General features: G+C 36.4%; 1 protein-coding gene across 7 annotated transcripts; it reads left to right on the top strand.

The window, feature by feature from the left end:
- The first annotated feature begins 2,651 nt into the window (after positions 1-2,651).
- On the top strand, positions 2,652-56,318 carry SHPRH (SNF2 histone linker PHD RING helicase). 7 transcript variants are annotated; one of them, XM_062572350.1, is made up of 30 exons: positions 2,652-2,697; positions 4,030-4,695; positions 5,112-5,241; positions 9,873-10,091; positions 10,451-10,529; positions 11,336-11,486; positions 13,272-13,377; positions 13,941-14,197; positions 14,625-15,317; positions 18,363-18,614; positions 19,402-19,480; positions 21,763-21,926; positions 22,016-22,272; positions 24,853-24,974; positions 27,921-28,009; positions 29,694-29,786; positions 32,483-32,590; positions 33,606-33,748; positions 36,075-36,248; positions 36,564-36,626; positions 37,596-37,821; positions 40,606-40,749; positions 41,971-42,072; positions 42,889-42,960; positions 44,823-45,011; positions 50,367-50,459; positions 50,960-51,046; positions 51,508-51,686; positions 53,630-53,710; positions 54,770-56,317. In XM_062572350.1, the coding sequence occupies exons 2-30, from the start codon at positions 4,054-4,056 to the stop codon at positions 54,864-54,866; spliced, it is 5,091 nt and encodes a 1,696-aa protein (XP_062428334.1). In that variant the 5' UTR covers positions 2,652-2,697; positions 4,030-4,053; the 3' UTR covers positions 54,867-56,317. The 7 variants fall into 7 exon arrangements, 5 of the variants coding, with proteins under 5 accessions (XP_062428334.1, XP_062428336.1, XP_062428333.1 ...); XM_062572352.1 differs by having other exon boundaries at positions 2,654-2,697; positions 4,304-4,695; positions 54,770-56,316; XM_062572349.1 differs by lacking the exon at positions 2,652-2,697 and adding an exon at positions 3,518-3,595.
- Positions 56,319-60,948: the final 4,630 nt, after the last annotated feature.

Here is a 60,948-nt window from a genome sequence, read left to right as displayed (position 1 = left end):
TATGGGGTAGAAGAAATTCCTTGCCAAGTGGCCAAGCACAGTCTAGCTTGTATCCAAGACCTTCTGGAAGAAGCTATTCCCATTCTGCATTTCAGCAGGACTGATCTTCAGCATGAGATGTATCCTGTAACCTTTTATGTCCATCTTTGCTTCACTCATGTCTGTAATGGCCTCCACACACTCTATGTAATGGCATAAGCCTGACATACCTCTTTAGCCTCCCTTCATGGCAATTGTTACAGCCAGGCAGTGTGCTGTATACTGTTGCTAGTATATCTCGGGAAGCTCAGTGTCAGAGGCCTCTCTTCAGGGCCATCCAAGCTGAGAATAAGAAAACAAGTTATCCAGAGGCGGCTAGGTAAAGTCTATACGCCTCGGGTTAAAGACAAGAGGGATTGTTCCAGCAGGCAGAGTTCCCTTTTCCTTCCCACTTCCCATTATTGGTATATCCAGACTTCATAAGGTGGAGGAGGCAGAGCAGCAGATGCTGGTAGGACTTCTTTGTTCTCACAGATTCAGGTGATCAACAGTGCGTGCAGAGCACCTGCATGAGGAGCCCCACATTCGAGGTCCCATATGGAGGAACGTACACTACCCTAGATCAATGGCACACTTTTATCTCAGCAAATGTTAAGGTAGTTCTTGTCATCTAGTTGTTCTGACTCCTACCAGTGGAGCGCTCCAGTCCAGGATGCAAAATTCTGATGTTCGTAAGACACAATGTGAACCTATGCACCATCGTTTTACAGAGAGCTGCCTACCTACACTTGTAGTTGCATGCTGGGATGTGAGAGTGAAATGCAGTAGCTTCACAAATTCCTAGAGAAGTGCATACTTGAACTGTTCACTGTCTCACCGATTAAGTCAACAGCCAAATCCTAACCAGCACATCCAGAAATAAAAGGCTTCCATAAACAAAAAGGAGGTCTTCTAACAATATCTTTTTGTCAGGTCGAAAACAGAAAGCTTCCCAAGACAACTCCAAACCATCATCTTGGCAGGACACAGGCAATGCACAGACCCCATCTGACAGGGTTTGATACACACAGTCACCAGATCACCATTGATCACCATAGGCTGGACAGTGTTCTGCTGGTTCCAGCTCCAGCCCCGCCGTGGTTCTGCCCCTGCGGTGGGGAATGTTATAGCACAAGCCAAGCACTCCTGTGACTTCTTGTCCATTCTCAGGCTTCTATGGCCGAAGCACCCTGTACTTCAGCATGGGATGGAGCTCAAGTGTGAACTAATGTGCAGCATTGGATGGTAAGGAGAGCTGCGCCCTGGCACAAAGCAGAACTTACACAACTGTATAGACACATTTTTAGCTGTTGCTCCTCACAGGACTTGTTCACTCTTCAGCTCCCCTCTTATTATTATTCCAGTTATCAACGTACATCAAAGTCTTCTCTTTTAGCTTTTGTTCTGCAGTAGTTTACAGTTTTGTGACAGGACTGAGTGAGAGTTTTTAAGGTGATTTTAGTATAGGAATGCCAAATGGTCACAGAGCAAACTAAACATTGTGAATTAAAAAGAACAAAGTAGCATGGCATAACATGAAAAAATGTTCTAAACAGAGGATAGAAGAAAATAAAGTCACTTCCTTATTATAAAAAAGTTTTCTGATTTATTTACAGCCATTTCTCTAAGTATGGATCTGCCCCTTTCACAAGATTAATAAATGTTTTCATAGTCTCTATTCAAGTGATAACTGCATTAGCAATTCATTGGACTATTTTTGTTCTTTTGCGGAGCCCAGCAAAATTGCCCACGAATTTGCTTTTTGAAATACTTTTGTTACATGGTTTTAAAGTTTTTTATTTGAAAACGTATTTTAGCTCAAAGATTGCCATCATCACTGCTACTTTGAGGAATCATTTCTCCAGTTCATTTTTTTTCCAGTCTGTGATTGATTATTGAAATAGTATTTATTCCCTCTGCTCCTCGATGGTTTCTAAATGTGAAAGAGCTTTTCAAGCAAATACTTCTGGTGTGAGTACTCGTGCAAAAATTTGTCATTATTTTCCCCCAAAATGAGAATTTTCGACTACCTTTCCACAGGTAGAAAAACAAATCTGTGGAAAACAAATACAGCGTCGAGTGAAATGTGTGGATTTTTTAGCCTCATTCTTTATGCCTATAACCTAGCGTATTCCCTCTCCTGAAACAGCAGGCTTAGAGCAAAAGTTTTTCCCAGAGAAAAACAGGCTAAACGCCCGGACTCTGCAGACCCTCACACACTTCCCAAACACCACACCTCCGAGACTGTTAATCCCGCGCATGCGCATGTAGCCGCCTCGCTCTCGCTCCTCCCTCAGCCCCGCCCCAGTGAGGGCAGGCTGCCGTTTGCCTCCGCCCCCTTGGCCCTGCGGCGGCGGCGCAGGCCTGCCTGCGCGTGCGCAGCGGTTCGCCCTCGCCTTGCTATTTCCGCTGCCGTGGGGGCGGGGGCAAGTGTCACCTTCCTCAGAGCTGATTGGGCGCCGGCCGGCCGGGCTGGGTGCGCGCGCACTCGTGTGCCCGCCCTCTCTCCCCCGGCCCCTTGCTCTCGGGGGCGGAGTCGCGTCCTTCCCCCTCACCCCCCACCCCCCCCACCGCAGTTCCTCCCCCCTTCCCCCGGTGCTGCTCCGCGGGCGTCACGTGACGGCCCGCCCTGGGCGGGAAGGGAGGAGCCGCGGGGGCGCGCGCCGTCTAGTCACCCAGGTACGCGGGGGGGGGGGGGAGCGGGAGCCCCCCGCGGCGGCGGCGGCTCTGCCCCCTCCCCCCGCCGGTCTCCGGGGACCCGCGGCGCGGCGGGTCCGGCCGGCTCGGGAGGGCCATGGGCAGCGAGCCCGGCCGCCGCCCCGCAGCGCTCGGCCTGCGGCCCGCTGCGGGAAGCGCGGCGGGGCCGGGCGGCCGCGGGGTGGCCCAGGGGGCCCCGGGCTCCCGGCGTGCGCTCAGCCCTGGCGGCTCTGCGCGGCGGGCGGTAACGCGGGGCGCGGGCAAAACGCGGTGTCTGCGCTCCCCGCTAGCCCCGGGTCACCGTGAAGTAAACTGCACGTAAACTTAATCCCCGGCTTGGGTGTCTTCTCCGAGTTTGAGGGAACTTCCCGTGCTGGGGAGCGCGGGCCCCGGCCGTGGAGCGAGAGGGGGAGCGCGGGAGCGTGCGCGGCGCGGCGGTGGCTCGGCGAGCGCCGGCCGTTGCGCGCGGAGGCGCCGCCGTTGCGCGGGCCGCGGGGGCGCCGATGGCGCCCGAGTGCGCTGTGCTGCGCTGCAGGCCGGCACAGGCGTTGTCGCGGGCTGCCCTTGGCAGGGCTGCGCTGTGCCTGGTAGACACGGTCGATCGCGGCCGAGGCGTTTTGAGTCCGGTTGAACAGAGCGTGCCCAGCTCGTTTATACCTCAGGAGTTGTGTTCTCTGCACGTGCAGACCTGATTAGTGGAAAGATTTTATTTTTTAATTTAACTTCATTTAATTTTAAGTGCAATTTTATATTTTAGGTGAGCTAATTATACAGCTTAAGAAAATAAATAAATAAATAAATAACTACAAGAAGTGTACAAAAACTCTGGATCTACAGAGTGGACCTGACCTGACTCTATTTGTGATTTGCTAGTATGCAGGTGCAGTTTGCTTTCTGGTCTCTCTACTGGAGTTGTTTTTCTTTTATAAATACTCAAATTTTTGTAGGGTCAGGCTGGCAGTGGACGCCAATGGTTAGAGCAGTCACCTATGAAGTGCTCAGAAACAGGAGATCTGTTTTGAGTAACAGCTATAAAGTGCAGCGTTCTTGCTAATCAGTCTGTAGCCGTGTGACAAAATGGTAAGATACAGTACGAGACAAATGATCTATGCCTCGCTTTGTGAAACGTTTTGGCAGTGAGACAGAAATTCCTCTGTAAAACTAAGTGGCTAGCGAGCATTTAGATTTTTTTAGCATATATGGCTGTGTCCAAAACTTTTGCAAGTTCAGCAGCAACTGCACAGCAAAATTTCAGTGTATTTAACTTTTGTACTATTTATCATTGACTAATATGAGTTCATCTCATGGAGACAGGAAATACTGTTGAGAAAGGACAAAATGAGTAGCCGTCGAAAACGTGCACCTCCATCCAAAGTAGATGAGGAGAAGAAGAAACAGCTCTGCTGGAATATGCATGAAGACCGGAGAAATGAGGTGATAACATTAGATGATGATATGACTGATGAGGACCACCTTCCAGGTCCAAGCACTTCCTCAGCATCCTTCATTGTTATAAATGATGATAGTGTTGATGAAGATCTTGTTCAAAAAGAGCACAGTGGTTCAAAATCTGTTGCATTTTTGACAGCTAATGATGAGGAAGACCTGTGCTCCATCTTGACTCCTGTATCAGTACATCTAAATATTATAGTTTTGCCACACTGTGAGGATGCTTCCTGGAAAGTTCTGCTGGGAGAACTTGCTCTTCGTCTTCCTCCTGAGCAAAGTCTAACTGAGGAATTCCATGAAAGGAGTTTTACTTTGATGAGAGGAGACTCCGATGATCAGCTGCAGATCTGTGTCCATGCAAGAAGTATGGAAGAGAGCAATAATGAAACAAAAGAATATTTGAGTGCCTATGAACAAAGTATTTTGGTGGAACCATCTTTAGGTGGTGAAATTTTGGAAGGCTTGAGATGGCTGCAGAAGAAAAAGATAATTGGACTTTATCAAAGACCAAGAGAGACTCAAACTTTAAAGGTATTGGTTCGTATATTTTATTTTCTTAGTTACAGATCTCCTTTTCTGTATAAATTATAAAAATGCATGGTAGTTGCTGGACTTTGCTATTCACAGAAGTTATATTATAAAACGATGAAAAATATCATGCCTACGTAACTGTGCAAATGCTTTCAGTGTGTATTTTTTTCTAAATGAAGACCTTTTAGTGTTGCACTGTTACTAATTCGTTACTAGAAGGAATCAAAGAGGCTTTTACCTACAACATATTGGATGTTCTGTATGATGATTTTACTAGATTTAGTACATCTGTATCTGATAATTTTCAAAACCTGGTGATTATGTTTTTAGTATGCTATTCATTTTCATACCTTTCTGTTTAGAGTATTCTTGTCACTTAATTTAATGAAGTAATTAACTGTACAAACATTTCACAGGTTGGAATTTACCTTCTAGAAGCTGGATTAAGCAAACCAGAGTTTCTCAGTGATGGAGGTGGAAGACCCAAAAAAGCTAATCAGCTGATTCAAAAACTTATGGAAAAGTTCTATAGTTTTATAATTCCAGGTAATAGGATTTGATTGAATGCTGATGAATAACTTGTTATCAGAGGGTCTCTTGATTTTTTTTTTTTTTTTTTTTTTGGGGGGGGGAGGGACGGGGAGGAGGTGGAGTTTGTTTTTTTTTTTTTTTTTTACTTTGTTTTGTCTCCAAGTAGTTTTAAGAAAAAAAGTTAAATTGTTCCTGCCATCCAGAGTAACTGTATTCTTAAGTAATATTTTTAGGTAATTTTGTGCATATTAATACCCAAGCAGTAATCAGATGTTACTTAAGTTATGGTCAAATTACTTGTGATAACTTTCCTTCTCAACAGATAAGGCGTTGAGGCACATAGAAGTTTCAGTCCTTGTCTTTCTTAGAGTAAATATAATTTTCATTAATTCAAATGAGTTGTTTGAACAAGTCTGTGGTAACTTGTCCAAGTTGTACAGGAGCTGTTTAAACAAACCAGGAATTAAACTTGGAAAGTTCCTCTTCTCAGTCTAGTGCCTTATACTAATTATGGCAACTGTCATTTCTTTATAGTGTATATTGTAAAATGGTTGCAATGAAAATTACTTCAAAAAATACTTTTATAGCAGTTTTAAGATTACGTCATGACAAACATAATTATGAGTACATACCTCATTTTGGAATTGAAGATTGTTTGCCACATTATACTCAGCAGTGATGCAAATTCGTTTTTGGGTGTGATGACTACTCTGATGGGTTAGGGAACAATCCTACACACACAAAAAAACACAACTTTTGATTTTGGATTTCTGCATTTTTTGCATGGGAAAACAGAAGCCTAACCTCCTGCCCCCTAATGCATACACCCTATAATTGTCCTTAATTTCTAAAAGCAGAACTGTATAAAAATGAGAAAACCTGCTAGAAGGAAGCAAAAAGGAGCAGCTAAAGGTACAGTCTTTGCAGCAGGCATTGAAGTTCATAGCAAACATGTAACTATCAGAAAAGATTTGAGAAATACCGATAAAAGGCCAGTGTAATTAAACATCTAGGAAAGAAACCTATTGTACTTACTCTTCAAAAAGCTATAGTAGTCTGACTGAGGTAATAGAGAGCAACTTTAAATTTTGGAGTGTAAAAACACAATAAAGCAAGTCCAAAAGAAGTCTGAAGAACAAATATTTTAAGATTTAAAATTGAATAATTTCAAATGCATTAGGAAAAATATATTATCATAAATGCACCAGAAGCAGAGTATCCAGAAGAATCCATAGACTTGACGGATGACTAAGATGTAAAAAAGAATGCTAAAATACAGTAATGCTAGTGTTCTTTTTTTGTATATTTTTCTTACTGTGGAAGAGTTCATTTTGTCTTTAAACGTTTTGAGATACAGTATATTTTTTTTCCTGGAACTTATGGCCTCTGTCCTGAGTACACTGAATAATAGAATATATGGACTACAGGGCTAAGTTTGACTTCCTGGTGAAGAGCCAACATGGCTTTTGAAAAGGAAGATGTGCCCTACAAACTTACTGGAGCCAGGAATATGGACCTGGGTGATTAGGTTGATATGTTCCCCTTACCTTTTCAGAAGTCACTCAACAAGGTCTGTTGGCTTAGATTCATAAAGCAACTATCTTGCCAAATAGAAGAAGGTATTAGCATAGATAAATGACTAAGCATACAAGGTATGGAGAGTAGAAATAATTATCCCATATGAATGGAGACCACCAGTGAAGTCTTGCAAAAGCATGTGCTGCCTAATATATTCTTAATGCCATGGGAAATACAATGAGTAGTGAAGTGATATCATCAGCAAACTTCACTGTATTATTCAGCATAATAAAAATGAAGGACAACTGAAAACTTGCAAACTTGCAAACAGACCTTGCTGAATGACTAGGCAATCAAATGGAGATTCAGTATATTTTTAATACAGGTAAGTATAAAGTGATGCAGAAGGAGAAAGAAATCCTTACTTCACGTTAGAAAAAAATGATGGGCTCTTTGCTAACCATTACAACTGGGGTGGTTAGAGTTATATATATACACATATATATATATATAATTTATATGAAGTGTATATATAAAAATATATTTATTTCATATACATACTTATATTTATATGCATATATTTATATAATGTTATATTTGTTTTCTTCAGTGTATTCATGTCATTGATGTCCCTGCTGATTTTAAGCCTTTATGGCATGGGGTACTCTCTCACATTAAGGCAAGCATAGGATAGATGCATTATTAAGCAATACTTAATAAAATCAGTAAAAGAGTTAATAAGACAAAATATTTAATATGTAAGAAGCTTCATGTATTTTTGAGCATTAATTATAGAATTAACCACTTTTTTAAGAAGTCTGGTTATAGAGTTTTCTTTACTTACAGCCTGGTTATAGAGATTTCTTTACTTACAGCAAGTACCTGTTTTTATAATTACTTGTATCCTGTCTGCTGTATAGTATTTCATGCTGCTGCTTGTTGCTTGTGAACATACAGACCTAAATTGTTTATAAATCCAGCTAGCTCCTTCTTATTCTGAAAAAAAAAATAGAGGAAATTCCTCTTAACAAGAAGTTTTTAATGTTTGTATTGTATTTATTTTAAGTCTAAATGTAAACCAACATTACTTTCCATTAATCTAGAACAAAAGAGGGAAAAGATTACATTTTTACTGATAAGTGGTTTTTGTATTCAACCTCAAGGTATGCTCAGTGTTAAAACAACCTGCAAACTACCCTACAAATAAAACTAAAAGGTCGAACTACAGCTGCAATAACAGCTTTCATTCAGTCATTAAAAGTACCAATTAGAGTACTTGCTTCTAAAACACAACATCAGAGCAATTGAATTTTAGATGGTATAATACCATCTGTTTCTGAAAGGTAAAAAGTACAGTGATTTATAATTGAATTACATTATTGAAATTATTGAAAGCATAATTAAATATTCACTATTAATAAGTAATTGGGAGAGAGGTTAACTTCCTTAGCATCCCTATAAAATTCTCTCTGGTACATAGAACTATTTGATCAGAAAAAGTATTTGAAATGAGTGTATGAACAAAGCAAGAAAAGTGTGAAAAGAACATATTCCGTTATATAAAAAACATTAAAGCATGTTTTTTGTTTTTCCCCCATAAAATTCCAGATAGGCTTTATTTATATATAAGTCAGTTTATTATGCTCTGAAATGTGAGACTTAAACTGTTACTTCACCAAGTATAACCACAGATGTCATTACTGGTCAACTTAATTGGTCAAAATTACACTCCACAAACACTGTAGTTTCTGTGAAGTAAAGAATATGTAAGTGTTCCCTTTGAATGGCTTCTGTGATATCTGAAGCTGCACGCTCTAGTTGGTGATTTTTACCTTGGTAGGGCATTAATAACATGATATACTCTCTGGTTGCTTTATTTGCATTACAGCTGTTAGATATCTAGATACCTATTCTCTTGAATTTATAGGAACTTAATATCTTTCAGAATTCTCTGTCTCCCTGTGAAATGTGCTGAAATTGGTCCATTGACTTAAAAGTATTTGGGAGAACGTTGATACTAGTCATATATAGGCATGTTGCATCATGCTGTTTCTTTTGAAAACCATTCATCGCTTGTACTATTCATTTGAACTAAAAGTATGCTTTTTCTCTCTGTGGAAGAGTCCTATTAGAATTCTAAAGTTCTTATTTTTAAAATGAAGTTCTCTGTGCTAGGTATATTTCTTTTTTAGTGAGAGACATCACACTTTAAGTATGATCTTAATTTTTTTTAAGGGCACCTTAAAATTGACTTGTGCTAAATATATGAGCTTTAAATTGCTTCTAAATTTTATTTTTTGGGGAAAAATGCTGCAAAGTGATTCTTTCTACACTACTAATTAGGGTTAATAGTCTTTGAACTGTAACTATTCTTAGATACATATATCAAACTCTTTTTGCTGGTACCCATGCTTTTCATTAGAGACCTAAAATACTGTTAAAACTTGTCTTCTGAATCTTCTGTTGCCTCATCTTTCTTCAATTTGTTATAAAGCTGAACCTGGAATAAAGATTTTTGTTCTATAGCGATTCAATCCTGTGTATGCAGATACATACAAATTATGTGCAAAATATGCTGCTGTGAGGCCTTTTGCCCTAAGTATCTAAGAGCTTAACTTCTGTTAAGGTGACATTATAATTTCTAATGTGTCTTATCATAATTTTTGCAATGGTGCAAGCCATGAGTATTCAGTGTCATCGTATTATTACAATTTTATCATTCAGATGGATAACTTAAAATTAATATAAAACTCATCAAAGAGAATATCTGTCTTTCAGATACCTCTTATCTAGGAAGGCTTTATTTTGTGAAGAATGCACAAGTAGTTGACAACCACTGTATTTTTTCCTTCTCTAAGTTAAAGATAAACCCATGTTAACATTTATATGTAGAATGCAAGTTATTTGTGATACTATATCAACTGGAAATGTTCAGCAGAGATCTTTAATAAATAATTCAGATCTCTTCATTCTATTCCTAAATTCTAAAGGAAGAGCTTTGGTGATTGTGTACATCTCTGATGTCCATACCATATTAATGTTAATATTTAGGAAAGTAGTACTTGTTGCCTATTGCTGTTAGCCATGTCAGGTGCAGTGATGAAGATTATGTATCTTGATATATGCAGATGTGCTGGATGAAGATGATGAAGAATCTGATATGGAATTAGAGCGACAAAATATTGAAGAGCTTTATGACTTTGTAAGGCGTACACATCAGCAGGACACCCAATTACTGAGAGAGGATGTGCAGCATCCTGCATTAATTCCTATTCTGAGGCCATACCAAAGTGAGGCTGTGAATTGGATGCTTCACCGGGAGAACTTCGTAAGCACTCCTAGCAGTGGCAAGTATATGGTTCTGAAAAACTTATCCTAATTAAAATGCTACTCAGAATTGAAAAGAAAGTGTCATTGCCTTGTCAGCAATAACACGTTCTTACTGTTTATTTAGAAGCTTTGTAAATCATTTCGTTACTCGTTTTGTAAAAGTTGTTTTTGGTAAGCAAGTGATAAACGAAAAGTACTTTGACCAGCAGGTGACCCAGCTTGTCGTTCGTGAAGCACTATGGAGGTAGAAGTCTGGATTTTCTCTTGTTGTGTTTTATTTTTTCTGTCTAAATGTCACAGTAAGGTTGAAGAATTCTAAGTACTGTACTGTTTATAGAGAAACCTCATAATAATAAAATGACCTTTTTCTCTGTAGAAAATGCACTGCACTTCTTATGGCGAGAGGTCATCACTCCAGATGGAGCAAAAATCTACTATAATCCGTTTACTGGCTGGTATGTTTCTGTAGTTACCTCTTTCTGAGAACACCTCAAAGTTGTGTTTTGTGAAACCTTATTAGTAGCTTTTACCTGGAGAATATAAAGTAATCCATAATTGTAGCTTTTCAGTTAGCAATGGAAGAATTTGAAAAGTGATGTATTTGATGTGGCAGGAAGGGAAAGCGGGATATGTAATGGAGAAGTAAATACTTAAATCTTAAATTGAAGATAGAATTCTTAAAGCTTTTAAATTTTTTTTTTTATTAATTAGTGCAAATTTTCATTTTTAAGATCAAAATTAATATTCTTCTTAAATTAGGTCATTAGCAACTTCAACCTTTTGTTTCAAGATTTTTAAGCTAAAGGAAGGAGGCTTTTTATGAATACTGGGTAGTTGCATGCGCTAGTGTTGCTTCAGTTGTCTCACGAATTTAGTTGGAATAGAATCTTTTGATTGCTGGTTTACTTCTTAATTTTTCCCTATATTTAACAAACATATAACTTTCAGATCTTTAACGTGGAATACAGATACAAATTTGTCTTTCAGAGACTATCGTAGCTTTAATAGCCAAAGGTTATCAAGCAAATGCTTGTTAAGAGGGGGAGAGACCCCAAAACTTGCTAGCGTACACATTCCTCTTCAAATCAGGATTATACACAGAAAAAGGTTGCTACTTTTTGTCAAGCTCAGCTGATATCAAAGACACTGCTTTTCCCTACAATTTATGCCATGCTGAAACTGTGTGTCCCTGAACATACGCTACTCTGTCACGCCATTCTACACTCATTGATTTTGGTTTGCAATTGTACTTGAATTCTAGTATTATCCGTGAATATCCAGTTGCTGGACCTCAGTGGCCTGGAGGTATTTTGGCAGATGAGATGGGTCTTGGGAAAACAGTAGAGGTGTTGGCTCTTATTCTGACGCACACCCGTCAAGACATTAAACAGGATGTTCTGACGTTACCTGAGGTAAGAAAACTAGATAAGATTTAGTATGAAGAAAGTATTCTTCATATAAAATAGTAAAATATATTTCTTCTGTTGAATTCATTGTTCTCTGTTTTATAAAAGTCCAGAATTTAAGCTGAATTAAATTCCAGTGAAAGTCTCTGCCTCCTGGTGTGTGATACTTGGTCACATAAATAGCGGAATGATATACATAAGTAGTAACTAATATTGTTTATCACTGATGCATCGGGCTGGGAGGCAACTACAATGTCAACAGGCTCATAGTTTGCACACCCAAACTCACCAGGAGTGTATAAATCTATGATTTAGTCTGTTGTGTTGGAAATCCTTTAGACAAACCTATACTAAAATATGAAAGATTATTCTGTGAATGGAGGTTTCTACTCACCATTTATTTCATGTTATAAATGGGTTGGCTTATTGGCTTGTTTTGCATATATTTAGCAGCAGTTTTCCATCTTGCTCTCTTCACTTTCCTCCTCACACATCTTATGAAAACTCAGCACATTCACATTTCACTAAGACCAAAATACTGTGGTTTCTTTAGAGTGAGGGAATGTCTAACTAGATTCTTATAGCTTCTGTGGGATCCACTCTTTCGAATTCTTGGCAGTCTGTTCAATTGTACATCTGTTGGTCCCCTACTATAGCTCATAATTTTATCGGCTAAAAAGATCAGATTCTCAAGAGAGAATAAGATTCTTAAATGCCTCAGTAGGTCAATACTGGCAACAGAAACTAGGGACTAAGAATTCCACAACCATTTCATGAACAGGTAGTTGTGACAGATATACTGGATAATACGACATTGCTTGTGTTCAAAGGGCACTATTCTGCTGATCCAGAAGGCCTCCTTTCATCTGTATTTTTTTTGTCTTTAAATATAAATACCTTGCCTTTGTACCACCGGCTGAAGAAAATGAGTGGTTTATTCCAAATCAGACTTCCTGGATGACTCTTGGCTTGTAAGACCTGTAATATCATAGTTATTTCAGGTATTTCAGCTCACCATAGAGCTCAGATAGTGTCTGTGATTTCAGTGCAGGGGTACTGTTTAAGACATCTGCTGATCAACCTATTAGACAGGGCAGAGTGATGTGTCTGAATACTTTTGTAAAACAGTTGATAATAGAAATATTGGCACTGGATGATTTGTTGCAGTTTTGGTCCTTTTTTTAAAAAAAAAAAAAAAATGTATCCAGGTTCTTGAGCATACATCTCTAAATTAGATCGCTGTTTCTGAATGACTATAACAGAAATATTTTGAGGGGAAATCCTTAAAAAAGAAAAAAAATTGTTTATTATACAACTAGTTGGAGCTTTTCAACAGATATTACTTACCTTCTGTTGTCTTTAAGTATGTTTATAGTTTCTCCCTCACTCCCCATCAATAACCTCCATCACTTAAAAGCGTAGATTGCTGCAACTGATTTTTGAAGTAGTGGAAGACCTAAGCAGCCTGTCAGGCTGTTCTTTCCTTTCTGTTGTCAGTGTAGAGTGCTGAACAAGAAAGTGGTCAAGAAACTGAACTGCATAGGTATCGTTCTGTACCCCAAAAATGAGCTATCTAGGCAACATATTCTACAAAACAAGTCAATTAGTGGGCAACTGGCTGCTTTAGAATGTAAAATGCTGGGTTTTTTCTTAGTGTTTTTTTTATAATTAGATTGTACACATCTGTTGCATTTCATGCTTATTTTCAAATGTGAAAAGATTAAGAAAAAACTTAAGAATTACAATGAAGAGATGTGAATTTCCGTCACTATTTAATGTTGTCTGCACTAGGGTAAACTTGTGAACTTCTTTGTTCCACCTCAACCTGTAGAAGGAAATAAAAAGAAAAAAACAAAGAAATTGGAGCTTAAATTGAAGGAAAAAATACAATATCCCAGTAAGTATTTTTGAAGACCTTTTATTTTATATTTTGCTTTCAGCAAAGATCCAACAAACTGTACTTGTCTAAGGATTTTATTGACCAGTGACTGAGTTCAAGGCTGTGCCACACTTCCATAGAATGGAATGATTCTTTTGCTAACCACTATGATGGCCCTACATCAGAGATGAGCACAAGAATGTAGGACTCCATGCTAGGAACAGGTGATCGATTATAAAAGTGAAGTCACCAACTGAGTACTTGTGCTACAGGGCTCCATGTAATTGAGAGTCATTTTGTAAGAGATCTTGTAAGCTGAAATATACTCTATTTGTATAAACTTCACTAAGAGAATTAAGAGCGACTTACTTCTGTTGTTACGCTTCTCTTCACTGAAAAATAGTGTATTGTAGTAATTTGTAGGACTAGCTCAAGTAAAATACTGTCAAAACTGCTGGTTGTATTTTTACTTTTTTAATGAAGATACACAGTGCTTATATTTAGAGATAATTTGATATACTTTCTCCAAAGAAAGTTTCATTAGATCTGATCTGTGGGTTTTGTTGTTGTTCTACATGTAGGCTTACGAGTGATGATATTAGCAGCTGTAAAAGAAATGAATGTGAAGAAAGGAGCTTCCATTATTGCAATATTTAAGTATATCAGTGCTATATATAGGTATGATGTACAGAGAAATAGACGGCTTCTCAAAAGAACTCTGGAAAAACTAATTGCAGAACAAGTAGTAGAACAAGTGAAAGGCCATGGTCTGGCTGGTTCTTTCAAGCTGGGAAAGAATTACAAGGAACAGAAGAGGCGAGAAAGAACCAAAGAGCAGGTAAAACTTGCTTCAATAGCTACTTCTATGTGTCCGTCTGTGTTGCAAAGTGGATCTTATTTCTGCCAGTTGCGTGCTACTGCTAGCTGTGTTGTCTGTGCATACTGGTTTAGTGATACTAGCTTACTTATAGAGAACAGGAAGACTTCAGCATTTGCTTTGAACTTCACAAAGCAGGTGACAGAAGTAGGTTAAATCTTGGGTTGAAACATTAACTCTGCCATAAATATTTTAAAATACTGCTGCAGAGGCTAGCAAATGTTTTGATCTCTCAATGAACTGGTCTTTTAAACACTGGTAAACATTAGCCAAATACCTAAACCAAAAATTGTATAAAATATTAATATCTATGTTTTGAGGTGTTTATACTTCCTTTCCAATAAAAGTGAGGGGAAGTCTGATTATCTTGGTTGATTTTGTTTTGTAGATAGCAAAGACTTCGGAAGAGATTCAGAAGTGTTTGACTGATGCTAAAACTCAAACCAAAGAATCAAGAAAAAGTGGTGTTGCTTCTGCAAATGTCTTTAAGACCCCTTTGCAGGTGGATATCACCACAGAAGAACATGATTATTGTACAACTAGCAAAAGTAACAGGAATTCAAAAGCAGATCATGACAACTTTGTAAAAGAGAATAATGTTCAGCAAGAAGCTGGGGGCACAAAGTCTCCTGATTTGCATGGTAACCTCCTTGTTTCCAGTGATACTAGCAGTCATCCTGATTTTGATGTTTCTAAAAGTACAGCTGAGGTCCAACATGACATTCGAAAGGACCAGTCCTCAGCTTCCCAAGAACATCCTGGCAGTAGTGTACAACATACCAGTTCTGTATTTCCATTTAACACCTCTGAGTATCGTTTTGAATGCATCTGTGGTGAGCTTGGGTTGGTTGACTATAAAGCCCGTGTGCAATGCTTGAAGTGTTATTTATGGCAGCATGCAGAATGTGTAAACTACAAAGAGGAAAATTTGAAGATCAAGCCATTTTATTGTCCCCATTGTCTTGTGGCAATGAAACCTGTTTCCACAGGAGCAACTCTGATAATTTCTCCAAGTTCTATTTGTCATCAGTGGGTAGATGAGATCAACAGGCATGTGAGATCATCTTCTCTTCGAGTTCTGGTATGAGTATATCGCTTCATATTCTATCTAATTATTCTGGAAGGCTCAAGGTTTCCTGTCTGAATCTCTCTGTCACATAAAGTTCTGAGGTCTTTTGTCTATTCTTGCTAGTCAGAAATGTGGAATTCTTTAGACCAGCACCTATGCTTGGAGCTACGTATTCTTTTGTTTCCAAAAAAGACTGTCTGGGTGCAATATTTTTGTTTTGTTTTTTATGAGCTTATGACAATACAGGGGACTAGATATCTTTATCAAATTAGAACATATTTGGAGCAGTAGAGCAAAGCATGATTTCTCAGAGGTAAAGCTGCGCGTCTTTCATCCAGAAAGATTATCAAGAAGCTTAGGAAAGCCTAACTATAGATACTTAAGCAGTGTCAAGTCTCTCTGCTCATTTGTGTTTGAGCAGCTTCCTCACAGTTGTTTTGCATTTCTTTCTAGATAATATTTAAGTAGATTAAGAATATAATTCTGAATTTCTTGTTCTCAGGCTTTACAAAAAGTCTTAGGACTTGCGGTTGACTGAAAATAATGTTATAAGAAATTGGACTTTGTCTCCATAACACCTGCTGTATTTTTCAGGATGTTCCTTATTGAACAGCTCTGACGCTAATTATAATTACAGTCAATATTTTGAAAGTTCCATTATAGCTGTATAGTTGTTATCACAGTAATAAAGGGTGGCCATTGTCTTTTATTAATAATGTACTCAAGCCTTGTCCTTTTTACCTTTGGGAAGGAAGGACCTTATTGAAGTGCTCTGAAATTCATGAATTCTAGGTTATGTGTGTTTTGAGTAAATAGCAGCAGCAGTAGTGGTAGGTGGATAAAGAGGAGAATCTTTGCATTCAGGGATGTCTGATATCTTCTATACTGTGTGGAAGTACAATATATAAATGAATCTCAGGTTCCCTGTTAGCATTTGTATTAGTGATTCTCCTTGCTTCAGTGGAACAGCTAACAAACGTGTAAAACTTGCACTGTTTTCATAGGACCTCATCCAAGTGAAAAGCCAGCTTTGGTGAAAACTGTCAGAAATAAAATTAAATGATAACGGTAGAATAGCTTAAATACCGATGTCAGTACGTGCAACACTTTTCAGTCCAAGACACTGTTTTTATTTTCATTTAACTGCCAACTGTAAGCTATCCAGACCAGCTATCACTACTGTTTCAAAGGAAAATTCTTTTCTGTAAAGTTGAAATGAAAAACGTTTGGATATTTCAAAGAATCAGTTTCCCATGATAACAGATTTTGCATGTGAATGTGCTTTTTATTCTTTTAACTGCTTATAACCTATGAGAGATTCTAATGTTTTTGTGTTTTAAAACAAGGAATTTATCAGCAGAGCTTGCTTTGTAGCAGGTTGCCTTTTTGTGCTGCTGCAATAACAACCAAAACTTGGCCAAGTTATAAACCTACAGAAAAGCTGTTCGCAAATGTTTGGAGGAGATCATTAAACTTCAGCAGTTATATTTTCAGTTGCTTCAGTGAGCATACTTTCTTTCTCTTTCTGCCCTCCCAGCTCTTGTGCATTAACCTAGTTGCATGTGCTCTATTGTCACACATTCTAGAGCTGAAAGGAATTTTCTGTAAATGTTTCTCTCAGTTGACAGAAACATTATATTGCCATAGTCAGAAATGTAAAGCAAGGAGATTAGTAGAGAAAAGATACTGTAACAGTGAAGTCAACAGTGAAATTGTGTTGATGAATGGGTAAAGAATTGAGTATTTCTGGTCACCTTAACTCTGGTATTTTTAACTGTTTTTTTGCTTGACATAAGCAAACATTAAAGTCTGTGACACTTTGAACGATTCAGAAGTAAAATGGTATGGTTTTCTTAAACAATAAAAACAAGATCATCCATTCTTACTACAAAAATTTAATGTGTTCATGTAATAAAGCAGAAAATCACAGAATGAGAGAGGAATAGAAGAAGATACCAGATATTTGAAGATGAGACTGGAATATGGATTTCTTTGGACAGATACATGAATATTCTAATCTTTTTAGAAATAAATCTTACCATTTTAATATTGCTACTAAAATACAGATCTAGTTGAATGATAATAAGTAGTCAGTGATAAAATTTTTGAAGTAAGCAATAGAATGCCAGTAATTGTGAAGCTGGTTCCAGTGGTAAATTGTGAACAAGGGAAGTAAGTTTGTATGAGAAGAGAAGAAAGATGCAATTGGTATATTGCTCTGGTAGCAATTGTTCTTAGTAGCTAAAAAATCCTAGAGGTGGCAAAATATTCCCTTTTCAACATATTTTATTGGTTGAATTGTGTCTGCATGACACATTATTTGAACTTCTAACAAGTTTTAGTTGAAACTCATATTTACTCTGTTTTATTTAGAAGGGTTACTGAATGGTAACATGGGGAGATATAGTAAAATGTTTAATTTAGTTTGTAATTTTTTTAATATTAAACTGCTATATGTTTCCATTATGCTTAAAGAGAGGAGGAAGTTGAGAAAAATACTTCTGGTATTGCAATGAATATCATTATGAAAGGTATATGTATTGTGTTGGTGTATGTGAATCATTTCTCACTAGGCTGCAGATAAAAATGATGATCTGGTTAATATTTTAGTCTTTAACTATTTTGTTACGTACTCCTGTCCTTGCATAACTTTTGATGAAACTCTTGAGAGAGGGAAGTAATGTATGTAACACTGACTTCTGTAATGTTGCCCCTTACAACTTTACAGAATACTTAGTCTTGCAGAAACCTACTGTAGCGAATACTGAAGCCCTGTTTCCCTCAGAAGAGAAAAAAATCTGTATTTGACATTTTATATAGGTTTAAATAAATTCATATAAATTTTACATCAATATCTATTGCATTTATTAACTGTATTACTTGGATTTTCCACTGTATTACTGTATGAATGCAGGTTTAATGAATGATTTCCTATTATATTAGGAGCACTTTTGAAAGCATATGCCATATTAAACTGTCTTGAAATTTTTACATTTCGTATTAGTGTTTCTAACGTTCATTCTTTGCTGTTGCACTATTGCATATATATCTATATAGGTATATCAAGGTGTGAAGAAGCATGGCTTTTTGCAGCCACACATGTTGGCAGAACAGGAGGTAGTCATCACCACATATGATGTTCTCCGCACTGAACTGAACTACGTAGATATACCTCACAGTAACAGTGAAGATGGGCGCCGTTTCAGGAATCAGAAGCGGTACATGGCCATCCCAAGCCCCTTAGTAGCAGTGGAGTGGTGGAGGATCTGCCTTGATGAAGCACAGATGGTTGAATGCACTACTGCAAAGGTATGCTATTCCCAGTCATGCATTTATTTAACTTAAAGCTTTTGACAAGCTTATTGTAAATAATAAAAAAGATAGAGCTGCTTTTTTTCCTTTCTTCTGCTGTTAACATTGAATGTACTCAGGTAATTTGTCCTTGTAGCTTTTTCCTTTAGAAGTGACTAATAATTTATTTTCCCTTGGAGATACATACTGTTACATGTTTCTCCTGATGGAATTTTGGCAGGCTGAGGTATATTCAGCTCAAAAAATACTTAACATAATCTATACTGACAATTTAAGGAAGTAGGTCATTGTGTTGTATATGGTGTTTGATAGTTTCAAACAAGACACTAGCCTGTTCAGTGACATGGTTCAAAGGCATGTATATGTCCTTTGGGTCTAGAAGCTAAAATAGTCAACAATGTCTCTGGAAGCTCTTAAGTTGGCCTGAGGAGAGATTATTTTAATTAGTGTTCATTGCCCCCCTCCCCCCCCCCCCCCCCAAAAAAAAAGAAAGGGGGGCAAAAAAGCTATTTATATAACAGTTATGTGTACTTTTTGCAGATCTTATTTGAAGGTGGATATGGTTTTCAGCAGCTTTTAGCTGCCTTCAAGAAAGGTCAATGGCTTTATTTAGACAGATCCTCAAAACAGATTGCAAAAATACTGCTTATAAGTCAGTCTATTAGTCTGTTTACTGAAAAGATATTAAGACTTTTTAAAAATATGCTGAACATATTTTTTAGAGTGTATTTCATTCTATTTTTTTATTTTCACTTTCCTACATTGTTCTATCTTATTTTGCTAGGCTGCAGAAATGGCACTCCGTTTAAGTGGAATCAATCGCTGGTGTGTCAGTGGCACCCCTGTACAGCGAGGATTAGAAGGTGAGCTTTTATAGCAGTGGCATCTATGAGTTTTCCTTGACAGTGATAATTAGGCAGTGGTTTTGGAGCAGTTAAAATGTCTACTAATTTAGGTTATGGCATTGTTGAAATATTGTGGACTGCATTCAGTTAGGCTTTTTTTAAGAAGTAGAAAAATTCAGTAAAATATAATGGGTTATTTTATTACTCCTACTTTGCCAAATAAATGCAGTGCAAGTCCATTCTATCTTCAGTGCTATTTTAACCTTCAATACAAAATATTAACTACGTTATTCTTGCAGCCTAGCAGAGTTTCCCTGAGTGGTGTTCTCATAGCTTATTTAGTGCTCTATGTTTCCTCCCAGCTGAAGATGTACATACGGAACTGGAAATTGCTAGCTCTTTGTTTTGCTTTGAAGACAGTCATCAATAAATGCATTGATGTTAAAATTGCAGAGTTGAAATCTTCTATCTGACTTAAGCAAATACTTGCAGGAGTGGAGATCTAGTTGGACAGCTGACTCAAATCTGTCCTTTGGTTTTTCACAGCAGAGTGGGAAAATATTAACCCCCTCTCTTGCAGCTTAAGGCAGTCTACTGTCTTCTAAATAGCAAATACAGAAGTGATGCTATCTTGCATAGCCTTGTAAGAACTATTGTGGCCGTCAGTTTCCATGTACTTACCAACCATGATTGTAAATCCTAGAAATCATATTAAAGCTTTATGAAACTGTTACAGATCTTTTTCTGAGGACTTGGTGAATTGAGATAGATCCCTCTATTCTATACCACTATGTAAGCAGATTTCATTTATCTTGTCGTTTCTGTGAGGTACTTGGTTTCTGTAGGCAGATTTTGGACAGATAGGAAAAAGGAAGGGACAACATATTGAGGCAGTAGTTTTGAAAAATCTGTGTACATTTGTGAACTGTTGTTCAGATACCAAATTATTGTAGAAGTCAATAGTGTGGATTAAACCATTATGAAATTGAGGATGAATTTAGTTACATGTAATAGCTGTCAGAATACATAATAAAGCAAACACAGTGGAAAGTGATTGAGTTGTTGTCGTGGTTAACTTCAAGTCCTTGTCTGTGATAGTGCTAATTTACTGCATGCATCTGAAATGCCATATTGTCAATAATACATGTTGTTCAGACTGTACTGAGGCAGTCACCTTCACATAGGGGACAAAGGAACTGCTGACTAGTTTGTACTTCAGCTGTTATATTGAAGTAGGATAGGACCTCTGCAGAAGCTTTTGCTTCCTGCATAGAAAAAATTCTCAGGACTTTCCTTCCCTCTGGGCTGTGATGTGTGTGGTGTATGTCTTCTCAACTGAATGCTAAAATCACTACAGAACTCACAGAAAAAGCGTTTAGGCCACTGGATCTTAAAGATTAAGAAAACAATAAAAGATAAGTGATTTTGTTAATTTCTTCTGCCTTAATAGACAAGTGAGACATTTCTGAATTGCAGCCGCTTTTAGGATGGTGAGCAGTAGACAGCTGGCACACAGCAGGCTTCAAGCAATGATACTGAGCAATATTGTTTTACAAAAACCTGGCATACCAGGCTAACCATATGTAATCATGTAATTTCTGCCTCACGCCCCAATTAGGTTTAGAATTCATTGGTCAGTTCTAAACTAAAAATTTTGTAGAAATATGACTGTTCTTGTGACTTCTACAAGTTCTGTGAAAATCAGCACCTAACTAAAGGAGAACCTCTTCCCACTGCATTCCCCTGCTTCCAGTTACCTTTTGGTAAAGAATGATTGGAAAACAAGTGGAAAAGATAATGGCTAAATAGTGAATGCTTTATGCCTGATAAACTTTCTATGAGGAACGGCTGCGAGAGCTGGGCCTCTTCAGCCTAGGGAAGAGAAGACTGAGGGGGGATCTTATCAATGTGTACAAGTACCTGAAGGGAGGGTGTCAAGGGGATGGGGACAAACTCTTTTCAGTTGTCCCATGTGACAGGACAAGAGGCAATGGGCAGAAATTGAGGCACAGGCAGTTCCGCCTGCCCGTGAGGGGGAATTTCTTCACCATGAGAGTGACAGAGCACTGGCACAGGTTGCCCAGGGAGGTTGTGGAGTCTCCTTCTCTGGAGATCTTCAAGGCCCGCCTGGATGCAACCCTGTCCAACATGCTCTAGGTGACCCTGCTGAGCAGGGAGGTTGGACTAGATGATCTCCAGAGGTCCCTTCCAACCTGACTGATTCTATGATTCTTTTGGAGGCATATTCTGAAGTATTAAAACAAACAGTATTGTATTAAAATGCTTTCTTTTCTTGGCAGATCTATATGGCTTAGTCCTTTTTCTTGGAGTTGATCCTTACTGGGTCAAACATTGGTGGGACCAACTGTTATATCGACCTTACCGTAGGAAAAATCCTCAGCCTCTCTACAGCCTAATTGCCAAGATTTTGTGGAGATCAGCAAAGAAGGATGTGATTGACCAAGTAAACGAGAGTTTTTATTTCTAAAGCTTCCTAGTAACATGTAGTAATAGTTTTATTTGCAAATTACTTATTTTCTTTCTTAATTACAGATTCAAATCCCTCCCCAGACCGAAAATGTACACTGGCTTCACTTTTCTCCTGTGGAGAGACACTTCTATCATCGCCAGCATGAGGTGTGCTGCCAGGATGCCCTGGCAAAACTGAGAAAGATTTCAGATTGGACTCTTAAGCTTAGTAGCCTGGATAGAAGGACTGTGACTTCCATTCTGTACCCTTTGCTGCGGCTAAGGCAGGCCTGCTGTCATCCACAAGCTGTTCGGGGAGAGTTCTTGCCATTACAGAAAAGGTGAATTTTTATCACTTCTGGTGCAAGATCTTGTGCGTTTTTTTAAAGTAAGCCTAATTTTAAGCTTGTTTAGTGAAACATGCAACTATGCCACACCAAGCTATATGATACCAGAATTTGAATAGGATGCAGTATGGTAGTTAGTGTAATTTTTAGTTAGAAAAAATAGTACTGAGAGGCATTTTTTTTGTGCAATAACATTTTAACTTTACGGTGCTGATGTTGCAGGTTGAATTTATAATGTGAAACAAAACAGATTTTTTCAGTTTTAAATAAACTAATTTTCTTCATATGTTACAAAACATACTGATAAAAATGAGAACAATGAACAACAAGTAAATGAATAGAATAATTCTTTAAAGCAAAGAAAATATTTTAATATGAGGCTACAGAATTTTTAAATTTAGATCCAACCTTGAAAGCCTTTCAAAAAAAAACCTTTTTTTTTGCATACTTTCAAGATCACCCTTTCCACAAATGCCTAGCAAATACCAGCTTAGTCTCAGCCTTTGTCAGACCAAAAGCATGTTGCTAGTATCTCTGCAAAACCTGGCTACTTTTCTTTCAGTTAGTTAGAGAGGTTGTTGTAGAGGAACAAGATGTTTCTATTCCAGGCTCTCAGAGGACTGCCTATATTGTTTCTTTTTTAAGTTACAGGACGGGAAGAACTTAACTTTAATACTACAACTGTTGTTTCTGTTGTTTCCTGCACTTGATCGCCTATACTGTCTAATTTTCTTCTATCCTTTTATAAAGTTGTGTCCTACTCCTCCTTCCTCGTGCAGGACACCTTGAACATGCCTAAGCAGCTGTAACTGACTTTGCAGCTACTTCAGCAGGGACCAATAGTAGGCAGCGTGCAGTAGCATTTTGTGCCTAATAGGCAGAAAATCCTTCACTAGTGTGGAAGCAAGGACTGAAACATGGAAAAAAAGATCAATATTTGCATAAGCCCGTGCAACATTACTGTTTGCCGCAGAATGATCTAGCAGAGTACATGCAAAATGTAAATTAAACTGAATGTGCTCAATGGGAATGTCTTAGTACTGCATTGATTTCAGTGGAATGCTGGCAGGATGACAGCAGCATAGTAACTACGGTGGAAAAAAACAACAATAAAAATTAAATCTTTCTTAAAAACATATATGCAAGGAAAAGCATTTCCAAGCACTATTTATATATCCTTCTTATGAACCAGGCCTGACTGCAGCAATGGACATTCCCAGGATAGGCAGAAGTTTTGGCTCCTGACTGTGATTATGTGCATGAGAATAATCAAGAAATTCAGCACCAGGAACTTTGATAAATAAGAGAAACTGGACTGAAACTACAAAGCTGAGGTTGGAACATATAAATAAGAGAAATTGGACTGAAACAGGATAGCTGACCTTGGAACATATTCTATGCTATATGACCTTTTTCCTGCCTATTTAGTAAAAGAAGTGAGCAAGCACATCTACTTGGCAAAAATACAGTCCTCAAAAGAGCATTTTCTAGATTCCCGTAGTTCAACTGAGTCAAACTTCTTTTTGTCTTAATTGCTAGTCTCAAATTGTAAGTAAATCAAATTGTGTAGTTTGTAAAAGAAAAAAATATGCATAAACTTTTCTTTGTAACTACTGATGGCTTTTTACAACAGAAGGTAAACAATAATGAATAGGAGTATCAGAATATAGCGGGATACCCTGCTTCGGGTGATGTCATTCAATTTCAGAGTACTGAACCCGAATAGTAAATACTTATCTGGAAGGCGAGTGAAGCTGAGAAGCAGAATTCCAAGGAAGGGGTAGTCTCTGGTCTCAGAGCAGCAATGGGTCATAGGAGCAGCCTCAGGTCAGATGTTGCAGACTAATGTTGCAGTTCACTTTCTTGTCTCTTTGCATCAGTTGTCTTCCTGCCTGGCTCCTGTGTCTGTTGGCCTTACTCCAAGCTATTCTTCTTGCTTCTTTCTTTCTTCTCTTCTTATCTCTGTTTCTGCTTCTACATCTTATCTCTCCTTTTCCTTTGTTTCTGTTCAGCTAATTCTCTCCTAGTTAAATTCCTCTGTAGAATTACAAATAATAACAAATGTAGAAAAGTAGTAACTTAAAGGGCTGCTACTTGTTAATTTTCATTCTCCACTCTCCACACATTCGCTTTACCTCTGTGTCATCAGTTTAGCGTGTTTAGATTGAGAGGGGAAGTAATGTAGACTCTCCAGCTGTTTTCATTTGGGCAGCTTTTAGCAATATGAGATCTAGTCTCAATTGCTTTTTGTTCCTCACTGTAATAAAAGCAGCAAAGTATTTTTCCCTGTGAAGAGTTATTTTTCTTAACTAATTCTTTCTTGTTACTTTTTTCCCTTATTTTTAGGAAAATTGAGCAACCTGAACAACCTCTTGAAATACTTTTTCAGGTTAGGTAGGGCAGAGCTCCAGGTGGAACAGAAGCTGACAGAACTACATTGTTTTTAAAAATGTCTGATAAGCATTCACGCAATATGTTTGTTGGATATCTGTAACAATCTTTCATACTGTACAGTATGATATTTTTCTGTAATATTGTCTTTGTTTCAAGTTTTAGCTGTTTGATCTATTTCAGCACCATGACCATGGAGGAACTACTAACTTCATTGCAGAAGAAATGTCGAACAGAGTGTGAGGAAGCTCACCGACAGCTGGTGTGTGCTCTTAATGGCTTAGCAGGTATCCATATCATTAAAGGTAAGACTGGACTGCTATAGCATATTCTTTACTCCTTCTAGTAGACTTATTATGGCTTAGATGATACCATATAAAAATGGTGGGTTTTCTGCATTAAAGGAAAACTCCATAATGAAATCCTGGGAAACTAGAGAGGGTCTTTCTCTCTCCTGAATGGGGGAGAGGGCGGGGAGAATAGATGTGGGTGTTCACACCTTTGAGAAGTCTTAAAGTATTTTCAGTCTTCTTGTGTGCTGAGAGGGTAAAAGAAATTCACTTTTGTAATTCTACTTGAAGCGCTTGTGTTGACTCAGTACTGCTTTCTGGGTTTCCTTTGTACCCATTACCATGCAAACTGCCATCCTGACTGTAGTCTCTTGGCTGCCTTCTGGGGGCTGTGCTTTTGGCTAGCTGTAAATTAGTGCTCCCTGCTATCCAAGTCTATCAACATGTGTTTGGTTTGAATTTGGGGGGGGAGGGGAGAAGCTTTGAATTAGAAAACAAAAATAATTATATTAAATGTCCTGCCAAGCAAAGTAATATATTTGGATGGCCTAATCATAAATGTGAAAGAAATGTCTTCTTGGCAAGTGACTTTAAGTTGACAAGCTGCTCGAAATTTCTCGGCTTATAAGCTCTCTTCTTTCAAGTTGTCACAAAAACAGTTTGTTATTGCCTTAATAAAAGGTAATAAGTATAAATATTTCTTCTAGAAATATATATACACCCTACACCCTTCTATAAATGCAAAGCTAAATCTGGCAGGGATTTCTCTTCTCTGTCCCAGTTGGAACTGCCTTTCCTCCAGGACAGAGGCAGAGAAGTCTGCACCTCTGGTTCATATAGCTCAAAGCTTTTAATTCATTCTTCAGATTTTTAATTAGTCTAAAATGCTCTATCTAGGTTGCCAATATATCAGCTGCACTTTAGATGAGATACTGCCAAAGGAACTCTAATTCACAGAATACCAGGAATTAAATTATTTATCTGTAGGCTGTATACAAAAGGACTGCCCCAAGTTGCCATAAAGGCTGTCTCCCAAAGTGCTGTGAAGTTCACAGAAGAGCTGTCTGTATTCTTGAGTGTAACAAATTGGTACAGATCTTGTTTGTGGGCAATGAGGAAGCACATGTTTATACTTATGTATAAGTAAAGCTAAGAATTAATTGCTAGTATAACTGAAGTCTTGAGACCTTAGTCATTATTATTTCAGATCTGATTGTTGCAAGGGGAAGAAAAGAATAATAATGTAGTTAAAATTGTTATGCTTATGCTTCTTAGTTTCTATGCCTTTTCCTGGTGTTATGCTCACCCTTTCACTACACTTCTGGATCATAAAGATGGTGGTTTCATTCTAGTAGTGGGAGTGTTACAGTGAATTGTCAATATCTGGAGTCCTATGCCAGGAGGAAGACAAAGTTTGTATTGATAGTTTCTCCTTCACCTAAGGATCTACTTGGAGTCATTTTGTTATGTTTACTAACATGCTTTTTACATGTTTTTATCTTCATTGGTTTACAGTTCCACATTACAATCAAATTTGCTATACAAGGTGATGCCTTTTACATGTGCTAAATACTATTTCTTTGTTCTCTGTTACTCCTAAAACCGAATTTATCGAGCTCTAGCTTTGTATTTCTTTATCTGATTGGGGGTGAGTTGTTTATAGCTGGAGGGTCTTCAGTGCCAAGCCTGTGCCCTGTCTCTGATCACCCCGTGCCTGTACTCCTCTATATTGCATCCTGTGTCTCCACTTTACTCAAGGCATCTGCTATTGTACTAGGCCTGTATTTGACTACACTACATCATTATGTGTTAGTCATAAATACTACATTTTACATAGAATAACTGCTTGTTACTGCTATTTGTATAAAACTGTATTTGTACTACGCAAAGATGAACAAAAGTAAAACAGCCATAGACAGCTTGTCAGTTAGCGAAATTACTGTTACAGCTAAACTTTCCTTGTGTGTTTTTTTTTTTGTTTTTGTTTGTTTTTTTTTTTTAAAAAAAAGCAAGCTGATCAAGAAATGTTCAGGAAAAGCAGACGTGACAAGCCTTAGTCCTGAAGCTTTGCGAATTCAGTGCAAAGCTTATGGCCTGTTGCTAGCAATGGCAATACTGTATTACAGGACTACACCATTAAAACTCATAGCTCCATTTCAATAGAAGAATACACAAATCTTGTTGAAATAGAACTGTTATCTTTTAGATATGTAGAAAGATGGTGGGAGATGTATAAAGATAGATATCAGGGTAAAAACAAAGCAAAATACATTTCATATCTCTATACTTCTCCTCCCCTTAAGATTCTTCCAAGACTATTAATAGCTTAAAAAGTAAATTTCTCTTAGTTCAGAGAAGATGATGTATTTTTATATACAACTTCTGTATATGCAATGTCAATTTTGCATTTCTTCTTAAATTAGTTTATATAATCTCTTTTATGAAAAGTGATTGTAATAGTCGCACCTTCAGTAGATTTGTTCCCTGTGTGTAGTTAACCATTTCTGCTTTTTGCAAATATGACACATCTGCATGACCTTTTGTGGTTAGTGCTATGTAAGAGTGAATAAGATATTTACAGTGCAAAACTAATAATGCATCACTGCACTGAGTTTTAGATGATGGTTGTGTTAATACAGCATTTGACCTTTTTGGACTTGCAGAAGCGTGAACGAAAGAAGTCTGTGGACCTTGCTGTGACAAAAGATAGTTAACTTGGAAGATGATTTATTTTTTGTAAAATACAATTCTTTCTTTTAACATTTTTTTTTTTTGGAGGGGGGAGGGAGGGAAGAAAATGAATGGAGAAGACTTGTGTGAACATAAGCAGATATGGAGCAGACCTTCCAAAAATATTTTAGTACATTGCAAGTGTAAGTCCTGCCTGCTTGGGTATTTGAAGACCAGCACAATGTGTTTGTGTGTGTGCTTTTTAAAATTTTATTAATTTGTTTTGTTCAGGAGAATATGCACTGGCTGCAGAGCTCTACAGAGAAGTGTTGCGTTCTTCTGAAGAACACAAAGAAAAACTCAAAACAGATTCCTTGCAAGTGAGTGAACATCCAAAGAATTGAAATGCTATAGACTTAATTTATCAAGTCAATCTTTTTTTCCTCCCCTTAGCAGTTTGCCAAATGACTTTTTCAGCCTACTGTCATAATCACAATATTTGAACAGTAATCTGTCCAGTGACCTTCATATTTCTTCTTTTTTACAAGCCACTCTTTCTAAAAAGCGTTTATCTGCCATTCTTAATGATACCTCAGAAGCAGTGTATGATCTCCACCTGCTGTTCTGTAATAAAACTTAACAAGCTGTATCCCTAGATTTCTGTCTATTACTGTGACTGCTCACACATTAATGTAACTATATTGTAGACTAGTGCAAATACAGGATACTGGAATGGCATTAAGAATGAAACAAAACATGTCATGTTGAGGAATTAGAAATTGTTGCACTGCAGATGTTCCTGAGAGTGCATCAAAACATGAAAAAGAATTGAAGTGTATTGGCATCTCTTCAGAAAAAACGTGATTGTGTTTTGAATGCTTTATGAAAAGCAAGATGAATAAGAAATAATGAGTTTTATAACTAACGTCTTTATATTTCTTCAGGAAATACCAGTTCTAGGTTGATGAAAATTATTATTTTTCAGCATAAGATATTTTAGGTATGTTAGTGATAGAAAAATAAGAAGTAAGCAGTGTCTGTTGTTTCTCTTCGCTTGCTTCACTAGGTGGAATAAATTATTCTTCAGTTGTCTTCCATGTGGTCATCTGATGCCACCATTATGTTTCTTTGATCAGTCCTTTTCATTTGTGAAGACATTTTTCCATTCAGGATACCTGTATCAGCGTAAACTTTTATCAGTATAATGAGAATGTTAGTAAAGCAGTTATACTGAATTGAATATAAAGCAGTAATTTTTTCTGGAAAATTTACTTTGCTGTTCTGTGATAAACTTAACTTCTGTTGAGTACTTCCTGGTTGCCTACAGTTGCCTATTTTTGGGAAGTGTCAAGCCAGTGCTGGCTCATGCTGTTCAGAGGATGACACAGTAATAAGAGAAAGCTGAATTAGGGAGGCAAGAAGAACATTAGATCCGGAGGGTGGAGGTGTCCAGTAGGAGTTGGTGGGATACACAGGCAACAAAATGTTAGAAGTCTAATTTGGGGGAGGCTTTATCTATCTATCTATATATGCATGATTAATTATCAGATTTATTCTCCCTAAAAATTAACAAAAAGGTCTTGTTTTATTCAGTCATCTTTTGTTTCAGAAAAGTGAAAAATATGAAAATGGTTGAAGCTTTGGGAGCTGTTTTTACCTTATACTTTATTTTGCTTTAGATGATGTAAGTGACTTATTTCTGTGTTACATTCTGAAAATCATTGTAAAAGAATATACTTTAAGGTAAATAACTTGTTTCCTGTAATAGCCAAAGGCAACTCCAATTAGGAGTACAAGACAGAATCAGAAGACTTGATATCAGACTTTCCTGCTGATTTGCTGTGAGATCTTGAAGATTTTTTTTTAGGCTATTTTATTTCTCATCTCAGTAAAATGAGGAAAACAACACTTATTTGTTTTATAAGATGCTTTCAGATTGAGAGAAAAATATTAAATCTTATTTTAAATGAATATTAATTTCTTGTTATAGAATTTCAGTACTGATCTTTTCCTGTCACAAATAAAATACTTTTTTCATAACTATTAATGACTCTGTATGTTCAGAGACTTCATTCTACACACAATTTGATGGAATTGTTGCTGGCAAAGCACCCAGGAATTCCACCAACTTTGCGTGATGGCCGACTTGCAGAAGAGGTAAATATTACTCATTTTTTGCATGAATATTTTGGGAAAAAAACCCTTTTTTTATTCCCTCATTTTTTCTAAACAAAGAAATAGCAATAAATAACCTTCAAGTTGAAGATCCTACTTTCTGTTTTCTTCATTGCATGAATTTCGTCAGCGGGGTCTGTCCAGGCCCTTTCTGTGTTACTCATGATCACATACCCTCTAGCAACTGACTGTTCCCCATTCACTCTTAGACATCCTGCATATCTAGAGATTTTGGCCATCTTTGGCCAGATAAGCAAGGCACTATAAGTTACTGGCTACATCAGCCTGTTTAACTACCTCCTTAGTAGTGAAATCTCTCTGGTTAGATAGCTGGGATCCTTGTTTCTCACTGTTTACTTGTGGTGGACATATGGACCATGTTTGCGAGAGAACATTTACTGTGGAGTCATTAAGGCAGGAAAGGACCTTAGGAGGTTTCTAGTCCAACTTCCTTCTCAAAACAGGGTAAACACTGATTTCTGACTGAGTAACTCTGGCCTTTGGGGCAGGTTTAGCTCAGTTGGTTAGAGCGTGGTGCTGCTAAGGCCAAGGTCACGGGTTCAGTCGCCATACGGGCTATGCTAAGGGGTGGACTAGATGATCTCCAGAGGTCCCTTCCAACGTTACCATTCTATGATTCTTTATCCAGTTGGACCTTTGAAATTTGCTAGTACAGAGATTTCACAACTTTTCTGGACAAAGTGTTCGAATACTTAAAGAAAAATTTCCATATGGGAGCCTCCCAAATCAATTTATAACCTTTGTTACTTGTTCTCTTGCCATGCACTTCAGTGAAGTGCCTGGCTCCATTTTCTCTGTAACCTCCTCTTAGTTGTTGAAAGGCTGCTATTTTGTGCCCTCTAACCCTTCTCTTCCCTAGTCTGGACAAGCCCAGTTCTTTCAGCCTCTCCACTTCTGTGGCGGTGATCAGTTTCTGTCTTACTATTTAGATATCTTGTGATATTTTAGTATTTTTATACAAATTCTGTGTATAATCAGCATTTCCATTTTTGTTTTTCTGAAACTTGTTCTAATAGCACTTTGTTTTAGTCACAAGTTGCTTAAGTTGATGGTGGATGTTTCAGAAAACATGAAAACGTGATAGTTTTTGTTTCTTGAAGTTTTGCCACCAAAATGATGATTTGGTGGACCTTCCCTCTAGAAATTGTTTATGTGCTGTACTATTAGTATGAAAATTACAACCTTATTAGCTGCTGTCTCATGTCTGGAAATGTTGAATCTCCTAGTGCATGCCTTGCACTTCACTGGTATGATGAGGTGTGACAGAGGAATTTCATCTGAACTGGTTACTGTGTTAAGCTTGCATCCTAGCTTACTGCACACTAGTTTCCCCACATATACAAGACTTTAGGCTGTTTTTGGCTGAAATTCATCTCCCTTTTATATTTGTCTCAAAAGAATACTGTAACAAGTAGTAGGAACGTCTCCTTGAACTAGTTTTTATAGTCAAATGTTCACATATAGGTCCCTGAAATGTCATTTGAATGAGTGAAGGACAGCTATTTCAAATCCAGTTCAAAATGATAAAATATTAGCAACTATAGCTAACCTTAATGTTGTACCAGGAGCAGGATACCAAAGTAATTTACTACCTATTCAACCACTTTCTTTTCCCTGCAATCACATCTGAGTACTACATGAATATGATGAGTATTTAAGGAAAGACTGGTAAAGTGATGTTTGAGCATTTCAAATAACTGATTTATACTTCTTGAGAGGAGGTAGAATTAAATATTTAAATATGTTTCTACCAGCCTTTATAGAAATATTATCTTTTTTTTTATTCCCTATAGTCATAGCAATTTATTTACATCTTTTCCTGAGGTTGTGAGGAGCAGGATTGGAAACTTTGTATTTTATTTACAAATGAAAAGTAGAGATTGCTTCTCATAGCTCATCCAAAAACTTGTCCTCTTTGATTTCAGTAACTAAACTTCATCCATAAAAATAATACAATTATTTTGATAGCGGCAGGCAAACAAAACAAAGTCTTTAACACACCCCAGAACGCACAAAATTAAGATACCTAATGAATGTAGTGGTGAAAGATGTATCTGTATTACATGAGACATAACTTGTTTGTTCAGCATACTTTAAAATATCAAATGAACTGCTAGTGATTAAATCTTTTACAGAATCATATGCCACAAGGGATTTTCACTGTCAGAAGTAATTTTCATTGAAGAGATATACTTGCGCTTAAAAATAATGAAATTTCTATTTCAGCTGTTCTTGTTCGTGATGGATAAATATTGTAGGTAATATTAAATCATGCTATTCTCAGAGTGTTCTAGGGTGTTTTTATTGTGTAGGTTCAACACAATGTATTTTTTTAAAATACAGTGAAGAAAGACTGAGTTAAATTTGTTTTTTTAATGTAATGTATTCCCAGTATGTTGTTTTAACTTGTCAAAAAGTGAAGTTGTTTAGTTAACATCTTTGTCATAGTTTGTCTTCACAAGCGTTTTTCAAGGCTTACTAATAAACGACAGAGTCTAGAGGAAAAAGATAATGCTAAATTTTCTCAGAAATGAAGGTGGTTAGATTATGGACTTTAGGTAATTAGCCATTCTAAAACAGTATAGTAGTTGGGAAACTTTTACATATTTAATATTATAAATGAGTTGTGCCAGACTTGTATTCTTGTATTCATATAGGCAGAACAACTTCGACAGCATTATATGAGCAAATCCAATGCAGAAGTTGCAGAAGCCCATCAGGCCTTACAGCCAGTTCTCCAGACAATTCGGGAGCTTCAGAGAAAGGCAGGTATCTCTTACATATTTAGTTTGTGGATTTTGATTATTATTATTTTAATCTGTTCATCCAGAACTCTAGGTATTTATCTCTAGCAATTCCTTGAAGACACAGTTGAAATGGGAGTTGGGATGCGCACATGTGCGTGCATGTATACACCCGCTCCAAAAATGTATTCTGTGTTCCCTACTTAAAGGAGCTCATAATACATGATGAACAGATGACTAGAAAGAGAAGTATACAGTCACAGTGAGGTGATTCTAGTACAGTTTAACACCATATTTACTTCTGTATTAACTATTTTTCACATATAAATTAGTTCTAGAAGTTGCAGGCTTTGGCCTTGAAATACTCCTGTTGTATGTCAGATGGGATTTCCGTTACTTCCATAGGAACTGTGTGGTTTTTTTGTTGTTTTGTTTGAATATGTATTTAGTCACTGCTTAATGCTTAACTACATTTAGTCTTTGGGACAAATAAGGTTTAATGGGTAGATGCAAAGTATTAGTGAGTTGATAAAGATGTGGGATTACGTGCTATTTGGATTAAAACACATGAGGAAATACCTTTTCCATCTACTTTCACCGTCTCTTAAAATGTTGTTCTGTGAAGTGTGTGGGTGTTTTTTTTTTTTTTTTTTTTTTTTTTTTTTTTGTTTGGAGAGAAACAGGAAACTTGTAGATTACAGTATCTGTAATATCTTTTTCTGTGCCTTTTTTGTGTAGGCAGGTGAACCTAGCTTGACTGAAGCAATTTAAAAGTGTGGAAGTAGTTGGGAATGTGGAACACTTCTTAATCATGTATTTACTTAAGCAGGAAAAGGGGTGCTTTATAAGCATATTCTCATGTCCTAGTAACTTCCTGTGGAATTTACTAGTCTGTGTTTGAGGCTTGGAGAGCAGCATAAGCATCTGCCACAAGTAAGTGTAGTTGTAAGTTGTAGTAAGTAAGTTGGTTAAGCAAGTAAGAGTAAGTTGGTTACTTGTTGAATGTTCATGAACAAAGCTGCTCTTTTGAATACAGATACATTCAGGTTCTCCTTGGTGGCTGGATGTCATCCAGACAGCAATCCAATATGCCATCGATGAGGAGCTTGTTCAGCGTGTGCAAAATGAGATAACCAGCAACTACAAACAGCAAACTAATAAACTCTCCATGGCAGACAAGTAAGAGAATAACTACAAAATAAGATAATGAATACTGTTAAGTCTGCTCAAGTCTTCCAATCAGTCTTTTGCTAACAGTTGCGATTAAATGGCAGGCACTTTTGCTTCAGAACATCTGAGCTACAATTAAGTTTCAAAAACGCTCCAAAAAGGGAGATAACTAATAGAGAACTTCAAAAGCAAGAGAATTTTTAGTTTTCTCCTAGACAAGCATTCCTTAAGATGCTCTGCAATGTATCTTCGATGGTTTTATAATTTTCTGCACTTGTGCAACTACTAAGCAAAAATAATTTGAAATTTATTGTATTAAAATTGAGTAACCTCTAAAATAAACTGACTTTCATAAATGGGAAGTGGTCAGGCTATATTAAAAAATCCTTGGATAACAGCATAGCTGGTTTTTTGAGTTCTGTTTCGGTTTCATGTTAAAGATATCAGTACTACCAAATTCTGCTGTAACTGCAGCTATCTGATAATACCAAATACTTCTATTTTCCAAACTTAATCAGTAACAAGCCTGTGGGTTAAGTAGATATAATGCCCTTCGTTTACAAAGCACTGCTTTATAGGTTTATGTGTGTATGCAAGAAAATGACCTTAAAGGCTACCCTTTAGTGCATTTCTTCTGAATGGGATCTCAGATATCATCACATGAACAGATAACATCACATCAAGGAGTTAGTAATATTATCAGTGTGTGAAATCTTCCTTGAACAACTCCTATTTATTAAGTGCAATTATAGAATCATGTAATATCCTGTCAAATTTGGAATATCTCCAAGGAGGGAAATGTCACAGGTTCAATGGGCAGCCTCTTCTAGTGTCTGACTCACTTATTCACTGAAAGAACTTTTCCTTCTGTCTGATCAATATATTCTGTGTTGCATCTTGTGTCCGTTGCCTTTTGCCCTTATTTCAATTACAGATACATAAAGACATATCCTCCAGTATGTTTACTCTGTTACGATGATCCCAAAAGATGGTAAGCCCTTGCCCACTATTAGATTCAACCAGATGTTTTACTTACATAAATTAGCTGAAATTTTAAAGTACTATTTGAGAATAATGGCTTCTCTTTTTGCATCTGCTCTAAATAAATTTTGAGGAAGGAGTTGTTTGGATGTGCAATCTCCTCTCGTATTCCTGTCTATCTATGTGCTTGCCCTTTTATACTGGAAAAGTTGAACTTTTCTCACTTGAAATCAGCTATTTAGGAAGAGCCTTTATGTTTCTGCTGCTGATAGCTTGTCCAAGGTTATATAACTTATCTGTGACTCAATAGGTTTTTTTTATTTTTTAGAAAAGAATAATAGTTATTTCCTCTTTAATTTAGTTTAACGTATGTAATGGGGGAAAAAACCCTAAAAATAGCATTTAGCTCATGTGAAGTATTATCAGTCAGTTTTGGAAGGGGCAAGTGCTAAATTATAGTTGAGTACTGGAGATGGTTAACTAGGGTATAATGTGGGAGATTTTCATGAATATGGAATATTTGACAGTGAATTGCATTAGCAACAGACTTTTAATTGTAATTCATGTATTTTCAGACTACCATGTTAAGCAAACTTGTCTATTTTATTTCAGAATATACACTACTTAACTAGATCATTTTAAAAACTGAACTAATATTGGTAAACTTGCTCTTGTCTAGCTTTCATCACTTTCCAAAGGGGATGTTTCAGATCAAACTTTCTCTTTGAGGTAGAACGACCATCTTCCAAAACATAGTCTTGTGTATGAGAGTAAGATTTTGAAAAGATGACATCTGGAACCATGTTTTCAGCAAGAGACCTCTGTCCACAGGAAAAATACAGTATAAGAAGCACTTCCTGGTTTTCATATTCCAGGTCTTGATAGCTCAAGAAAGACAGCTAAGTTCTAGGAAAACAGTTCACTTTCATGTTCATTTAATAGTTTAGACTTTGAAAGCTAAAGTGCAAAATGCAACAACTTTTTTGCAGTGTCAGCTGTGGATTGCACAGGTGCTTTGAAAGACAATTTGTTGGCCAACAAATACAAATGAGACTAAATATTTGTAGTTGTTAAACTTCTGTAGGTTTGTATTGTGGCTCAGAATGTTGTAGGTTGCTTACTGACAGTTGCACTTCTCAAGTGTCAGTGAGTCTTCCTAGTCTATGAACACCAGACATCATCTCAGTGGGTACATGGGGATGAGCTCTAATAGTTATCATGGCACTTACTACTAAGCATTTGCATAGTATGAACTAAAAGGCAATATAGAACGACATATAGACCAGTTTCTCCTCTTCTCCAATTTTGACTTGGTGACTCAATGTGCTATTACTTCCCTCTTTCTTTAAATCAGATTCCGTGACTGCAGAGGCCTTCAATACCTGCTCACAACCCAACTAGATGAAGTGAAGAAGTTCCAAAAGATTGTAAGAGAAGCAGTGAAAAATTTAGAAGGCCCTCCCTCTAAGCAGGTTATTGAGGCTGCCACTATCTGCCACTTGCGACCTGTTAGACTTCCACTTAACAAGTATGTCTAGAAGATATGCAATATATATGTAAGGGTGTATTTCCTTGATTTGAAATAAATGAAGAAAGAGAACAATGGTATTTTTAATCCATAGTAAGGGTTTATATATATATATCATTGTAGATGCAGTTGTAAGACACAACCTCATTTTGTTTTAATATTTATAAAATCTTTTGTATCCAGTGTACGTATGAGACTTAATTGTTTTTTAAGAAATTTGTGTGTGTTTACATTTGTTGGAATAGAGATTTATAGGAACTGCTTTGTTTTTGGCCAGATTCTGAGTGCTTCTGTTTTCAATCTTCTGTATTTTAGCTGTGTCTTCTGTAAGGCTGATGAGTTGTTCACAGAATATGAATCAAAGCTCTTTTCTCACACGTAAGTTAGTGTTTTTATTAACTTTTCATATTATAGAAATAAAAGTGAAAGTTATTGTTTTGTATTTTCTACTTTAAGTTGTTTGAAATCACTTTAAGACAACTTACAGAACAATCTAATCACAGAATTTAAGACCAACTTGTTGCTTTTGGGCTTGATAGCAATTTTATTAGTCAGCTTTACTTCTCCACATAAATTTCACTTTTTAAAGTTGCATACAATGAACAAATACATGTCGCTTTCTCCTTAGCTGCTATAATTTGACAGTACATTTGAAATCAGATGTTGAGAAAGTGCTTGTGTAAATACAGACCTGGTAGATGAACACATTGTTTACTATATGTGCACATTTATGTGCAGTCAGATTACAAATGGTACAATACCATTCTCATTCACTGTTTTAAGTATTCTGTATAATTCATAAATTAAGTAACATAGTTTGACCAAAGCTGCAATGAGAGAGGAACTTGAGGAAGTGGGTCTAAAATGATTGAATTTGCATTGTTTGTCAAGAGGAGAACTAGGAAGCTGTCGTCTTCCTAAGTGGTCTGGGCATCAGCAGTCAGGAGCAGATTTTACATCAGAGTTCGGCTGCAACATTCATGCTGATTTAGGAAGTGAGAATTGCAAAGTGTTTTTCTTGTATGTGACAGTTCAAGAATCCTTGGTAACTATTGAAAAATAAGATGCATAAGCCTTTGCAAAAGTTGTTGATGATTTTGAGCTGACAAAATGTTCTGTACAGGGATTTCATTTCTAGGGATTTTATTGCTGGTAGCAAGTTCACTGTGTTCTAAGCAAGCTTCAGGGTATCAAGTAATAAAACAACTCTATGTATGGTATGTGTTTGGTTTTGTTTCCTTTTTCCTTTAATCAAGTATTAGAAGGCTGAAGTATATGATGGATATGCAGAAATGGATGTGAAAGTACAAAATCAGTAATGAATATTACATTGGATTTATTTTTAAGCGTTAAAGGCCAAATGGCTATATTTGAAGAGATGATAGAAGATGAAGAAGGACTTGTTGATGACCGTTTACCCACTACAAGTCGAGGACTGTGGGCAACCAGTGAAACAGAACGTGCCTTGAAAGCTATTCTCTCCTTTGCCAAAGCGCACCGAATGGATGTTAAGCTAACTGAAGAAGGAAGCATGTTTCTGGAACTCTTTGAAGCATGGAAAAAGGAATATAAGGTACAACAAGTGAGACTGAAGAAACATTTGTGTGGTGCATTTCATGTAGTATGAACAAATTTAAGCTGCGTGTGAATAAATCTAAGTTGTCTGAAATTACTTTGCCTATGCAAAGCTTTTTCACAGACCTTTTTATACAATTTAATTAAAAATAGTTTATCTATGGTTTAACATTTACTAAAAGAGCTCTGACTACTAAGCAAATTAGTAAGTACTAATTTAACCTATTGAGGCAGTATACTGATATATCTGTTTTCCTGTTTAGTTATATCAGAATGTGGCAGGAAACAACAAATCCAATGCTAGTCTTTAATTTAGTTTACTTTCTGTCTTGTGCTAGGTACAGAACCTTTTTCTGGGCCTTGTTTACTTGGAGTAAATGGCAGTATGTGTATGCTACACAGTATAACCTGAAATCATTAGTCTCCTCTGGCCTGGGAATATAAAGGCATATACTAGGCTTCACTTGCTTATTCTTGCATGTGTGGGTTTCCTTGCAGTGAGTAACAGTGATGGAGAAGGGAGAGGAGTTGGGGCACAGGGTCTCATCCTATTTTATATATTAGATGTAATCAGAAGTGTTTTCTCTTAAATGCTTCTCCTTTCCAATTTACTTTGATTTCTGCTTCAGTAAGTTTCTTGCTACACTAGTGTCAAGATTATCTCCTTTTGTGGTTCTTCTGTGCACTCATTTTCTGTGGTCTGACAGCACATCAAACTCCTGCTCCTTGTAGGAGTGTTTTTTCCCCTGTGGTCTTTTTTCTAAGCTTTCTATTTCATGATTCAAGAGACATGTCACTTAACTGGCTTTTTTGTAGGAGGCTTTGAAAAAGCAGAGCTACTTCTTACAGAAGTTTGCCATCCACGAACAAAGCTTTTGACACTAGATCTAGTCCATGGAGGAAAAAAAGATATTCTATAGAGTGATTCACCTAATCCAAGATATATAAACTGACTGAACTCAGTCTGTCCTTGTTTTTCAGCAAACTGGGTTACTGATCACCTACTTACCTCAAATTGGGATGGGGTTGGGGGGCTGCTTAGAGGTGAAACTTGATCTGCAGCTGCCTTTAAAAACAAATACTAGGTTACAGTGTGACAAAATGTTAAAGTCTATTTTAAGCAGTTGACATCAGAAAGTCAAATTATTTGATTATGGTACCAAAACGCTGATTGAAAAATACTGACCCTTCCTGTTCTCATGCTTCAGTATTTTATGTCCTGGGATTGCTGCAATTCAGACAGGAAAATTGATGCAAGGTAACCAGTGGCTGAAGCTTTGCTATGTGGTAGGGATTTTTCTGCTGCAATTAGGGAATAAATATTCTCTTCATGTTCTTTTACTTTGGGATCTAAAAGATAGGACTAATACTCCCCTAAAAATAATATATTTGTGACTCCATCTGTCCTGACTTGGAAATATTGATTCAATTATCTGCTACTCAAATCTGCTTTGAGCTACAGGAATGATATTGCATGTAAAATAGTCTTTAAATCTCTAAAACTAAGCTTGCGTTTAATTGGTCTCCTTCTCCAACTACCCTAATTGTTAACACGTTAAACGGAAGCACAGATGATGAGGAGAAAGCAGAATTAGCTGCCAGGCTTTCTCATTAGTAAATAGTAACTGAAAAACTGTACAAATGAGCACTTGAAGAAGGCAGTCCTGGGATTTCTGAGAAAACATCACTGATGACAATGGAATTTTTAATATTACTGAAAGGAAACTATTCTTACAGATATTATTTAAAGTAGCCTTTTGACTGACAATCAAGAGCTGATTTGGCTTCATTGTGCATGAGAGGGATTTTTGTTTTGCAATTTTAGTTTGACTTTTCCTGTTTTGAGGAGTAAATTCTTTTCAGCTTATGTTCTGTCCTTATCCTGTAGGCCAATTTTAATACACGGTAGTTTTGTATTTATAATCTGGGCATTGCTCAAAGCAAATGCTTCACTAGTCTTTCTTAAATCATAAAAAATTCAAGTGCACAACCTACTTCTGGCAATCCAGTGCTTAGAAGTATCCTTATTGAAATATCATTATTGAAAAAAATAAGATTCAACAAATAATAATTTTTGATCTTTGCAAAACAGTTTGCAAATGGTCTTAAATTTTGGTAAGATCAGTGAAGATTTTTGGATACAATACTTAAGAAAAAAAAAAAGATAATACTATACAATACTTCTTCCCATGGAAGCTGTCTAAAATAATACCAACATTTGTGAATTTATATGTATAGCATACTTCCAGTCTTAGCCATTTCTTTTATGTCAGCAATTACTTTTGCTTGGAGAACTGAACTGAATGTCATTTTTTGTCTTGTCTGTTCCTTTGTCATCAAGAACATTCCAACAACTGTTAATGTCTGAAAAAAAAAATCTTTTTTAAAGAAATGAACCAATACTTCATCTTTAAGAAGCAGCCTTACTACAGTAATAGTTAAGTGTTAAAATTGTGTAATCATTGTTCTAAGCATTTGCTTAGTCTTGCATGGTGTTTTGATTTCTATACTTTCGATTGCGTTAGTCATTTTAATAGCTCAGAAGAAATGAGAGAGAAACAACTACTTAAATTTGTTCATAAAGATACTGGAAAAGAGAGCAGGCAAAATTATTCCTATCCTGGTCTAGTTTTCCTTTATAATTTGTTGTTGCTGAATTACAGTGAAGAAATATTATCCTTTACTCCAAAAAGATTCTCACATTATACCTCATATGGTGGAGAGACATAAAGGTAGCTCAACTCTGAATTCTGCTACTAATTATTTTAGGCTTTTCTTTTAGTTACTTCATGAATATTGGATGGTACTAAGGGATCACGTGTCTGCTATTGATGAACTAGCAATGGCTACAGAACGACTGAGAGTGCGTCATCCTGATGAGCCAAAGCCAAATCCACCAGTTCTGCACATTATAGAACCACATGAGGTAGAGTACTTGGTGGGAAAGAGGTGTTTTTTCTGAAAGAATAAATCTGCTCGTTTTAGATTCTACTTCCTATGAAAGTAAAATATTTATCTATGTCTGTTTATATGTGATATCTATAGTATGTCTCCATTTAATTTTCTGAAAGTCTAGGTGACAGAAGAGTTCTTATCTACTTTTACATTTAGCATCTGGGCCTTTTGGACCTCAGAACCATTATCTTGATATACTCTTGCAGCCTTTTGGCTGTGAGAGTGGTGTGTTTCCAAAAGGCTGCTGCTCTCTCTGCAGCAGACAAGTGGCTCTGGGACTTCTCTCTATGACTGTTCTTCAGTTTTCCAAGCTGGTGGAAAATAAAGTTCACCTGACTCTTCACCAGTTTCCCTTCTTCCTGCAAGGATTTAAACAGCAGTGAAAACTAAAAAGGCAAAGCATTTTTCAGCATTTTTGAATTTCTGAGCAGTCTTAGAGACATTTTCTGTTCATGAACATAGAGAAAATACTGAGTTGATTTAACCTTTTTTCTCTCTTTTTTTTAAAGCAATAGAAAAATGTTTTCAGCAAGAAACAAAGGCTTTCTTTTCTTTTTTCTATGAGATTGTATGTTAGAACAAAATGCTGCCTTTTTAAGAGAAATAGCCATACAGGCTACAGGCTTTGCTTAAACAAAAGTTTAACAAAGTCTAAACTTTATTTATGAATTCTCAACAGTATAAGAAACCCCCAATACTTTGGCCTTTCCTGTATTAATAAGTACACCACTATCAGCTGCAATTAATCTGAAAAGGAGTGAGCTTGATGTTTCTACAGTCTTTGCATAGGTTAAATGAAAAATGAAGACTTACTGAAAATATAATGAAAGTCCAGGATCAATTTGGTTTTAAGTAGTCTGATGATAAATTGAATGAAATTTGAAAGAAACATTTAACAGCTTAAGATATTCTGGATTCCTTTTGCCTCTGGAGATAGCTAGCAGTGAAAATGAAACAAGTATGACTGAGTTTGTATTTTTTTTGTCTCAATCCATTCTCTGTTCTATATTCATGCTGGGTATAGGAAAGGGGTGCATAGTTGTTTTTGCTTGGTGAGATGCTCATATGTTTACAGAATGAGCTATCCTCAGTAAATTATTTAATTTTGCCAAAAATTGTATTTAAGCTTTATTCAAAAACTTTAGTATTAATTTCTTATTTTGTATATATTCATTTAATTCTGTTTTGATAGGTAGAGCAAAATCGAGTGAAACTTTTGAATGACAAAGCGGTTGCCAAATCACAGCTTCAGAAAAAATTAGGACAACTTCTGTATCTCACTAATTTGGAGAAGGTGAGGTTTACTGTTCCTTGATCTTTATTAAACTGAAGTGTGCACTATATTTAGCTAATGGAAGAAACCTGCCAATATTTTCATTTAAAATACATATTTTCAAGAAAATATTTTTTCTATAAAGATTCATTACATGTTGAAATTCATTGTTTTATGTTTTGTTTTACTGCTTAGTCCTAATGTTATTACATTATGTTTTGTCCATTTGTTTAATTAAACAATTATAAAACTACGGAGTAGTTTTAGGTGGTTAAAATCTTCATTAAAAGTGACTGGTCTACATTCAGTAGATGCCTTGTAAAATAATAGTCCAATATATGTTTTTTCAAAGAACCTGGCTTCTCAGACACAAGTAGGTTTACAGATTAAATAAGGAAAAAAAAACATCAAATCATAGTGTCCAAATAAGTATAAAAATGCTTAAATAAAACATATTTAAGTATGATTAAATATATTTATGATTTTTTACACCAATGTAAAACTGATAGAAAATATGAGAAGCGTATCTCTGTATTTTCACAGGATACATTTCTCTTGAGGCCTTTATTTTGTGCAGATTTCCAAAGCTGTAGTAGAGATGCAGATACTGTCTGAAGGACTGCAGTATGAACAGCAATCCTTTTACTTACTGACCTTAGATTAAATATTTTATAATTCCTAAAGATTGATTTATTTCCTCATGCATGATGTTTTTGAATTTGTAACCCACTCCTTTGACTTCAGCATTCATTTTTCCAAGTAGCTTATTTCAAATATAGAAAAACCATTTATTTGTTGAAACAGAAAAAGAAGGTTGTTTGTTTTTCTACTTTATAGTCTCAGGATAAAACTACTGGAGGAGTTAATCCAGAACCATGCCCAATCTGTGCACGTCAACTGGGAAAACAGGTAAGATATTTAGTCAACATTTTTACTTTTACAAAGTTTCTACATAGTGAAACTACATATTTATTTATATATAATTTATATGTCTAGTTTTTGAGTGTGAATTTAACTAAACTATTAAAAAAAAAAAAGAAAGTAAGCCTCTTTCTGTAATGTGCTATCTGCTCCCTGAGATAGTATCTTGCTCAGTTACAAGCCTCTCTAGTTCCTTTAGCTGTTAACATCAGTGTTCAAGTGTTTTGACAGAAATGTTCCAGAAATGTGTGTTTCACTAATAGTTTTATAACAAGTCTGTAGTTTTACTTTCATACTTTTGTTGAAAAGAGAAAGGGAATAAATACTACTATTTTTTTTTCTTTGGATTTGTAAGCTAAAAGAATGAAGGAAATAGATCATTTTCTGTAATATACCATATGTTTTACTGTAACTGCTCCTATTGATTGTATTTTTTTTTTCTTCTAAGGTTATAAACTTTAAAGAAATGAATATTAGCTACTCACAAAAATAGTAAAATAACAATAGAATAAAGACTGATAGTTTGGGTTCCTTCCTCCACCACTCATACTCTGAACTACAGGTGTTGAAGTTCAAGTTGAAGTTTAATCTAAAGTGCTAGTCTGAGACTAATACATATATTAAAGTACAAAGCAATATATGTAATATTTTATTGTATATTAGGTTAAAAACATGAAAGAACTCCTGTGCAGTCAAACTAAACTAGCTCTCTTTTAGCTATTTTAAGATATTTTCACTTCAGCTAGCATTCCAGACATACGTACACATGAACTGGTTTCCTGCCACATTTCTAAAATCTCCTCTACAGTCTTGTTTCAGGGGCGATACAGGTTTTTACAGAGCACTTGTTTGCCCTGTGCCATGTTTCATCCTTGAGAGGGAGAAGCTCCCTAAAAGGAAAACCTCACTGTTTTTTAATTTGGCTGAGACTTGTCACTTGGTGATAGGATGAAAACCATGATAAAAATTCCTTGCAACAGGATGACTACTATTTCTGCAGGATTGGAACAACCTTACAAAGCCTGGAAGACCTTTGTTCACTTAGCAATCAGTCAATCCCCTCTGTTACCTGGACCATGACAACAGTGGTGGTCCCCATGTCTCTTCCCCAACCCAATCTTACTGCGGTCCATATAGCAGAGTAGTACAAGATAGGGACCATTACTAGTTGCAAAAACCTGCTTTCCAAATTACTGCTCTGTTAAGGAAGATCACAGCAGACGTGTTCTAGGACCTCAAAAGGACAGCTTCTGTAGAACATTTTTGCACTTGCTTGTGTTCTTTTTTCAAAAAAAGTTAAGATTCTCTGTATAAAATCTTATTTCTTCTTAAATTCAAAGATGTTGCATAGGACTTAATATGCAAAAATTAAGGCATTTGATTTGAGGGATTTTTTAATAAAGATTGAGCTAGTTTAAATTTGTAGAGTTTTACAGATAGCCAATACAAATATTTGTAAAATTTTATTCAAAAGTATGTTGCAAATACTTACTATATATTTAACCTATGCATTAAGAATCTGTGTTCATATTTAAATGAAAGACTATGCCTTTCATAGGCAAGCAAGACAAATGCCTTCAAGTTTAAAACTGCATTTATTGCCCATTTTTTGCATTTTTGCAGAGAACTTCTGCAGAGCATTAATCCCTCTGACCTAGTAAACTTTGAAACTCAGGCTTCTTAACAGCTGTAGTGGTGAAAAGAGTTCTAAAATTCTTCACTTTAATCTGAGTTTAGTGAAATAATGTTTCTGTGAAAATGTAATATAATGCTGCATAAGTATGCTGTTTTGTGTTGATGTGAAAGTGATTACTGGACTTTTTTTGTCTTTTTCTTAATTCTCTGCATAGTGGGCAGTGCTGACATGTGGACATTGTTTCTGTAATGAGTGTATAGCTATCATCATAGAACAGTACAGTGTTGGCACCCGTCGGAGCTCAATTAAATGTGCCATTTGCAGGCAGACAACATCCCATAAAGAAATATCCTATGTGTTTACTGCAGAAACTGCAAATCTGGAGGACGATATTCCTGTAAAGGTAAGCTGTTTACATAGGGCTTGTTGCCCAGACTTCCAGCAGTATGTATTTAGCACAGTCATGTTTTCTTGCATACTGCATTTTGGTCGACAAATCTACCATAAGAGTTTATAAGCAGATTCATTTCAGGAGGAAATGCCTGGAAGATGAGTTGTGAAATTACATGGCTGTGGAAGCAGTGCTGAATGCTTATCTTTTTTCTTTTTCCTTTTTCTTTTTTGTTGGGAGAACAGAGGGGGGAGAGTTTTGTTAAGCTTTAGTTAGGACTTTTTGACATCAGACACTTGGTAGAAATAGATTATGCGTGTGCTTTTTTGTATGTTGGTGATTGGGTTTTTTGGTTGTGGGCTTTGGGGGTGAGTTTTTTGTTGTTGGAGGGTTTTTGTTTTTTGAGAGGGGTCGGGTTTTTTTGGGGTAGGAATGCAGAGAGGTTTTGGAAGTCTAGTTTGTTACTTTTTCTAAAATGAGTAAAGTCTGAAAAAACTGCTTATACTATAAAGCTAAACTGTTAGTATAATATAAATATTTTAAATTGATAAATCTTGGTTTTTAACCACAGAAATTAAATCTTGATGCTAGACTTAGGTTCATAACAAATACTTCTCTAGCTTTCCATGCACCTGAGAGGTAGAGTAGTTATGCAGTTTGCAAATCTATGGAATAGTCTCTTATACAAATTATAATTAGGAATAAATTTCCTATTAGAAAAACAGTATTTTTTTGAGTAAGAAATCAAATCACAGTGCAGAGAATAGAAATTTTTCTCTCAAAATGTTAATTGTCCAAAATGAAGGCTTTTCACTGGAACCTATTGACCATGAGTAAGTCCTATGGAGAAAGGTTTGTTTTAGGAGATTGCGAGAGACATTCCCCTTCCCTTCACTTACATGCATAACCAGTGATAATGTTGTGAGGCAACTTACTTCAAGCTCATCTCTCATTCTTTAGAGCCAGTTTCAGACTGTAAGCTCTTTTTCTTTTCCATGTTCCAGGTAAGTGTTCTGGAGTCTACTCTGTCTGGGAGTTTGTGTTTTTTCCCTAGAAAAATCGAAAGGAAATTTTTGGAAAACCTATTAGTGCTCCTTGCCTATCTGTATTTTAAACTTCACTAGTTTATGATTGAATCCCAACTGAAAGGATACTATGTACCTACTGAAAAGGTGATTGCAGGGTAAAGCGTGGCTTTCAATCTTAAACAGCGTTCTGTCTGGAGACATTTTCTTGAGGTTTTTCATTGACATTGTATGGCTCTACTAAAGACTGTGAGCTGCCTTCCCTAGTATTTTCCTCTGTGACTTTACTTTTTTTTTTTTTTTTTTTTTTTTTTAGTCTAGTTTCTAAAGAGATGATGCTTTTTCATTGTAATGCCTTAGACTATTCTCCCCTAACTTAGGAAACCATTGGTTATTGTCCAATAGCTTGACAGAGAGCTGGTCACTGTAGCTGGGGGGGGAGGTGATTCTGATCTAAAGTGCAAAGGTAGATACTCAGGCTGGTAATGTTCTGATTAAGAGGATCCTACTATCTTAAATTAAAAATATGATTATGGTACAGCTAGACATATTCATGGTAATGTTAATCTGGCTGATATAGTTAAAAAGCAGTAATGAAATGTGCTGACAAAGACTTCAGTGGAATCTGTGCCAGACTCCTTGGCCCTTGTGGGTGTGCTACGCTTGCTAGCCTGTACTGGAGTTGATGTTGCCACATTCACACTAGTTATGTCAACCTCACTGGACAATGACTGCAATTCCATTTCATGTGTAGATGCACCATAAACCATTAGATTTGAAGTAGTTGACAGCATCTGGCACAAGGGGGAGTAAATAGGCTATATTTTTGAAGTGTTATTTATTAGGACCTCACTTTACAGTAGTTTTTAACAAACTATTTTCTCAAGGTTTAGAGAAGATGTTGTCCTGTTTCTAACCCCCTCCCCACCTTCCCCCCAAAAAAGATAACCATCTCATAAATTTTAAACATAGAAAGATCTTGTCATCTGCTGTTCTGCATAAATGACTGTAGTGTTTCCTTTGATTTCTGCATCAAGGTGTTAGCTTCCAGTTAAGCAAAAACATGAATGCAGTATGGAATTGCATAGCATCCTGAGTTGCATCCATTCTCATCCACTTCATATTGTAACTTTATACTGTGCTGTCAAAACAAGCAGGATTGCTAAAAAAATGAAATCTTTCACCTCATTCTTTTAAGGACGGTTTGTTAATAAAAGTTAACCAACTTTGTTATAGTTTCTGTAGAATACTGAGGTTAACATCAATATCTTGCAGTCTGTATGGAAAGTTGTGTTTCTAAGTCCCTCTGGTATTTTTCTGTCCTCTGTGTGTGTGTGTGTCTTTTTTTTTTCTTCCTGTTGTGTTGAATACCTCTTGTTCTTTATTGTATCAGCACTATCCATGCTAAGTTTATGCTTCAGTCAGATACAGAAGGACTAGCGTAAAAGGGAGCATTTTATGCTAGGAGAGGGATTAATGGTATCCCTGTATATGTTGCTTCTTTAAAAGGTTACAGTGTCTGGTTAGTATTACAATAGCTATTGCTAGCTTGTCATCGTAAAAAAATTGTTTGTTAGATAGTTTTGATTCTAATGTTGTGCTGCTCCGTAATTAATTTGAACTACTTAGTCTGTTAGTAAATACTAGTCCGGATATTCAACAAAAGGACAAAATCAAGGTGCGTGGGTACTAAGTGAGGTAACGTCTTTTAAAGACAGATTAAAAACCAAGAACACATAATAGTAAGGGTACCACTATCAATTTCATCTCTCAATAGACATGAAGAAGAAATGTGAAAGTGTTTGAGAGCTCTGAACCAAAGTTTTGGTCAAGTGTGTGCTGAGAGACAAGTTCAATATAGCATGTCCCATATAATGTAAATGAAGGGATGGAGATCTATGTTTTTTCAGTTGCACTGTTTGCAACAGGTTCAAGTGCAACTCTGTTCATTTAGTTCTGTTGTTGAACAAAAAGCAAAAGGACTAACCACTTTGATCATTGTATGACTTTTTTTTCCACTGTAGTTCCTCTGGCTGATCTTGCACAAAATCACATTTGTAGCACCTTACTCATGAGAAGTTTGAAGGGTGGAAGGATCAACAACGGAGGCTAGAGCTGCTGTCTCTTACAGCAGGGGAAAAAAGAACCAAAGAATTGAAAGAAGCAAAAACCAGCAGTAAAAGCTGTCTGCTTCTCCCCGCGCCCTTTAAATCCTCAGCCAAATACCTCAGTAGTAAGATCTTGGCAAGGTCATTTAAACAGTTTTAGATAATGGACAGTTAAAACTTAAGTCACACCCTGGCTGTGAAGAGTATGTAAGACCTTAGTCATACACAGCAAAGATCTATACCTGTGAATGAATTACTTAAGAACGGTTTAGAAGCAGACTCCACTTTTGGATGCTAAGACAAGTAATGTTAACAAACAAAAGCAGGAGGAAGGATTGATGCTTAAATTAATGTTCTCCAAGTTAATTCGGACTGTATAATCGTATAAGAAGCTTCATGTGAACACAGTTCATGGATGATCTGGGCAGTTACCACTTCCGTTGGGCAGATGATGAGGAGAATTTGGCAAATCTTTTTTAATGATCATGTTTTAGAAAAATTCTACTTTGAGAAGAGAGATTGCCCTATCCTTTTCCATTTCTTGTCTTCTTTTTGTGAAATGTTTGAGGCAAAGCCAATCAGAGCAGATGAGCTGGAATTGTCATGTTTGATTGCAAGGTGAGTGGTATTAGAAAAACACATTTAATGACCCTGAAAGTTGACCCAGGAGCACGTAGGAAATGCTGAAAATTAGCCTCAAATCTCCTAAATGAAGATGGTTATGATTGTCAGGCAGCTGCCATAACATTGCAAAATGCAAATTGTCATTCATCTTTACAGTTCATAACAGCAACTGACTTAAGCGTTTTTAATAGTCTATCTGACTTTTGAAAACAGGGTGTTAATGTCTACCAGGTGCAACAGGGATGTCATGAAAAAGCTGTTTTATTTCTATGCCTATGACAGAGTTGGAATCATTGTAGAAGACCCTAGGGGGGTAAAAATGGTATTGCTTATTGCAGCCTTTGATAAATCAGGCTACAGAAGTTCTCTTTCAGATATCTACTAGGGCATTCATTCAGCTGCATAATGTGAATGATTGAGCTGCCCAGCCTTGGTTCCCAACTTGTGCCTAGACTGGTGTCCTCCTTCCCTGCCAGTTCTGCAAGCAGCATAACATCACTAAATTTGATCTGTCATTGTAACAAGCCAACATAGTTAATTCAACATTCAGAGGACAGGTGCAGACAGAAATAACACAATACTTGCCCAACTGAAAGTACTGCAGCATGAAATTAATAGACTTGTAAGAACAAGTAGGCAGTTAACTAATGGCTTTGCAAAAAAAACATATTAGGTAAAATTGTTGTAACACAAAGTATATACTGAAGGGATTAGAAGCAGATACTAAAGAACTGTTTCTCAGAACTATCTTCCTGAATTAAGGGGAAAGGGAGGAGTACAGAAATCAAAGTGAACAAGAAGTAGACTGTAGTATTTTATCTTTTCTCTTAGGTATGTTGCAATTTCTGTATATGAGAGAATTCATTAAGCATTTCAGTGAAATACTTTCAAATGAAAGATGGACAGATTATGCAGACACATTTTCATTGTACCACATAATCCTGCAAGGATTAAATTAATTATATTTACCAATATCTAATTGCTTTTAAGAGAATTAACAACTTGATAGTATTGAGCTGAAGTTTTGTTTTCCCACTTTGGCAACATTAAAGAAACAGTAAAAGGTTTCCTGTAGGTTTTTTCATCTACTTTCAAGAGGTGTAAAGGGAGGGGAAGTTAAATATGCATTTGGAAAGTTCTTTAAAGATTTTGCTGTTGAGCAGGTTAAACCTCAGTGTTTAGTGCCACTGCACTGCTTCTGCTATCCAGATTGCTCCTTTTAGAACTGGATAGGAGTATGTGTGTGGTGCTTCATTCTTCCATGTGCTGTGTGTTGTAATACACCAGATCCTAGAGCAGTGCATTATCAGGGAAGTATAAAAAGTAGTTCAATGCTACTCAACCCATCCTTTGTTCAGTTTGCCAATATTAAATTCCCTAGTCTCTACTTGGGAAGCTGCCACTAAAGAGGGTAAGATTCTTCAAATCCTGAAGTATGATTTTGTCTCTTAAGAAGCATACCAATTTATGTAATGTATTTACTGATCTCCTTTAAGATGTGTAAAATATGCAGAAGTCCTAATCTAATGCTATATAATTAAAAGTGAATTTGAAAGGGGTTGTTGTATAATAATCTACTCTACTGATGTTGGGTTTTTTACTTTTTGAAGGGAAGTCACTCCACCAAAGTGGAAGCTGTGGTCCGAACACTGAAGAGAATTCAGTTTAAAGATCCAGGGGCTAAATCCTTAGTTTTCTCAACGGTATTAATCACCATTTTCTGTCTAATTTTTTTCGGTGTTCTGTGAGTTTAAGACTATGATAATATTTTCAGAAATTCAGCTTAGCTACCAAAATGTGTTGAGTAGCTTTGTGCAGTCACTTGATTGTTTTGAGATTCATTGGGCAAATCATGTAATTGGAACATGATCAATAATTGAAGTTAATGAATGGAAAAGCTTGTTTCTTTAAAGGGCACACACATTTATATAGGAGCATTAGAAGTTCTAGGCATTTTTAAATTTGATGTCCAGATGTTTTTGATATACCCTAAAACTTTTGTGGATGTTACTAGTTTTTTTTTTTTACTCAATCTGATCTGTTTAATCACATTTCTTCTTTAGATTTATGTACAGGGAACAATTTTTTAAAAGCTTTAAGTGCTAATATTATAAAAGGTCTTTATCTACTCTTTCTTTGAGACATTTATTCATATATTTTGTCATTGCTATTTATAATAGAATTTCATGTGTTTGTTTTACAGTGGCAAGATGTGTTGGACATCATTTCAAAAGCTTTGTATGACAACAACATGGTTTTTTCTCAGATCAATGGAATTAGTAAATTTCAGGTACATAAAGGATATTTTTCTTTTAAATTATTTTAGAATTTTAGATGGGAAAAGTTGTTAAAGAAGTTAATTTCATCCTTACCTTTATTGCTTCATTTGAGAAACTAAAAGAGCAATGAATTTGTTTGGCATAATCTTTGCTCTCTAAGCATTAATTCTAAAAATCTTCATCACATAAAAGCACTACTAAAAAACCTCTGGAGATAAACAGTACTTTCAGTTTTGAGAAAGAAGTGTTGGCATGGATGGTAAGGATGAAACATACTGATGGATGTTGCAAGAAATCTGCCTTACTGATGTCTGTCTAGTATCTGTTTTGTGATAACTGTTCTTGTCTCAGACTGCAGGACTGTCTGTCTGGTGCTGTACTAACTGCTGTAATTTCTTTAAAATCTACAGATGTCCATCACATGCTTTTCTGAGGAACTTTTGTCATGCTATTTTGATGTTTTGCCTTTTAGGAAAATCTCTCAGCATTTAAGTATGATCCCAAGATCAATATTTTGCTGCTGCCCCTTCACACTGGTTCCAATGGATTAAACATAATTGAAGCAACTCACGTTCTGCTTGTGGAACCCATTCTGAATCCTGCACATGAGCTTCAAGCTATTGGCAGAGTACATCGTATTGGCCAAACAAAGTAAGAGTTAAAATGGCTGTAAGTTGTTCATATGTGGGCCAGAATATAACTGCTTATTATTATCTGAAAATCTGAATAAATCATCAGTGTAGTTCACTGAACTTCTCAAATTTTGAGATGAGAGTATTCATAGGAATACTAGTTTTAAAGATGATCATATGAGGAGCATAAAGATAAAAGCACAAAATAAAGTTTGCTGAAAGATTACCTTAGTGAGTACTCTAGGAAGCTCTTTTGTATGATTTGAGAACTAAAAGCGGAATTTAGGAAGAAAACAGGCTCTTGAGTCCAAAATCCTGAAAAATGTGGTTCAGCTGCCATCCTATTTTGTGTGTACCACTGCCTTAGTTTTTAACTTTAAAGATTTGCTTGTAAGCATGTCCAGAAATGTTCTAGTTTTCACAGATCTGTGCAGCTTATTTTTCATGTGCAGCTGAGTTCAGACATTTTATTTCCCAGTTCTCCTGAGAGGCTCATTCTAGCTGGTCATTCTCAGCTCCAGATTAGGAGCTGCATTCACTTTTTCTGTTAAAGTAGTAGTTATGGTGGGGAATCGTCTTACATGATTTAAAATGCAGCATTCACCAGGATATCTGAGAATATATCCTCATTAATCCTGAGATCAATGTTCTGGCTTTTCCTTCGCCTAGAGTTTCAAATGTAAGTTCCTTACCATTTAAAAGACTACTGTAGTCACTGTTTTAGAATAGGGTCCTGCCACGCTTCTCTCAGTTAACAGAGAGAATGAACAAGTTCAGAAGAGAAATCCAGAAATCTGTAACTGCATACAAACTACATCTCTCTTTCTTTTTTTCTTTTTTAACACTAGCCTTTCACAGGCTTTTGGCTGCTGTTGAGGACAGGCTATGACTCTTAAATGGGCCTCTGGTCTAACTCAGTTTGGATGTTCTTATATTTCACTTCATTTTATCAGCGTATTGTTCCCCATTTATCACGGTTAGAGAAACCTGACTATTATAAGAAAAATGTGTATTTTTATATATTTTTATATATGTATATTTGTATATATTTACACATATACTTTATATATTATATATACACACTTATAGAAAAATGCATATGCATATATATATATATATATATATATATATATATATATATATATATAAATTTAATTCCTTCAGTTTGCATGGTTGTTTGACATGAAGTTGTCTAGAAAAACATTTTTTAAAAAAATTTTGCAGTTAATAGGAATTAAGTGGGTAGTGCAGACCACCTAACAAAGATTTTAGAAATTTTATCCTCAGTGGATTTTATGTAAAGTTTTCTCTTTAGTTTTCAAGTCACCTGAAAAATAATAAGAATAAACCCCTGCATCCAAAGTAGAAACATAGCTAGAATCAATTCTGGAATAATAATACTCTGCAGTAATAATAATGGATCCTTAGGGATAGGGCATGAAGGAGCCTGTATGTGAAAGAATATTTTGAACAGGTGGATATTTGGATGTGTTGGATGTGTTTCACAGTTTGAATTAACTGTGAAAGCATAGTAAGGACTACTTGCAAAGGCTTGCATTATAATTTCACATGATGCTAGCACTAAAGGTCTGACAAAAGAATAACACCCTGCAATAAAACCAGCAAGAAGTGTGTTGTAAGGATTATTTTTTTATAGTAAGGGTACAGAAGGTAGAACTTTGCTTAGCATCTGCCTCAGGATTTTACTTAATATGGTTTATATTCATTTAACATGCGATACAGCAAAGTGGGAATGTGTGCTGTGGGACATACTAAATACCGTTAAACATCAATGCAAGTTGCTAATCACCATGTAAGATTTTTTCCTTTTAAAATCCAAAGATGTTTTTCAGCAATCTGAAAAAAATTGATACAAGACTAAAATGTTGGTCTTGGACTACTGACAGTGATAACTTTTCTTCTGCTCACTTTTGGTTTTCTTTTTTTTTAAAACGCATTCAGGTCTACCATTGTTCATAGGTTCCTGATAAAAGCAACAATAGAAGAGAGAATGCAGACTATGCTGAAAACTGTAGACAGAAGGTATATGTTGAATTTCTTTTTAAGTTAGCATTGCAGTGAAAATGAAAAAGTGGGCTTCAGCTGTATCTTTTTAAAATTTAAGTGCAAGTATCTTAAATATTTTTGCTACATTTCAAATTATTTTGAGTGAAACAAAAGCTTTAGGGCTTGAAAAATGGATCCTTTAAGCTTTCTCTAATATGCTGAAGCTTAAGTATTTTCAGGGGAGCATATTTTTATATTGTGTGTATTTTATCAGGAAAGCCTAAATAATAAATTATGTTTTAGAAGCATAAATAAGGAGGCCTTTCAGTTTTCCATTAGTATAAAAGGATCAAATTAATGGAGAAATACTAAGCTCGCTACTGGAGAGTGAGGATTGTAAGCTCTGCTATAGGACCTGATTCTTTCTTTAATTATTTCTAAATTCTACAAACACAGTGTAACTTTTGTGTCACACTGGTTGTTTTTGCAGTCAGTACAAAAGTTATCCGGATGCCAAGTTTGTAAGCTTGGTGTGATGAAACAGCAGTTTTCAGTTAGTTTATCCTTTCAAAAAATTATAGGCAATAAGAAGACTTGAACTGGAACGAAAGTGGTGTTTACATTCTTTGTGCAGAAAGTGAAAGAGTTCCGTTCTTCTAACTACACTGTATCCAAACAACAAGTCTAGGATGATGAATTAGAGAAAATAAGTTACTTTTCCACAGGTTTTTTTTTGGCTGTTAATAAACAGACTAAAACATGTACTTACATATCTTTGAATGGCTGTAGCTACAAAAGATCTCAGTTTTAGCTTTGAAAGAATGGTCTTGCTGCTTTACAGATGTGGAAACAAGCACTATGTTTGCATGTAAAATTCAGATAAATGGTGCAGTGGCTAGAATGATCTAATGAGACTTAATCTCTTGAAAGCAATATCAAACCTTATTCTTTGTTTTGCCTAGTGGAAAGTACATTTTTCTGCTAAACTTCATAGCTGAGCAGTTACTTTATACCATGTAATCTGTCTTCGGTGTATACAGCAAGTTGCTTAAGTTGATTGTTTCACTGATGCTCGCATTCAATTTTTTCCCCTAGCCACACGAGCTCTTCCATGAAACAGTCAGAAGCCTCAGTTCTGACGGTGGCAGATTTGGCTGACCTTTTTACAGAGGAAACTGAAGAACTTGAATGAAAATATTGGTTTGACCTAGGGAAATTGGACACCTGACCTAATAAGCATCTATATTTAACATCTTTCACCTGTCATTCCTGTAAGCATCATCTAACATCTGTCCTTATTAGAGCTGTTGGAAATCGGAAAGTCTTTCAGTTGCTACCATTTTATTCTGTGTGAAGTTCTTAGCTGCACACATTTGATAACACTGGAGAAAACTTGCACTTTGCACATTACGTAAAAAATGGATTTTATTCCCAAAGAGCATTTGAGCTGGACTCTGAAACAGATCCTGGACCCTTGATGTCAGTGGGACTTTTACTATCCAATTTGACTGGCTGGTAGTTCAGTCTGAGAGCAAAGCTATGTGGGTGGGGGATTGGGAAAGGGAAGCAGAAAACCACAAATCTAGGGTTTTTTTTTACTGTACAAAGCATTGTTCAGAAAGAACAACTGTAAATTAGTGTTCTTCTAGAAAGGGCTTCTAGGATTGTTAGCATATAATGCTGAATTACTGAGCATCTTATTGGAAACACTTTAAATGATTAATCTTTAATAATTATTTGGATATTTATATTAGATGTTTAGCTACTCATAAAGACTTGTGTAACACAAATGTTGTCGTTAATGTTCACTTACCACAAAATGATGATAAATTAAATTATGCTTTTTGTATGTGTGTTGGTCTTGAAATCACAGTTAAACACTTGAACTTACTGTACATTTTTTCAGTTATTCTTGAAGCCATAACTAATTAAGTGCTTTGTTGGGGATGGTGTTAGGAGTAGGGAAGACAAGGAGAATAATATGTTTGTAACAGAATTTTTTTGAAAAGTAATTGTTTAGGCTGCTGATCACTTTATAGTCATTTGGTGTTTGTGTACATTTTCTCATCCCGATTATTTTTTTGTCTACTTCCCCAGCCCCAAAAATACAGCAGTCTAAATATTCAAACTAGATCAGATTAAGTTAGGCAGTCTAAATATTAGGTACTTAGAATTAGATAATCAGTGGAGACAGAGAGAGGAAGTTTTTGTGAAATTTTCTATCCTTACATACATGAGATACATCACTTTTTCTCATCTCTGTCTATTGACTGTAGAGAGAGTGTCTAGAAAATGAACTTAGGCTAACTTTTTGGCTGCTGAAGATAGACAAGATGGATTTTCAGTCTTTCGGCATATGTAATAGATGGATCTTTCCTTACTGTCATTTCTGATGGTATTATGGAAGCAAGCTCAGTTACTTCACAATTTTGTGTTTAGAGACTGGGCAAAGGTGTAAGTAAGCAATAGGTTACTTCCTTCAAATTACAGTATTTACTGTTTCAGCAGAGAATTTTTTTTTTCTTATTTTAGAAATCTTACTTGGAATATAGATTAGCTAAAATGGGCCTTTTAAGAAATCTTACAGCACTAGAATTTTTACTCTTCTGAAGTCTGCTATATAGACTTGCCATATAGTTCTTGAGCTTGCTTTCTGTTTTCAAGCATGCTACATTTGTGTTTTTTTCTGCTGCTAATAACAACTGTGAATATAATTTACATGAATAATGTATCAAGAAGCAAAGTTTGTTTGGCATTTATATTATTTTGGCCTTCTGGACCAGTTAGATATTTTGCTCTAAAAACTACTATTTAAGTAAGTTTACAGAAGTACATCTTTATTTCCTGTTCTTGTCATATATGTTAATTTTATTTATATATTTCGTATGGAGATGATTCTCTTTGCAGATTAATTTGCAGAAAGGGAAATTCTGAGTAGATAATAGAAATTATTTTTCAAAATGAGTGATCAAACAGTTTGCGCAGATAGACTGTGAATCTCTCCATCCCTGAATGGGTGCATTAGGAAACGTGTTGCCAGCAGGTCAAGGGAGGTGATCCTGCCCCTCTACTCAGCCCTGGTGAGGCCTCATCTCAAGTACTGTGTCCACTTCTGGGCTCCCCAGTACAAGAGAGACATGGAGCTACTGGAGAGAGTCCAGTGTAGGGCTACAAGGATGATCAGAGGGCTGGAGCATCTGCCCTAGGAGGAACGGCTGCGAGAGCTGGGCCTCTTCAGCCTGGGGAAGAGAAGACTGGGGGGGGGATCTTATCAATGTGTACAAGTACCTGAAGGGAGGGTGTCGAGGGGACAGGGACAAACTCTTTTCAGTTGTCCCATGTGAGAGGACAAGAGGCAATGGGCAGAAACTGAACCACAGGCAGTTCCGCCTGACCATGAGGGGGAATTTCTTCACTGTGAGAGTGACGGAGCACTGGACCAGGTTGCCCAGAGAGGTTGTGGAGGCTCCTCTGGAGCTCTTCAAGGCCCACTTGGATGTAATCCTGTCTAACATGCTCTAGGTGACCCTGCTTGAGCAGGAAGGTTGGACTGGATGATTTCCAGAGGTCCCTTCCAACCTTAACCATTCTGTGAATGTGTTTGGAACTCCACTGGATATGACTATGAGCAACCTGATCTAGCTTCGAAGTTGGCCCTACTGTGAGCAGTTTGTTGGACCAGATGACTTCCATGGATCTCTTTCAGCCTAAATTATTCTTTAGTGATACTGGAGATTCAGCTGTACAGCTCATCGAGGAATTTTGAGGGCAACAACACTCCAGATTTTTGGTCATCAACAGAGAATTTTAATATTTTACAATGTAATGTGACTGATCAAGGGTTTGCTGTTCATTATGAGAAATAATGCTCCCATTTTAAATAACTGAATGAGGGAATAACAGTTGTCAGGGAATGTAAAGACAGAGAAGCAAATTGAAAAATATCTGCTATAAGACGTTGCCCAAGATCTGCAAGTTTTTATTTTGTGTATATATTAACAGAGGTTTCATTGTATATTTACAAAAATGCAGCTTTAGGATTCTTAACCTAAAGCACAACTTCTCATCAAGTGGTGCTCAAGACTTAAGTCCTCTGTGTGTGTTTGGGGGGGGCAGTGTTTGTTTGTTTTACTGGAGGACCAATACCTACAGCTCTGGAATTAGTTTTGGCTGATATGTAAACATTAATACAATTTGCATATATATTTCGAAGTACTTGAAGTTGGAGTGTGTAGTGTGTGTCTGTAGTAAAACAGATTCTTTAGCTCTCACATGTAAAGTACATAAATTACATTTTTTAGAATTTATTCTTTAAAAACCCTGTAATTTACAGCTTTTTGCCATTCTTTGCAACATTTAGTTTCTTTGACAAAGGTTTTTTCTGCTCTTTTAAGCCAGCTCATGAGTAAGACAGTAAGCCTGTCTTTCCAGTGCTGCCATGACTTCGTTCACTATTAGGATGACTTTGTTCTCTATTAGGAGAACGCTTATTTGAAAAGTGGTATTTCAGCTAGAGCAAACTTAATAGTTCTTGTCTGAGAATAATCAAGTATTGTGATTCTAGAAGGGACATTTTCCACAGAATACAAATCCGCAAGTACTGACTGCAGTGTTTATATATTGTGTGTATATACACAGAATCTACAAAATTCTCATGTGTTTTCCTGTTATAACATGTAAATATGGTCAGAGTTGACAATATTGTTTAATCAATGAAGTCGGTTCCTTTAAAAATGAGGAACTGTTAGTATTGGGTTCTCTCAAAAATCTAGCTTTTCATTTCTTCCACTTTCATGTCTATGAAACAACAATATTTTCCCCTTTGTAGGTTGTGAGGGTTTCAGGACAGAATCTTTCTATGTGTGCGTGTAATATTTATATATGTGTGTGTAGGTTCAGTGTCTTGTAAAACAGACTGACAGAGCTGTCATCTCAGGTAGGCAATTGTAAAAGCTTGATGTAAATAAGTCTTCCTTAAACCACACAATATGATAGTGTTGGAAACTCAGCAGTGTATCCCATCAGGATATTGAATTGACCTCTGTGAATTGCACTGTGGGTCTTTACAATAAGTTTATAATTTAAGGACCTCTTTGCTTTATAAATCATTTTACGTGAGGAAAATGTCATCTTAACCAGTTAGTAGCAGGGCAGCATATTATTGGAAGTCCAGGATACTCTCTAGTTTTCACACAAGTCAAATACCACAAAAGAATATTTACCTCATGGTTCTCATGCATGTTAAGGTTATCTTTTCTCTTTGAGGATTCCTCTTGTCCTAGGAATAACTTTTTATGTAGTGAAGACAACGATAGAGTGGACGTAAGAGCTGATGACTTTCTTCTTTGGTGTTAGATGGGTCAGGCAGGACTACTTTTCTGCCAGTATCTGTAGATGTATTCAAGTTGTCTGCCAGCAGAGTGTCCTCTACTCTAAAATTAGCTGGATCTCAATAGAAATATGAGTGGGATGTTACAGAAGGACGAATACAAAGTTGTTTCTGGCTATGACTGTAAATAGACATACTTCCTTCTGTAAAATTCTGGATTAGTGGCCAAGACTGGATGCCAGCTTTCTAGCACTGTCTCTTCCGATATGAACAATGCAGAGACTAGAAATACATGGTTTCCTCTTTCCATGCTTTCTTGCAGTGCTTATACTTTCCAGGAGCCTGAGGATTATTCATTTAGGTAGCAAATGATTCAGTTAAATCATAGAGGAAAGATCTGTGTTAACCATTCTTGCATTGACCAATATAAGAAAAACTAACCTTGAAATTTATTGCTTCCCCAAGGTACAGAATTGGATGGCTTTCTAAAGAAAAATCTGACTTATTCCAGATACGAATGGAACCTGTTTCTGCAGCTTAATCAAAACACTTACTGCTTGAACTCTGTAGGTTGAACTTTTTTATAGACTGAAAGGCTAGCTGCAAAGCCACAGTGCCTGTCTTTTTCTTCCTTTTTTGGTTGTCTGAGAATAGTAAGCTCTCCACAAGATTGCGTACTATAAATGTAAATTGAAGGAGTTCCATGCTGGGAGGAGAAAAGGCGATCCAAGAAATGTTTTTCTGCTTTTATCTTTCTGCCTCTCTGTCCCTTTCACCCCCAGCTTTTAAGCTGCAAAGTAACCTCTAGTTTTTTAGTTGCTTTGGAATTCATAAAATATGCATGAACTACTAATACAAGTTCTTACATGCAGCGTCCTTTCTTGATACTCTTTAGAGAAGAAGCAAGAATAGATAAGTTTCTGCAATACTAAATTCAAGTGACAAGTAGTTATTCTGCATGTTACGTTATAAAGAGGATAGTTAGCTTAACTGAACTTGTAACTTTCAAATGTAGTTAAAGAATTAAGTTTTCTTGGGAGAAAGTAAATGAAACAGGGTTTCTAAATATTAAAATAATTCTACTTGGAAAATTAGCAGCATGAGATTTCTGTAAAACTCTTAACTCCATTTCCTTTTATATACAAGATGTCAGCCTTTCACGTCTTAAATTCCAAGTTTTTTCTGTCTAGTATTTACAGATTTCACATTAGCAGTGTCCAGCCCCATTTATTCAACTGGACACCTACCAAATTTTTATCAGTTTAGGAACAGATGTTACTGTTCCCATGAAATAATTTCATCTCTTGATTAGATTGATTAGATTTTGCATCAGATAGAAATTGCCTTTCCAAATTTCGTCAGGTCTAAGGTCTGACTACTTACAGGGTGTCTTGAAATTAAATTTTTAATGTAGGCTGGCTTAAACAGCTTTTTCCCCTATGCTGTTAAGGGCCTAGTGAGCTAGCAGAATTCATGCTCTTGTTGCTGTGAATTGTCCTCTTTTTATGCTAACAGGTCATTGTCATTTGTCAAAACTTTTGTTGGTGAATCTAGGCTTTCTCTGGCTACATCACTTAAGGAAGAAAAACTAGACTGCTTTTCTTGTTACTCCTCATGGAATTTTTACTGTCACTCAGAGCGTAAGAGGGTAGCACTTAAACACCAATATCCAGTTTCTCATCTTTAATAGCTTGCTCTGCAGTAATAGAGCATAATATATATTTTCAGTGTGTGATCTTGGACTGCCATATGATTACTATTAAAACCATATGTTGACACATTGCCATCACTTCAGTTGGTGCTTCATATGCACATATAAGACCCTACATCAGAAAGTCAGGTTTTTGGTAAGTCAGTAAGACAGGAAATGCAATTCATAGAAAACAAAGCCACTTATTTGACGTGTTTCTTGCTCATTCTCAAACTGAGATTATCATTTTCGCTC

The sequence above is a fragment of the Rhea pennata genome, chromosome 3 (genome assembly GCF_028389875.1).
Source record: "Rhea pennata isolate bPtePen1 chromosome 3, bPtePen1.pri, whole genome shotgun sequence".
Taxonomy (NCBI): domain Eukaryota; kingdom Metazoa; phylum Chordata; class Aves; order Rheiformes; family Rheidae; genus Rhea; species Rhea pennata.
The sequence above is the reverse complement of the archived record's forward strand: the minus strand, read 5'-3'. Positions and strand labels throughout refer to the sequence as shown.

Excerpts from the sequence above, each read along its gene's own strand:
- SHPRH (XM_062572349.1), top strand. Across the intron at positions 21,927-22,015 it reads AGAAGGATGTGATTGACCAA|ATTCAAATCCCTCCCCAGAC; the intron begins GTAAACGAGAGT and ends TCTTAATTACAG. Across the intron at positions 53,711-54,769 it reads CTGAAAACTGTAGACAGAAG|CCACACGAGCTCTTCCATGA; the intron begins GTATATGTTGAA and ends TTTTTCCCCTAG.